The following is a 72,089-nucleotide window of genomic DNA, read 5'->3' on the forward strand; positions in this document are numbered from 1 at the left end:
TAAAGATAGTCGCTGCGAGGAACTAACTAGCTTACTGTTATCCTACAATTTTAGAGGTCTGGTTGGAAAACCAACAAGGATGCAAAACATCTTAGATAATGTGTTCACCAATATGTACGGTGATGTCCAGTGCGATGTGCAACCTTGTTTATTTTCCGACCATCAATATGTAACCTTTTATGCCGATAAATTCAATAAAAGATTCGTAAATGGTCCTCAGGAAATTCTAAACTCCATGCAATCCAATAATTTAAGTTATACCGGATGTAAATTCAACAACATAAAATCTGTCACAAATAGTATCTGTGCTCTTCCTTTCACCACCGATGAACTATTACTCGTCCTAAATAAAATAAAATCAAAGAAAACACCAGGACCAGATGATATCCCTACAAATTTGTTGAAATCTATTGCACCAATAATAATTTTTCCGTTAACGTTTCTAATTAATCTATCCTTTGCTCAAGGTATTTTTCCCGCTCAATTAAAAATGTGTATAGTTCATCCAATCCACAAGAAAGGTTCAACGCATGATGGTAACAACTATAGACCTATATCTGTCAGTCCGGTGCTGTCAAAAGTCTTCGAGTATGATATGCTCGATAGATTAACCGGTCATTTACATAAAAATAATATCATAACAAACCGACAACACGGATTTCGTACCGGATATTCTACTACTATGTCCGCCATAAACTCATTTCTCAGCGACGTAATTTCTCACCTTGAAAATAAGCGACATGTAATAGGAATGTTTTGTGACCTAACAAAGGCTTTTGACTGTGTCAACCATAAAGTCTTGATTGAAAAATTAGAGTTTTATGGAATCCGGGGTGTAGTCTCGGAATGGTTCCTATCCTACTTATGGAAGATCTCAGTATGTAGAAATAAAGTGCAAATCCAATTCCAAGATCACAAAGTTCTCATCGTGCCTTTTGCCGATGAACATTGGCGTACCACAGGGCTCGATTTTAGGGCCAATCCTGTTTCTTTTATTTATCAATGATATTGTTTTCATTTTGAACTCTGTAATCATGTATGCGGATGACACTACTGCAATAGTTTCCGGTAAAACTATTCTTGACCTACAACAACGGGCAAGTGGAATTCTATCGACGCTTCAAGGGTGGTTTAATTTTAACAAACTTTATTTAAACAATAGCAAAACGTACTGCATTTTATTTTCTTCTATTTCTCCCACCACCGATGTATCCCTTCTTGCTAATGTTCCAGTGCAACAATCAGGGAAATACCTGGGAATGTGCTTGGATACAAAATTAAACTGGAAGTGCCACTGCTTATGCTTGATAAAAAAGCTTAATGTTTGTTGCTTTCAAATCCGTAGTATCAGACAGTTGATTGGTGTATATTTCACATTGTCCTTCTATTATGCGGAGGTTCAGTCAAGGTTATGTTACGGTGTTCTTTTCTGGGGATCATCTACACTGGCCGCTAAAGTTTTTATTGTACAAAAACGTATAATACGATGTTTATTGGGCATAAAGCAGCGGGAGTCTTGCCGACCATATTTCATCAAATATAACATCCTCACCCTTCCATCGCTATATATATTGGAAGTATTAACTCATATCTACAAAAATAAACACCAACTTAGGCGCAACAATGAATTTCACTCTTATAACACCCGAAATAAAGGAGACCTTAGTATACCCATGGCAAGGTTAAAAATCTCAAAACAATCTCCAAACTCTGTAGGAATCAAACTATTCAACCACCTCCCAACATCAATTAAAAACCAGCATACGCTCAAAGATTTTAAAAGATCAATAAAAAATATTCTAAGCGAAAATGCTTTTTACACTGTCGACGAGTTTTTAGAAGTAAGTAAGTGCTCAAAGGTTTTAAGTTATGTTATGTTATCTTTATGTTAAATTATATCAATGTTTTCTTTCGCTTTTTCTTTCTTTTTTCTTCATTTTGTGACATGTCCTAATACAATATTATATTGTCAACAGGAAACAATAAAAGTTATGAGTTATGAGTTACCATTTTTGTTGGACAAGTGGTAGAAAGTACTCTTCGATGGACAGTAACTGTAGCGTTAGGATGGAAAATCCTTTGTGTGAGTTTGCTAGGGTGAACATTAGGAAGGCATTAGACCTTACGACCACAGTCCTACATTTGACCCTTCAAACCTTCAACGAATTGGTGCCGCGTTACTACAAGGGTTCCGGTCCCAGTGAATGGCTACATTTTGAAGTGATGTCAAGTGCCTGTTAATATGGGTATGAGAAAGCTAACCACTGAGCGCTTCGAACTCGCAACGTTCAGACACAGATCATGAACCTGCAATAAGAGCCCGGACACGACAAGGTCTACAAGAAACGCCCACACATTTTGTCCTGTCAACGTTCCGGAGAGTCCGAACGAAACAACATCCCAAATGGAGGCAAGCCAAGGGGCAACGTTTTCCATAAATAAGTACTTTTTTTTTGTTCATTTTGAGTTGGTGAGATTTCAGTTGGAAATACTTCACTAACTCAGGCCACTATACTTGACCAAGCCGAGACTCGTCCAGCAACATAGTTTCAGCCATAGGTAATAGTAGTAAATAAAATAAGCGAAGTTCGAAGTTTCACTTACACCTGTACTGTAGGGTAAGTTAGGTAACTGCGAAACACTTTCGTAATGAAGAATAGAAATAAACAGTGTACAATACACTACTGTTTTATTAGTAGTGCCAATTCTACAGGAAAAGGAGTGGGTCCCGCTGTAAAATGGCGTATCGCACCTAGGGGGTTTAACTTCCGTAAGGTGCATCCATATTAGTATCCAAATAATAATCACCATTTGCACTACGAATTAAACAAATAATTTGGTAGTATTTCCTTAAAGATAACCTACCTTTTATCTATAGGTAGTCTACCAAGGTAAGACAAATGCTGGTGGGCGCACACTCCCTCTCGATACATCGTATAGCTGCTGCAATTGAGAGCTGCAAACCCATTCCGAGTAAGAGACTCTGAATAGTACACATACGCTTGAGAATGGGAACATACACCAATCAGATCCATTCCACAACCGGGTTGAGGGGGTGTCCCGTCATTCGGAAAATAGTCAGCGTGTCCAATTGAGCTTAACATTCCAGCAAGCCCACCGGCCGTGTGTATCACCTGCACGAATTCGGCATCGCTCTTGTCTAAACGGTTTTTGGTATTCCACAGGCTGAACAGTGGACCTGCCGGATCAAGCCCTACTATATACCTCAACGTGCCGTTGACAGCGGCACCTGCGCATCCCGCAATATGGGCCCCAAGACTGTGACCCACGAGTGCAACTCTACGTATGTCTAATTGAAATTCTCGTACCAGTGCAACGATAAAGTTTGCCAGATGGGAACCTACGCCCTCAACGCTCAGAAACGCTGTGGTATATAATCCGGACGCTATTTTAGACCAATCTAGAACAAACACGTTGATGTCGCTCGTTTCCAGAAGAGCTTTAGTAATCAGTGTGTTCACTTCGGACAGGTGGGAATTTTTCCAGCCATGGATTATGAAGAAATTTTCATTTTTTGGTTGGTAGAACTGGGAAATCTGCAAATCTTTAATTTGAGTCATGTTTATTTTGTAAGCAGATCCTTGTCTAGTATACAAGTACAGAGCCAAGTCAGTTAGGGGAATATCTGATCGCGCTTGCAACTTAGCGTTAGTCAAATCTTCAACTAGAACCCTTGCGCCGTTGTAATAATACACATTCCGAATTCTGTATGGATCATTCTCGAAGGGTAGGAAACGACGCCCCTCTAGCATAATAGAAATTGGTTATTTTTTAATAAACAAGTGATCCCTCTGTCTGTAATACATATGATATGATATGACTTACCGTTACCCCAGAGTAAGAGCGAGAAGAAGGCAATGGCGAGAAAAACGCTGAGCTTGAATGCCATAATTAAAAGAGCGTTGTAAAGAGTGCAAACATATATAAATATTAAATTTTTATCTCTGAAATTACGCAGTACAACCTTGCACGATGAAAAGCAAACGGTTTTTGCTAAACATTGTTGCCCTGTTTCCATTCAGAGGTGTGTTAAATATACTATCTCTGTCCTGGGATCCTATATTTTAATTAGATAGTGGTTAATTTCACTCTTAGTAACTGACATCAGCTGGATAACTTACACAGCCTATAATACATCTCCAAATTTCAGAAAATATTCGCATTCAATCGTTAATAAAATGTCCATAATTTACAAAAACTCGCTACATCTCAAGTCCACGGAATATCTACAAAATCGCTACAGAAACATTCATACACCGTAAACTCTCCAGTCTCTACAAATTTCTGTACCCTCGCCGCAGAACTTTTGTAAAATAACCGAATCTCACATGTTAATCTTTTCGAAATATATATTAGCCTCCCAAATTGTTTACAGAAGATTCACAGCATCTTTACAGAATCCTCACAGTCCCTCCATATAATCTTATAACAGGTTATCTATAGAATTTCTATGGAATCACTACGGTATCATGAAATCATATCACAAAAGTTATACACCAGAAGTTCTATTCTCGCCAGGAGATAATACCGGCCACAGAGCACTTGATGCCTAAGGCGAGTTCGGCATAAATTGGGAATTGTTTTGGATTCTACGCACCAAAATTAATAAGAAAAAGTGTTTTCCCGAAAAATTTTGGTGCAGTCGATTTTTGGTAAAAAAGGAAGGTTATACACTGCCTTTTTTTGAGCCCCCAAAAAAAAATTATCTCAGATCGACCCGGAAAAAGATTTTTCTTATAGAATGTGGCCTGTAGAATTCATAATTTCAAACAGTTCCAAGATTGGGCTACTAGTTCAAAAGTTACAGCCCTTTGAATTTTCTTTCGAAATTGGTTTCTAGTCTATAACTTTTGATTGAGAAGTCTGATCGAAAAAGTACGAATTGTTTTGGATTCTACGCACCAAAATTAATAAGAAAAAGTGTTTTCCCGAGAAATTTTGGTGCAGTCGATTTTTGGTAAAAAAGGAAGGTTATACACTGCCTTTTTTTGAGCCCCGAAAAAAAATTGTCTCAGATCGACCCGGGAAAAAAATTTTCTTATAGAATGTGGCCTGTAGAATCCATAATTTCAAACAGTTCCAAGATTGGGCTACTAGTTTAAAAGTTACAGCCCTTTGAATTTTTTTTCGAAATTGGTTTCTAGTCTATAACTTTTGATTGAGAAGTCTGATCGAAAAAGTACGAATTGATTTGGATTCTACGCACTCAAACTAATAAGAAAAAGTGTTTTTGCACTCCTTCGTTCTAAATCGCGTTTTCCCAATAAAACACGAACGTCGGGAACGGCAATTTTACAATTGACTATCTACTTTCGCGCACTAGTGCCTAAAAATTCAACAAAATGATCTATTTAGAGCGGATCATAAACTAATAAGTAGCATGATGGAAGAGTAAAAAAGAAAATATAAATACACTTTACATCATTCCATTTAGTACACGGGCAAAAATAAGCTTAAACCAGAAGTTTTGAACAATAAATTGACATTTTAAATTTCTAGATTTCTACTTTGTCGGCATACAGGACTTGATTTTTTCAAAAGAATTATAATGTCGCAGAAATCTCGCGAAAAGGATTTGAATTTATATTAATTCGATTTAACTAATCCGTGCAAAAAATAGAATACATGTTACGTGCGTGAACAGTATTTGCTTGATTCGCGCGAGGTGCGTCGCTCGTGCGCGTTGCGCACTCGCGCCGCCAAACTTCGCGCTCATCTGCAAAATAACTGTTCCCGCACTAATAATGTAAATAACTATTTCCCGAGAAATTTTGGTGTAGTCGATTTTTGGCAGGGTTGGACACTGCTGAAATTAAAAAAAAATCGTTAAGACGCTTGTGAGCAAGAGGCAAAGAGTGCACTTTCAAATTTATTTTTTCGATTGTAATAGCCCTTAAAGACATTTCGTGCCTTAACGAGAATACTAACATGAAATAATTTTTAACACCAATATCAAGTCTGTAAGTGGTGTAGTTCCGAAGGCTTTGTGACTCAGACAGACTGACAGACAGACAGACATCAAGAGCGCAATAGTGCACTTTTTATTTTTGAAAGTGGAAGTGCACTAAAAAATCGATCCATAATAAGAAAGTTGATTCAGTGAATTTTTCTTCATTTCTTCGGAGTTTTTCCAAAGGAGAATAAGCTCAAAATCAATAGGTGTATTCAGATAGCGTAAACAATATTTAACAATAAAACGTATCGTACTAACAAGAACAAGTCCGACGACAACGACACCATAACAGGATTTCTTTTTTGAAAAACCATGTTTGGCTTCCTAGATTGAACTAGGTGGCTAATGTAATCACCGTTCTTTCGACATGTCAAAATATCATCAAATGTCGACGTTTTAGATCATTCTAAAAAACTTTTACAGAATAATTTTTTCCGTCTGTATGTATGGCAATTTTCCGAGATCATGGCTCGACGGATTTTGTTCAAATTGTCGATATGCATATTAGGCATGCGAAAACCAAAAAAAAACGGGCCGGATATTTGAAAAAATTTGTTGGGACGGCTCATTACACTGAGAAAAAATGTCGAAGTAAAAAACTAAAATTTTTTGGGTGCAAAACGGTTACTAATATTAGGTTACCGTTTTACGAATATACATAAAGGATGTAAAATTGTTAAACACTTTTTTTTAAATAAGACTTTAGTTTTCGAGTGGTTACCCATTCAAGCACGAGTACTACCGGGAGCAGCGTTGCTTGACTGTAGACAACAAATGAATTATTAGTAACGTAACAAAGCACTTATCTTTCCACCAGTTTCGGTGACCACCCGATATCTGGAGGCGCTTCGTTACGAAAAGTATGGTGCCGAAAATATTTGTGTTGATTCTAGGAATTGAAGATAGAAGATATTTGATTTAATTTCTAAAGTTGTGTTTCAGCCGACGCTACCGTAAAAAAAGCTACAGTTAATTCGCCGTTTTCAACTGTTCTCGTCAAGATATTTCAATTATCTTTGTTGCCTCCGAAAGCTCTTGTCATTTAGGAGACAAGAGCGAATTAATATCTTAAAATTTCAGCTCCGTTAAGTAATTATTAGATGATTTTGTTTTCTTACATCTTAAAACGAACATTAAAACTGCAAGACCATGCAGGTTTACGCCGGTATCAAACTGATAAGAGACTTCTATGCCAACCTGAGGAATTCCAATTAACAATGGGCCTTACTTCACTAACGACTTTAGAAATTGTTTTTTAGAATGTGTTGCAGTAAACGTTATCAAAATCAGCCGTGAGAAGTGTTCCTGGATGTCCCCGATTTAGATAAAGACCAGAAGCCGAGAAATTAATTAGAGAAGTTTTAATTTTAAACGCTTTCGTATTTGTTCCGCTGGCCGGTTGGATTTTCCCACGTTCCCTGCCCGTATTTTGGGAGGTAAACGCTTAATTTAGAGGGCCTTTTGCACTTTCACAAGTGATGTATGTAAGTACTATTGTATGGGTATTGTCTCGCCTCGCTTTCCTGCAATTTCCACAGGCACCTGGTGCAAACCAGGTAACGGAAAACTCCACAAGTCCTGAATGATGGAGATAGACTTTTGAAGTCGTACACTGGAAGCTTTTGTGCATCCGTGTGTGCATAATTCATCAATTAATCTTTTCAGTTGGAATAACATAATCGCAGAAAAGGTCAACGATAACCCTGGCGATCCTTATAAATTTTGAACCTACATGCTTTAACGTCACGACCCGGTGTGACTCAGAAATGTAACTCGACCAAAAGTCGGCCATTTTCTAAAAATGGCGGCTTTTGACGAACTTCCGGATCCGGATTATTTTTCTGATAGTACCCTTGGATTCTTTGTGCGAAATTGACACCCAGATATTTAGTTTTTCAAAAATTTTACAATAAATCACCTCCTCTAAAATCTACCCACACGGAAAATGCCAAGTGTTCTTCAGGCCATAACAGCTGTATTAAGTGGCACCTTGGTATCAAAAAATGCAGTATCTTTTGTCGTACCGGTAGTTAGTTTCCTCTAAAAAATTAATAAAGTAACAAAATATTAAGTTTTGGGTACATCGCTACCCCATACAAGGTGACATTTTAAGAAGTTTCAATAGATTACCTTATATGATTCCCCGTGGAGTTATCAAAAAATTCTCAAAACCGTTTAGAATGAAAGGGGAGCCAATCTGAACGCCCACGTGTACATTGATCCCCAACCACCCGCGCCCTACCTCCCCCATCTCGAAATTTCAAATTGCAACGTATCACTGTACAGCCTTTTTATTAATTTAATAAAAGACAAATTTGAATAAGATGCTTATAACTTATCTTTCTTGGCAACAAAATGTCAGTTCTTATCTAAATTGGACTTGGTTTCATTTTATCATTTTAAAATTATAAATAATAGAAAAATGTTCACTTAAATTTATTACTACAATATTAGACTATAATACTTACTTGCCAGGGCTCGGAGTAGGTACATTATCTTTGGCTGTTTAATTATTAAATAAATTGATAGTGGAGATTACACTTTTTTGTTAAATAAATTATACACGTCTTATTCAAATGTATCTTTTATGGTGTCAATATGAAAAGTAATCACATGTGGTGATGAAATTTTGACGTATAGGGTGGTAGGGGGCAGTTAATTGAAGATACCAATATACTACAGCCCTCACGTGAGCTCCCCCTTCATTCTACCGAAACAGTTTTGAATATTTTTGGATATCGAGGGAGATCTTCGAAGCAAACAGAACGAAAAACGAAATTCAAATGGGAATATCTCGAGAACGTGCGGTACGTCCAAAGAGAAGGTGTTATTGGTGATATTTATAATACGCAATTGCGTATGAAAATAGAGGTTACTGAGGAATCGAACGTAAGCTTGTCTATAAGAGTACTGGAACTTTAGAATCTAATAATCCAAGCATAAAAAATCAATTAATTTTGTAATCACCTTTTAAAAAGGTCTAATAGGCCTTTTTTTGGTAACCAACGAAAACTAGGATAATTAATTATGTAACACGGAAGCGGAGGATGAAAAAACTGTGCAAAATTATAAATTTTTTGTAACACAAGATTAAATCAATCAAAAAAACACAATTTCCATGCATGTGAAAGACTCGTGCAGTAAGACCTACATTCTAGGACTTGCTTTTATTTGTACACGTGAAGAGGACAGGACTAAAGTAATTCTTCAAATTGGCATTAGGGGTAAGTTTCTCATATACTGTGAATGAGAAAAGATAGAAAATGTGCGGCGCAAGCCGTTTCAAAATAAAGATCTCCAAATGTCCACTAGAATTTTCAAAAACGTTATTAATTGCAATTCTCATCTTGCAAAAGCAAATGATAAAAAAAATGTTGTCAATCGCACCCCAAATAAAAAGTTTTACGATGCAATTTTCTAATTTGCGAAAAAAAATTCAAAAGACTTTTAAGCGTGGATTTCAATTTGATTTTGGATATTCTGTGGTCCATAGATTTCTACCTATAAGTCTGAGAAAGAATGTCAATCAATCATCGTGTAAAAAATCCCGAAATAATATTAATTGGGACCACCGATCTGGTATTACACGCCCAATGTCAATGTAGATAATTACTCAAAAATTAACATATTGGCACGCTCTAACCGTTAATTAAGTTTATAAAAGTGTCTGTCTAATAATCGGTCCCTAAGATCATTGCTCGTGTGTTATTACCGATTTACGAAAAGGAAAGTTTGACCTACCTAACGCGTATTATTTTCGCTAACTGAAACAACGCAAATCCGTGATAAATGTTCAATTTTCCGTCCGTCTTCAAATTACACAATACTCCTCGAAATGTGAGGTAATTAAAAATACTTGGAGTGTGTACCTATTTGAAAATATTTATACACGTAGAATTTTGTTCGTACACATCTCGAGAGATGTAATTAAAAATATACGAATCAATCGAATAAGTCAAGGATAAACAAACTTACATAATGCAGAAGTCTTTCATGACATAATTTGTAATTGTTGTGCATCGTTTCGATTTAGAGTAAAATAATAAAAAAAAGAATAAATCAAATTAAAAAGTAAAGGTCACTTCATGATTCACCAATACGATGGCAGAAGGTAAACTGAAAATTGAGGAATGGCTGAGGACTGATTTTTTTTGTAAGCCATACATGGCAATTAGATGAGGTCGTCGTTGACAGAAGAACATAATTGACGAATGAGAAAGAGGACATGTTAAGGAAAAGTCTAAATCAAATTTATATATCATCAATGTGACGTCCTAAATTATACCTTTCAAAGTGATCACACGTAACGGTAGGGATGAAGTCGACTCATATAAAAAGCCCGTTGCAGCTTAAACGGTTACACTTGAATTATTGTGATTACACGATAATTACAATCATGAAGTACTTAGCGGTGAGATATTCGACTTATCTGCAGTGTATGTATTAAATAGTTGCGTTTTCAGGTTGCGTTTTCGTTGGTGGTTGTGGCAGTAGCGCGTCCCGATGTTTCACAGCTACCGTCTGGTAGTTACTTACCAACAGGAGGACAAATTGGCAGTTCGTTTGAATCATCTGGCAGTCAAATTACCGGGATCAGCAGTGGAATTGGAGGAATTGGTGGAATCGGAGGAATTGGTGGAATCGGAGGAATTGGTGGAATCGGAGGAATTGGTGGAATCGGAGGAATTGGTGGAATAGGTGGTATTGGTGGTGCCGGTGGTTTCCAGCAAGATCAGAAACACGTCTACTTCTACGCCGCTCCCGATGAGGAACAAGTATCCCGGCTACGTATCAATATCGCACCAAACTCACAGAGGAACACCAAAATCATCTTCGTTAAAGCTCCAAGCTACGGTGCTGTCGTCCCAGAAGTTATCGCTCCACCATCCTTATCGGAAGACAAAACTTTGGTCTACGTCTTGGTCAAAAAGCCAGAGCAAGGTGGACAGATCCCCATTCCCGCCGGTGCCGGAGTCAAACAGGCCAAGCCCGAAGTTTACTTCATCAAATACAAGTCTCAACACGACGCCGAGGCAGCAATTCGTGGAGGACTTAACGGACAGATTGTCGGCTCGTCCGTTAACGATGTCGGCAGCGAATCAAGCTTCGTTAGAACTTTGGATTCTGGTTCTCGTGGTCATGGCGGTATTGGAGGAGACGGTGGATACAATGTAGGTGGGTCGCAAGTATTTGGAACCAGCGGAAGCGGAATCAGCATCTCGACCAGCGGCAGTAGTACCAAATTTGGGCCGGCCGGTGAAAGTGGACCTTACTAAGAGCTAATTAAATGACGAGTATACCATGTATGTTCACCGAATTTTTGGTTAAGGTTGTATATATGACATGATGAATATTTATTGTTATTTATTGTAAATAAACAATTGCTATAAGAATCTATTCGTTTAATTCAATTAAAAAAATAATCCTCTAATTTGGAGCCGTAATGAATTCAATATTTACCTAGACGCTGCAACAGAACCATAGCCGGTGACCTCTCCAGTTGATATTCAGTGGGAACCGTCGACAAGAATGAGAGAAACAGAACGTGAAAACTTTTAAATTAGAAATGATCAACGCAGACGAAACTTTTTTGATAATAAACGTTAATCATTCCACCCTTCTCAAGCTCACTTAAAAAATTCAAGGAAAAGATGCAACACCTCGTCGCAATGTTATTTCGAGACTGAATTGTAATGGATTTTGTTATTGCTATCAATACGAAATAATTAGTATTTTCCGTACCAACATTATTCATCGCTTACCCGGGACCAATAAGACAAGGTATTCATACCAGGGATCCTATTAACAAAAATATTCATTTAACGTATACAGTCAGAATAAAAATTTACATATTTCCAAGTAGTCAGTTTTTGAAATTTTTAGATGACGTCATATATACACAAGTTCTTGTACACAAAATGTCTTGGGTAAACATACCTATGTAAAAGGTTTGTGTTTCTTATTATCATGACCTGTCTAATTAAATATACTAACATTAAATGAAGTAAGGGTTGAGTGGAAGAACAGACACGGATGATACCCCCATCTGAACTCCGCCAGGCTCTGTAGAAGTCTGTAGTCTAATGAAGTCATTTACTATTATTAGAGCCGCATAGAGTTTTTTTAAAGGGGACTTTCCAAAAAATAGGCCCTACCAACTCCAAAGCTCATACCCTATAGTTTACCTTGCCTGAAAATATAGCGCAGAGAATTTAAAATGCAAGGTTGCCATGATTTCAAATGCTATTAGCAACAATGTTGACCAGTTAGACAGTGCTAGCTTGTATTTCGAAACCTACTCTTTAAAGTCATCAAATGAGCTTATATAATGTAATTTATTACACTAATTACACAGATACAGTAACGTTATCGTTGTGCAATTTTTATGAGTAAAAACAAAATACGAATAATCACATACGATTTCCAGTAGGGGAATTTGTTGCCACTCGGCTCACATTTGAAACCAGACTTTTAATCCGGCTCACATTCATTAGCGCTGATCCTTGACTCGTAGGAATCGATTGGCGAAGGTTTGACATCGCTGTCTCTTTTCTTTCTCGAGAAACAGTCGGACAAAACTATCACATATGGGAAATTTTTTTGCTTTGGAAAAAGGTGCCAGATCAATGATCTCAAATAAAAACAGTTCCGAAATTGGCAGGTATACTTAAAACGAGGTTATTACAAAGATAGGGAGCAATGATTGATTTAAAAAAAGTGATGGGAATACAACTACCTGCGATTAGACAATCCTCCATGACCGAAGAATGACGAAATAAAGAAAGGACATCCGAATCAAATTTACGCATCATCGATACGACGACGTCGTGCTGAATTATACCTTTCAAAATTAACACTCGTAAAGGTAGGGATTAGGATATAAAAACTAAGTTGGCGTTTAAATGGTTACACTTTAGATTTCTTGAAAATTACCAGAATGAAGTACTTAGTAGTAAGTCATTTTTTAATTATTTGTAGTGTACTCAAATGTGATTTCAGGTTACGTTTTCGTTAGTGGCTTTGGCTGCAGCTCGTCCTCAGTCACCGTCTGGAAGTTACCTGCCAAGTGGGGGTCAAATAACCTCGTTCGAGTCATCTGGTAGCCAAATGATCGGGATCGGCGGTGGATTTGGAGCGATCGGTGGAATTGGTGGAATCGGCGGTATTGGTGGTGTGGGTGGTATCAGTGGTTTACAGCAAGATCAGAAACACGTCTACTTCTACGCCGCCCCCGAAGAGGAACAAGTATCCCGTCTACGCATCAACATCGCACCAAACTCGCAGAGGAATACCAAGATCATCTTCGTGAAAGCGCCAAGTTACGGCGGTGTCGTCCCAGAAGTCATCGCTCCACCATCCTTATCGGAAGACAAAACTTTGGTCTACGTCTTGGTCAAGAGGCCAGAAAACGGCGGACAAATCACAATTCCCGCCGGGGCCGGAGTCAAACAGGCCAAGCCCGAAGTTTACTTCATCAAATACAAGTCTCAACACGACGCCGAGGCAGCAATCCGCGGAGGACTTAACGGACAGGCTGTCGGTTCGTCCGTTAACGATGTCGGCAGCGAATCGAGCTTCGTTAGAACTTTGGATTCTGGCTCTCGTGGTCATGGCGGTATTGGAGGACACGGTGGATACAATGTAGGTGGATCGCAAGTTTTCGGAACCAGCGGAAGCGGAATCAGTATCTCAACCACCGGTAGTGGTGCGCAATTTGGACCGGCTGGTCAAAGTGGACCCTACTAAGACCCAATTACAGGACGAGTGTATACCATGTACGTTAACCGAATTTTTGGTTAAGGCTGTATATATGAGATAATGAATATTTATTGTTATTTATTGTAAATAAACAATTGCTATAAGAATCAGTTCGTTTCGAAACATATGAAGTAGAAATCCGTAAATTTAATGTTTTGACAAAATATTGATACATTTTACATTAGCCTTATTTGAGGCCGGTGAGATTTAAATTGGATATTGAATTAAATCAAAATCAAGCACTTCCGATTACTTTTCCATACATAAAGAAATGATTTTTAAATCCCCTGGAAAATCGTTAATGTACCTTACAAGCCGCAAAAAGCGAAATCTATCGATCAGTGCATACGAGACTTATTATAGACTCAAGACTAATTGAGATATTAAATACTAGATGATTGAAAGCTTCCGAAGACTCTCAAAAGCGCTTAAAAGCTGTTAGACGTTCTAACTGCCATCACTGTAGAAAAACGCTGCATCAGGCTCCAAATTTGGAGGAAATAACATTGGATTTATTAATACGTGAGTGGCAGCCATGTGCATAACCATGATGTTACCGTAATTGCCTTGTAGGTCCATGCCTGAATCAACTTAATTCTCCATCGTTACCGTACTATTATTGTTTTATGAGTAACCATCTTTTAACTAGAGGGATCTTAATTTTTTGTGACCAAGGACATGTTACACGTTAATTTCTTTTCAGCTCGGGGGGTTTCCAGCTTTAATTCGCCGTTATTTAAGCAATAAGATCTTAAAAAACTCCCATATAGAATATATATCTTCCATTTTTGTCACACACTGATAATAATTTGTTATCAAATTTAACTTCATTCACACGCTTAAACCTTTAGCAACCCAGAAGTTCATTTTTTACCTCGAAACAAAGTTATTGAGGAAATCGAAAGACTACTTTTGTACTTTTTGTAAACGCCACCTTAAATTTCGTTAAGTTTAAAAATTTTATAAAAAATCATTTTTAGCGTATTAGTTTTACTCCATAGAGGAATAACTCAGTAGGTACACCTATTGTTTTTAATTTGTGATTTTAACGTGTTTTATTTCTATTTTTGTATGGATTTCTTTGTCTGTTTGTACTTTTTTTTATTGTACACGCTTATTTTTGCTGTATGTGACGTGTCGCAACCATTGAATGTAATAATTACGACTAAATAAACATTACAAGGAAAATTACGTTTTCATTGAAGAAACGATATCCTTGTCCGCAGATGGGTTGTGTTGAGAACACAATTTAGACTAAAAATGGGCAATCAGAGAAACTCAAAATACTAATTCCAATTTTTTCAGGGATGTGTAGCGGGAGGTCCCCCGAACAAGAAAAATTAAAATCCCTCCAAATACCGGTGCCGCTGGGGAGGGGGAGGGGCCTTCAGGATAAAATCAAGCTAATTAAAATTTCAAGTTTGGTTATATACACATCTTTACGAAAAACTTTCGTGCTACCGGCTCCGGGAAGCTGTTAATTTCCAAAAAATTGTTTTTCACTCCTGTTTCGTAGAAAAAAACACAACACCACACCAGCCAGCACACGTGGAGAGGCAAGTCGGTGCATTTAGCCTCTACATCTGCTGTTCCCTCTTTGCGATCATATTAACCTCAATTTGAGTTTCAAGAGAAATGTCTAACATTGATGGACGATTTTATGAAAAACCAGAAAAAAATTAAGCAGCACATGACCAGAGCAGAGCAGTTGACTATATATGAATAATGGCGTTTGACAAGGCCCTTGCAAAGCAAGCACACGTTCGAAATGATGGGGTAAGGATGTGTTGCAGCGCATCTGCATGCAGTATTCGGCATATACACCATGAAGACAGATGAAATTGTACGAATGAAATCCTCCCCCCTGGTATTTTAGAAGTGGGAGTTTGGCGTCCTCAAACTGGAGTCTTACGAAAACGTCACCCACACTGCGTTGAAGAAAGTTCCCGAGGACACACCTGTGGATGTGTGTGGTAAACACTTTTCAGAAGAGGGCATCCCACAGATTCCCGAACGGAACAGTTTCATGGGGTTGGTATAAGCAAAACAAACAAAACTGCAACTGCACCCTTCCCTTCACAAATTCACCCCTGAGTGGTGTGGATACGTTGTACAGTGCTCTAAGATGTGCATGAGAAGATGCCATTCGTCTTGGATTGACGACTTGCTTGGTAACAACTTGGCAATCCTTAATTGGAATGAACTTAAAAGCAATCTAGGAAAAATACTGTGGTCCCTCTGTTAACACTGTAAAAGTTTATAACAAAGCACTCGTGGTAGATGCTTCCGTAATTATTCAAAGAACCTTAATCAGCGAGAGACGTGATGAGGATATTGCAGTCCTGTTGAAGTTGAAGTTATCTCCATACCCATGACTCTATTCAACGAAGGATGCCATAGGAAAACGAAGCATGTGCTATTGAAAAGGCTCCGACGTAGCAGTTATTGGTGACAACATAGATCTTCTCATCCTGCTAGTGGCTCTGACTCCATCAAATGTGAATATCCGAAAGAAAGACGTACTCAACCATGCAACTTCCCTTACTGCTTGTTCATCCTCTGCATGTACAGCTGTTCAGGGTGTGATACCACAAGTGCCATATTTGAGAAGAAGTGGTTACAAAAACTTACGGATGAAACCAAGACAATATCGGAGGTTATTCTACAATACTTCATCCATCAATCAGCAAGTGACAGAAGCAAGACAAATCATGTTTTTCATCCCCTACAACGCCCCACCCAACCGAAAAGATTTAAATAAATACATGGAATCCTCACTCCCGTTTACAGTTAGGTCCTCCGAACTTCTTCCGCCAAGCCACATTTTAAATTCAAAATTCCGCCACTGCTTTGCTCTTTTTGGATGTGAAGGTGTTTGCCTAACCCGTCCGCCTGTCCTTGATTAAGATATTGACGAGGATATTGACGACGAGATCATTCAAACCAACTAATCCTTGTGTGACCATTTTTGTGCACAGTAAAATTGAGTTCTTTTGAATTAGGCTATATAGATTTCATTTACCAGTAGCACACCGCTTTAGAAACAGTTTCCAAATAAGGTTTATACATTTGTAAAAGCCATATATATGAATATATGTAGAGAAATGGAGCCATCAAATGGTTCAAAACTATTATTTATTTTACTATTGGAAAATTGGAAACGTGCGTTGAAATATACAGGGTGTATCTTTTCGAGCGATAAAACTTTTCAATACTCGATTCCATTTTATTTTCTGAGTAAAAGAGTCTTAAGGCCGTTTTACAGTTAACAATTTTTCTTGCGTGCAATTTAACTTCCTGCAAGTTTTAGGTGCAATTAAAATTGCCAGTGGCTTTACAGTTGGCAATTTTTGTGATGCAACAATCATTGCAAGCGTAAGTACCAACCCTACCCTAGACAAGTACCAACCTTTAGGAGGTAAAAGCAAATGTCTACAAAGATGGATGAAAATATAAAGGTTAAATTATTAATTATTATTATTATTTTGTTGGGATCTGCGCTGCTTCTGCAAGATGGTACGAGAAAAAAAAGGCAGTAACACAAAATCAAATTTTTGAAAGGTTGGTACGTCGCAATATACTACAAAAGTTACTAAAATTGCATGCAAGATACAGAACTTTTGGCGCAAAACACGACATTTTTCTTGCACCATAAAAATTGCAGCAAGTCGACGCAATATTCGATTTGCGCATGCGTGCAATAAAAATTGCAGCAATTTTTCTTGCCGGAAATAAAAATTGCGAACTGTAAAGTGGCCTTAATAAAAATTTTCCTCTAGATGACTCCTTCAGGTGGATACTAACACTTTTAGATTTTTTAATCTGTCAACATGACAGTTTGTGACTGATGGAAATTGCAAGATCAAGGCACTCTAGATAGATTTTTTACGTGAAAAACTCAAGTGCATTGATGCCACATTGTCCTACCATTTAGTCCAGTCAAATACAAGAGAAAATAATAATGGCGCAACATAACAAAGAAGTATTTGTTTCAAATCCGATAATCTGTCATCTGTTAATAAAAACGTTCAGAAGCTTGTGAAGAAAAAGTACCTTCAACGATTGCCTAACATAAATATAAAGTTGGGAATAGAGTCTCGAAAACGGAGTTCAATATACGTCATTAGTTATTACTTATGATATTTTGTATTTATTGGAATTTAAAGCAGGAAAATGAATAGGAAATGAAATTTACGTTGAAGAAAGAGACTGTTAAAACATGAGGTTAAAGGGTTACGTTACAGAATTTTTGTATTGCTACCAAAACATGTCTGCTGGTAGAATGTGGTATTTTTCAATGTTACTAATCAGAACTTCATGTATTATTACAGCATACCCTTTTTAACGTTAGCATATTACCTAACGTCATTGAATGCTAACGTCTAAATTTTTGCTTCATCTAAATATGTATACTTTTTTTAGACTAATGCACAGGAAACAGAAATGGCCAAATGTGCGAAACTTCCCATTTCCACTTTAATTTATTTTTACCTCATCGAAATTCACCCTGTTTAAAATTACTCGTTTATAAGAAATAATCGGTGTATTAAAGTTGCTATACTCTATATTACCAACTATTATAAATATTTTAGTTGATTCGCACCCTATCACTAGTTGTCAACTAAAAGATATTGGAGAAATCATTACAGACTATCGACTTTGATCAGCAGTGACATCATCCAGTATTTACTAGTTCTTAAGAGTCTTCTGTACCCACTGTATCCAATGTAAATTTCCATAAGAGCGCCCGCCATAAAAACTCTATTTGTTTTTCTAAAAACAATGTTTTTTAAGAACTATTTTATAAATTTAGACCTTTATCTACAAAATGTTCGGACTATTTTTTTTTTTAAGTTTATAGCAACTGAATACCGATTGTTTAAAGATTAGATGTTTCGCACCGTTTATTGCGCTAATCTGTTTTATTTTTTTACTCTCGATCAAGACGATTTATGGAAAAAGTAAACCGACAGTTTTTTAGATAAGTTACTTCTAAACATGACCCCAAAAAATGAAATCATAATTTTTGTAAATAAAGTCTGTATCTTGGCGGGCGTTAAATCAACAATTTGAGTGTAACAAGTGGCGCCACTGCACAGTGTCGGTGGGAACTAACTAAGGACCAAAACAGGAGTTGACAAAGCAAGAATATCATCTTATCTCTTGCAGCTATAATCATCTATACACTATAATGTAAAAAAGTTGCGCTTAGGTAAAGAAGACTCTTAAACGACAACTCAGTAATTGGCAAATGCACACTCGGTAAAGGACGAGACCATTACAAAATTCTAGAACCATTTCTTATGTAAAAAAAAGTAAACCGTTGGTTTTCCCGAGGGCATACAACCACCTGCAATTATAGACGATCGTCTTTGACAGAAGAATTTAAATGACGAAATAAGGAAAGGACATCTCAATCAAATTTGTACATCATCGATGCGACGACATCCTAAATTAAACCTTTCAAAATTAGCATTGGTAGGGATGTAATCGATTCATATAAAACGATAGTTCCAGTTTACATCGTTACACTTGTACAATTTAGAGTAAGCGAACATGAAATACTTAGCAGTAAGATGTTTAGATTATTTGTAGGGCCAATATTGATCGAATTGTGTTTTCAGGTGGTTTTTTCGTTTGCGGCTTTGGCTGCAGCTCGGCCTGAGTTGCCGTCTGGAAGTTACTTGCCAACTGGAGGGCATATTGGCTCGTTCGAGTCGTCTGGCAGCCATATTAATGGGATAAGCGGTGGATTTGGTGGAATTGGAGGAATCAGTGGAATCGGAGGAATTGGTGGAATTGGCAGTATTGGTGGAATAGGAGGTATTGGTGGTTTCCAACAAGATCAGAAACACGTCTACTTCTACGCCGCCCCCGAAGAGGAGCACGCATCCCGCTTGCGTATCAATATCGTACCAAACTCCCAGAGGAACACCAAGATCATCTTCGTGAAAGCGCCAAGTTACGGTGGCGTCGTCCCAGAAGTTATCGCTCCACCATCCTTGTCGGAAGACAAAACTTTGGTTTACGTCTTGGTCAAAAGGCCACAAGACGGCGGACAAATTACTATCCCAGCCGGTGCCGGTGTTAAACAGGCCAAACCCGAAGTTTTCTTTATCAAATATAAGTCTCAACACGACGCCGAAGCCGCCATCCGTGGAGGACTTAATGGACAAGCTGTCGGTTCGTCGGTTTCTGATCTCGGCAACGAATCCAGCTTTGTCAGAACTTTGGCTTCTGGTTCTCATGGTCATGGTGCCATTGGCGATAGTGGTTTCGGTGGAGGATTTGGACACATTGGAGGTGGAATAATTGGAACGGGAGGAGCGGGGGCAAAATTTGGACCGGCTGGTGAAAGTGGACCGTATTAAGAAGTCAACCGAACGAAAAATGTGACATTAAAATATTTATTGTTATTTATTGTAAATAAATACTTGCTAGAATATTCGTGTCCTTCCTTACACCTTTAGTCCGTCGTCGAATTGTCTTGAAATATGTCAAGCTAATACATTATTTGTTCAGAACTGTGCAGGATGTCTAAATTTCATTACTCAATGAAGACAGAATCCATTATCAATCCAAAGCGCGAAAAAATTTAAACTAGGAATTAGTGTCTCTTTGAAAGCTTTAAGAGAAAAATGAGATATCCGTTTATTTCTTAATTCCAATTTCACACCAGAACGACAAGAACCTCTTTTCCCTCAGATATTCACGTGTTGCCAATTTATCTAAGAAGCGTATGGAACAACTTGTCCCTTTTTTGTAAAAAAATAACAAGACATAAACCCATGTTGTTCAAATATAGTGCTTACAAACACAAGAAAATACATAATATTAATTTTTAATAACTTTCATACAAGAGGGAACATGTAGCATTTCATTTTTCAAATAAACTGCACCAATATAGACAACGAGCAACAAAGTCACTTCCGGTTCACGAATATTGACCAAAATTTAATCAATTAGTCCCTTGACCATTGTCTACCGATTGCTACAAACAAACTGTTAGTGAGTTATCGTGTCCACAGACGGACGGACAGAAAGTCCAAAATCATAAACTCGCGTTTTACCGCTCGTTAATAAACGTAAATTCACTAGGGCCTACGTTCCCAAAGTTTGCGATTCTTTTGAATAATTGTCAGCAAACGCAAGAAATGGAATTAGAAACCACCTTGGAGTAGGACTTTTTACCACCACCACCAAAAAACCTAGGTAAAGCCGTTAGTTTTAAGTGTTATGTTACTGACAAAAAAGGAGAAACGCGGATTTTGAAACATTAAAGGACGCAGATCCGAAACGAAGCATTTTGGGCCCTTGACTTATTTAGAAAAATGTTTTGGTCTCATTTACACCCCTTTTTTGACTTGAAAATGTAAACGCTGCAAAAAACGGATTGCGATTGCAAGAAAACGTTAATTGATTTAATTGATCTATAGGCTATGCCGATAAGCTAATATTCAGCTAATTGAGTTACAAGTTTAATACGTTATAAACAGTTCAAATTATATAATCTTTCTACAATCAATTGATTATATTATTCTTCTTTGTGTTTAATATTTTTCGAATTTGGTAATGTAATGTAATAAAAAAATTCAAAAACTTACGTCTCACATTGTTGATTGAAAGCCACTCACCTAAAAAGAGAAGAACAATTAATTATTAACGACAATTTCATATTTTTACACTTTAACTTAATTTTTAACAGATTAATGGATCTCTCGAATAATAAAACATTAACCATCGATTAGTATTAGAGATGAATAACACACGAAATGCTACGTTGACTAAAATATTTTATGAAATAGATAATAATTTTTGCACTTTTAAAATTATGCAATTGCAAATTGACGAGTGAAAAGTTGCAAACTTGCTTTATGAAATAGGACCCAGGCCGTTAGATTGTCCTCCTGAATTTCTTTATTTGGGCTTATCCTATAAAAGTGACAAAGTTTCATAGTTGTTTAACTTTTAATCTTTTTTTTTCAAATTTTTAAAATATAATCTGTAACGAATCACCAATTTTCGTACACGAATTATACCAGAATTAATGAACGCACCGTACATTGATGGAAGTTACAAGCTTTAATGATCACCCGGTACTCAAACGAGCGCTTCCTTACGAGAAACTTAAAAACGAGCATTCAAACTGCACCGTGCAGTATATTTCATTATCGCAGACCTTTTACGATTGACCCGAAATACAAGGTAATAATGGGCACATTTGTTAATTAGATGCTATGTGCTAATGACGTGTCGAAGCCAAGGATTAGTGGAATGACAAATATTGATTATTATTACTGGGATCCTGAATTTGGAAATTTTAATCTGGCCAATTAAGTGACTATAATTAACCGTGGTTAATTGATTGTGTTGCAGCAAACTTCATCTGATTAGATTGGGCCTAGTGTCATTAGAAACGCGCTTAATTAACATGAATTTCAAGATTTTTAGGAGCCAACTAATTAAATAAAGATGTCGCAATTTTTAGATGTTATCAAGAGAGTACGCCGGCCGGCTGGGAAATCTTGAGTTATTTTTCCACATCTTTTGGAAATTCTATATAAGGTAAACGCATGATTTATGGGAGAACTAACAAAAATTCGTAAAATATTTCAAATTAACTGCGTAAACTTGTTATTAATTTATTAAAATTGATCTTCTCAGTTTCATTTACATGCAGCGGATTCTGCGCGGACTAGCAGGCTACCGAAGTTCGTCCCAAATTTTAGTAAACAGATAAAACTGCAAAACATTAATCATTGAACCTAATTTGAATAATTTCACATAATTTGAGACACCCAGTATGTAGTGAGGTTAAAGTGTTTTCTCAAAATATAGGTGGTCATACAGATTTGTGATTTAATTACGGATAAATTCAATCAAAATGAAATGGATGTTTTTGCATTGTGCATAATTTTGACACAAAATGTAGGTATACAGGGTGCCCCAAAAAAGCGTGAAAGAAAAAATATGTTTTCCTTAAATTGAAATCCCGAATATAATTGCATTTTCGGATTCTCCCGAAAATTCTAAACATGCTTATGTAAATGTCCTGATTACAACTGTGCCGGATTGGGTTGGGCCCAAGCATGGGGAGGTAAACTAATATCTATCAAAATAGTTTCTTACATAAAAGTCCGGAAAACGATAGATTACTGGTGAGCAAACATTGAAGTGCGAGGCCCCATTGGGGCCGAGTATTTTAATTTCCGAGTCAGGTAATGTCATTCTACTGACGAGTTTTGTTTTAAATTGGACCCGAAATCGTATTTTAATATAAAATTTCAATTTTTATATACAACTTTTGATTAATGTCAATATGTCAGTGATGACAGGACTCATTGTAGGCATTTGGAAATTTTACGGTGTAAATTAAATGGTTCAATTTAGTTAACAGTGTATGTATTAAAGTATGTAAGATTATTTTAGTATGTTAAGCGAATGAATTGAGATATCACTGATTAGGTAGGTAATGTAGGGAAGGGAAGCAGTTAGTAGCGGACACGTAAAGGAGGAGCGTGCAAATATTACGATTTTCTATGCAACAATTAGCATTAGAACAAGTATATACAAAGCTGGATAGTCGTATAGTTTTTTAACTTTGACATCTTTTTCTCGTTTTTTTTTGTAATAAAACTGACACATTTTTGTAAGTTGTACACAGACAAATAAGGTCTTTCGAATACCATAAGGAAAATTTTAGGCTGATTTTTGAAAAAAAGAAAGGTCAATGTCGTTGCGGCGTTCCGAAGTTTTTTTTCAAACATTTTCAGGAAACTGAGAATTACTGTGGGTTTTGGGTAAATTGGGCGCGTTCAGCAGGGCCACTGCTGTCGTAGCGCCAAGGTAGCGATCGTTTGGCGCTTAATAGCGTCCGCCATTTTTTCCAGCGAAAATACTTTCCGCTAGAATAGTCAGCGGAAGGTGGGAATAAAAGCGCGCATGTACCGTGACAGTGACAACCTCACCTCACCTCAGTTAAGCGGCTGAAATTTGGCGCTGGAAACAGCTGTTGAACTCGCCCATTATGTTCTTAAGTTCTAAATTTATCTGGATGATTGGAGTCAACGAAATATGGGTAATTTATACATGAGGAGTTTCAATGATCTTTTGTTTTTTAATTGGTTTTGGGGTCTGATAGCGGGCGTAAGGATAGGATAACATTCGTTTTAAGAGGAGTCATCATAAACTTAAAATTCTTTAAGTGTCGACCTAACTTAATAAAGACTTTATATGACTACGGAAGCAAATGTGCGGATCGAGCGAATTCCTCATTACGTGTTAAAGAAAAATTGCATCAGATACGTGGTGTATTAAATCTCGTAAGATGCTTAATTAAATAGTACATAAAAATAGAGAAATTGTAACTAAAACTGTTGGTATTTTCAAAAATAAACTCAGTTCAATCGGTCCCATTGCTGGAGGCGTATATTATAACCACAATTTAGACCAAGCGCTTACTGAGCAGATTCTTGGAAATAGTAAACAGTAAGAAAGTTTAATTAAGTTGAGCATATGCAAACTGGACATATAAATATTATACAATACAACCTAGCTAATGCGTGCAAATAAACAGAACTCGATTTTGTTGGCGGTTAGAGGTCTATTCCTTGTAAACATTTATTACTTTTAGATTGGCGTGTGAAATAAAATGTTTCACGTAGAATATTAAGGGGCACACAAAATTTAAATAAGAATTAATTATGTTCAAACGAGAAGCCGATGTGATGAAGATTTCAATGTGAATCATTTCCAAAATCGTATCAATTTGTATTGGGAGTATAAATAAAACAATTATTTCCTTCTGTCTTTATTTTCTTTAAAAATAAATAACATAATAATAATAAATATAAATGAGCCAATTATGTTACAGTGTTACGCACAACCATATACCAAGCATAAGTCAAAATAATGGGCATCGATTGATTTACATTGTAAATCAACTCATTCCGAAATCTTGGTATTGTAAATATTTGGTTGATATTTAATATGGACCGCTGACACCGGGTGGGCCATATCTTCCACTGCCGCTGACTAGTCCACCACCAGTGCCGATGGTTACACCGTGATCACCTCCGCTGATTCCGTGCGAGCCTCCTATTCCGAAATCTCCACCGATAACGCCCCCATGACCGCGAGAACCAGAATCCAAAGTTCTAACGAAGCTTGATTCGCTGCCGACATCGGAAACGGACGAGCCAACGATTTGTCCATTAAGACCACCTCGAATTGCGGCTTCGGCGTCGTGTTGAGACTTGTATTTGATGAAGTAAACTTCGGGTTTGGTTTGCTTAACTCCGACACCGGCGGGGATTGTGATTTGTCCGCCGTGTTCCGGCTTTTTGACCAAAACGTAGACCAAGGTCTTATCTTCAGACAATGAAGGTGGGGCGATAACTTCTGGAACGACACCACCGTAGCTTGGTGCCTTAACGAAGATGATTTTGGTGTTTCTTTGCGAGTTGGGTGCGATGTTGATACGTAGGCGAGAGTACTGCTCCTCATCAGGGGCGGCGTAAAAGTAAACATGTTTTTGATCCTGTTGGAAACCGCCGATACCACCAATGCCGCCGATTCCGCCTATGCCACCAATTCCGCCTATGCCGCCAATTCCGCCTATGCCGCCAATTCCACCGATACCAGAGATGTGGCTCCCAGAAGATTCGTAACCACCGACAGTAATTCCGCCCGTTGGCAAGTAACTACCAGACGGGATGTGCGATACATCTGGACGGGCCGAAGCTAAAGCAATCAGCGAAGAGATCACCTAAAAATCGCTGTCTAAAACACATGAATTCGAAATTTTTCAACCACTTACCACTAAATGATGCATTCTTGAAATAAGACGCTAACTAAATGCAACTGTATCAATATGTAAGTTAACCGTGATTTTATAGTGATCTTCGCATCCCCTCCGTTAAGGAATGGTCATTTTGAAAGGAAGATTTGAAATTTGATTTTTTTAGAAGCAGTTTAAACCCTCCCGAGCGCGAATTTCTGCTACCAAACATGCATTAACACGTACCGTTGACAAGAGTTCAAGTTCAAAGACTTATTAAACCGATAATTGCTAACTAACTAACCAATCAAAGTCGTCTTGCTTTTTTTCCCACATAAAAGCGAACGTGTTTTGTTTTTAGCATCACTAACCTTTTACATCATAAGTAGAACAAAGCCTTTAATGTAGAAATAATAAATTATACACTAAAATTATTTCACGAAGACTGCAAAATTGCCTCTTCGTTTTATCTGTAATTGACTTTCGATTTGACAATTTTTGAATGCCTCCTTAATGGACACATTCGCAATTATGAAACATTGTTGTTGGACGCATCCTTTCGCCTCACGTCGTTCTGTCCCTGCTTTTTTTCTACATTTCCGCCGGTCGAAGTTACGAAATTAATTTAACTGGATTACAGAGGATAACGTAAGAACTAATTTAGGTAACGAATAATACGGTTAAGTCATTAGTAAATTGCAAAATGCGCCGGAGTTCATCGCCATTTATCTCGCCTCTGCGATTGAAGAGAACAAATCTGTTGTGTACCATTCGGTGAAGGTGCACCAATTTCTTCCGTTTGGGTCGTAAGGAAAAGTGTCTCTTTGCTGGACCGAAAAGGGTATCGTCAAGGGGAAGATGATGACGATTAATCTCGTGCAGGACGCTTGTGAAAACTAACACTTAATTTTCACGACCGGCGATCTTTGCAATTCCTAAGCAAGCGGGATCAATGAAACTTGGACAAAAGAATTTTAATTATCAACTATGTAAACTAATTAGAATGTGATTTGTAATTAATTTTTACATAATGTGCACAGCGTGTGCACGCCCTAATGGTCATATGCGTGACGTTTAAACAAAAACTCGTAGATATGGCCAAAATGGATTGTTATAACCAATCAACAATAAAAATCTACCCTTATTGTTTTTCTTATTTGAACAATTTTAGAGAATTTCAAATCTACCAATTGTAGACCATAGGTACCTATCATTTGCGAAACCATTGAATTATGGATAACCGAGTGGTTGGGTATACGCAAAATTTACATAAATTCAAAATAATTTACTGACTTTAAAAATACCATTATTTATATTGCGAAAATGACAGAGTTAAGTACAGAAATGATTAACGTTCCAAGGACTCGCAAATTGATGGATTAAAAGTTGGGATTTGCCCTTTTGCTGCGATGAAGTATAAGAAAAGCATAGCATGACTTTTGCTTATCGAACTGAAGGACAGCATTTAGTTTTTCCATGTCAATTACTAATGCTACCAAATGGAGTAAGTTCTATCTTTCTTAATTTTCCAACCCTAATAGGTACACATTTTTCTCTTAGCTTTTCTGTATTTGAAAACTATGTGCCATGATGTTTTATTCAAAATAAATTAAAATCGGAAGGGAACCGTAATGGAATTTTGGTGCAGAAATTAGTGGAACTAGTGTGGGGTTACCGCAATTAAAATTGCAATACAGAATTAGTGATATTTATTAAAAAGTATATACGGGGTGTCAATTTTAAAACTTGCGATCGGCCATATTTTCCAAACTAAAAAAAAAAGATATTGAAAATCGCGCAAAACCGTTTCGGGGGTATCGAGGGGGAACCAGAATGACGTTATCAGTGACAATTCCCCACACCCTCGTAACCCGCCAGCCCCCCTCTTCGAAAATCCTAAATGGCAACCCCATACTTGTGACACATCGTTGGAAAGCTACTGAAAAATACTCTCCAGTGGTACAGACAATTTAACAAAAATTTAATAATTAACAAAAAAACTAAATGTTGACATTGAGGGATTTATGGCAAATTGGCCAAAAACTTCAACCTGAGCTGCTTCATTAAGCAATCTTTGTTCATTTCTTGGCCAATTTACCATAAATCCCTGTCAACATTTAGTTTTTAATTATTATATTATTGTTAAATTGTCTTTAATCAATATTGACTTTATTAGTACAACTGGAAAGCATTTTTCAGTAGCTTTCCAACGATGTGTCACAAGTATGGGATTACCATTTAGGATTTTTGAAGAGGGGGGGCTGGGGGGTTACGAGGGGGTGGGAAATTGTCACTGATAACGTCATTCTGGTTCCCCCTCGATACCTCAGAAACGGTTTTGCGCGATTTTCAATATCTATTTTAGTTTGGAAAATATGGCCGACTGCAAGTTTTAAAATTGACACCCTGTATAGAGATTTAAGTGTATTCTCTTTCCCTATGTCTACTTTTAAATGACAAAATCGCTTCTGCAAGGCGCCTAATATTATGCAACCAAAATTTGTTTGTTTATCTTGGACGCTTTGCTTTTTCTTCTGTGTAAAATTGGAAATGCATACCTTGTTATTTCTTAAAAATACCCTCGGTTTGAAATATGGCATATCTCTAGTTCTAAAGAAATGGCACAGGAATAATCATCCAATTTCGAATTAATTTAAAATCTTTCTGTCTTTCCTTATTAATTATCTTTTTTATCGTTCGTTTGTTAATTTGTAGATATCCCGAACTGTATAAAAAACAAAATCACTCCTTAGTCCCGATGACGTCATCGGGAAATTCCATCACCCACGACCGTTATTTTACATTGGAAGAATTTTTTTCGCGCCTACGATTAGACAAGCGTCATCTCGGTGTAGGAGTTCACAACATTTTTTTATAAATCTGAAAGAAGCCATCGAAAAACCTAAGCAAAACCGTTTCCATTCTTCTATGGTTATAAAGAATTTTGGGGGCACTTTTTGTAAAAAAAAAAAGAACAAAAGTGTAGTCCGAAATGTGTCCCATTTTAGAATTCTGAAATTGGGAGCAGTGGGCCGCTTTTGGGAAATCCTACATAATTTAAAAATTGTGCCTAGCCCAAACAACTTTTGTATTAAACTAATTTTTACAAAACTTGAGAGAGTATCAAACAAACATGGCACAGTGACCTGGAGAAGTCGAAAGGATATTTGCGATTGATTAAAAAAACAAAGAACAGTAAAGCGATGGTGTTCAAAGGAAGGGTTTGAGGCAGGAAGGAATTAACCTTTGGGGGAGTAAATGTGTAATGTCTACGATGAAAAAAGGATTCCTGATAATCTGGAGGGGCAGTGTCATGGTGTCTATCTACAAATGAAAAGAGGATATTATACAGGAGCTAAAGGCCAGTTTGGTTTTATGTCTGGAAGGGACGTATAAAATTAATTATATAATAACTATTTTCCTTTGCACACAATGCATGCTGTCTTATAAATTTTGCTAATTCGTAAGGTAAATACCGGAGTAGTATAGAACAACTTAAGACCTTCTGCAGAGGCACCCCTAAAAAGCATTATGCGGTTCACTCTGTAATTGGGCGCAAGCCTGTTGAGGGCCCAGAACAAGAGAGGGATAATAAATAAATAAATTGTGTTCGTCTAAATGTTTTAAAAAGTTTTCTTCTGTAATCTCCTTAAGGTATGTACTTTTAACCTGTAAGTTCTATAAATCTGTAACAAATATTGTAGCCAAAAGATGACCGTTGGTCAAAACTAGTCGCTGCTTGCTTAATTTGTTTATTAAAATTAGTATGGGGAAGGTTTTGTGTTTTGTTGGTATCTAATAGTTGATTATTACCCTAAATCGCGAGAAGGGGGTAAGAATCCTGATACATGTCGAATAACAAAAAAAGGAATTTGACTTTTTATTCAATATACTCAACAAGATTGAGTACAGATTTCCTGCGTTAAGAGAGATTTTTTGGAATCAGCTTCTCTGGGTTAAAAGAGTATTAAAATCAATTTGATCCCTACTATAATCATAAGGTAAGTTTAAATATTTTGTTCCGTTCAGCTAGCCGGTGCAACTCATATTTTGATAAATTGCGGATATGACGAATAAAAAATTTGAAAAAAGTAAATTAAGGAGGTTCAGAAGAAAACATTGTGAAAATCTGAATTTCAGAGGAAAACGTTTTTTCATGCGTCAACCCAAAAACCCTAGAAACGATAGGGTTTACTCGAAAGAAATTTCCCACACCACCTAAACTTTTAGTCCAAAAGAGTGTTCTTTCCACCTCGGTGATTATTTCACAAGCATTATTAATGCTAGAGCAAATAGAAATTTATTTTGTAGACGCTGTAAATTTATCATCGAGATATTTTAAGCAAATGCTTCCTGATACTGAACATATTAATCACGATCTTTCAACAAGATGGTGCACCATTCCACATTTTCAAAAGCACGATAGCGCATTTGCAGGAACCAATTGCAGATTACATACCTTCCCCTGTTTACACTGATGAGGCTTGACGACAGATGGACTTCCGGGATAAGAAGTCAACTCTGTGCCAAGTACCAACGGGCTCTGAGGGACAATTCGGGACACTCTGTTGTCCAAGAAGTAAGAAATCACTCCAAAAGCGGAAGAATTCTTCGGGATCCAAGGCGTCACCTCATTAAAGACCTCACGATATCCCTTAAAAAGTGTCAGAGAAAGACGAAACAAAATACGGATTCCTCGAATATTGAATTTTCCCCAACTCGAATCTCCGAGGTGGACAGTATCCGAAGAATGCATCCAAGAAAAACAATTAGAAGGAAAAAGGCTTTGATAAAAGAGGAAAAACTAATTAGAGGTTAAATACGGAGTTGATAAAGGAAACTGATGAAGCTAGGAAAGGGTGGTGGGAAAATCAATGCAATGAATTAGAAAAACTTGATAGAATAAGGAATAGATCATCCAAAGATCTCTATAAAACACAATATGAAAAACAAAGGCAATTGGAACTGGAAATCGAAGAATCAGTCTGTCCTGACACCATAGGGACCGAAGTAGAAAGAGCCATCAAAGGTATGAAATCAAGGGGATATATGGAATCCCAATAGAGATATTAAGGTGTTTTCAAGAAGAAGGAATGAAAGAATTATTATCTCTATGTGCCAGAAGAATTCCGATATAGAAGAGGGATGAGAAATGCGATAGGAAAAGAAAGAATCTGAGTTTGTGTTTTGTTGTCTGAGATCGACCGGGAAAAACCATTTTCTTATAGAATTTGGCCCGTAGAATCCATAATTTGAAACAGTTTGAGGATTGGGCTACTAGTTCAACAGTTACAGCCCTTTGAATTTTCATTCGAAATTGGTTTCTAGTCCATAACTTTTGATTGAGAAGTCTGATCGAAAAAGTACGAATTGTTTGGGATTCTACGCACCAAAATTAATAAGAAAAAGTGTTTTCCAGAGAAATTTTGGTGTAGTCGATTTTTGGTGAAAAAGGAAGGTTATACACTGCCTTTTTTTGAGGCCCGAAAAAAAATTCTCTCAGATCGACCCGGAAAAAAAATTTTCTTATAGAATGTGGCCTGCAGAATCCATAATTTCAAACAGTTCCAAAATTGGGCTACTAGATCAAAAGTTACAGCCCTTTGAATTTTCTTTCGAAATTGGTTTTTCTAGTCCATAACTTTTGATTGAAAAGTCTAATCGAAAAAGTGCGAACTGTTTTGGATTCTACGCACCAACATTAATAAGAAAAAGTGTTTCCCGAGCAATATTGGTGTAGTCAATTTTTGGTAGAAAAGGAAGGTTGTACACTGCCTTTTTTTGAGGCCCGAAAAAAAAATTTTCTGAGATCGACCTGGAAAAAAAATTTTCTTATGTGGCCTGTAGAATCCATAATTTCAAACAGTTCCAAGATTGGGCTACTAGATCAAAAGTTACAGCCCTTTGAATTTTTTTTCGAAATTGGTTTCTAGTCCATAACTTAATTGAAAAGTCTAATTGAAAAAGTACGAATTGTTTTGGATTCTACGCACCAACATTAATAAGAAAAAGTGTTTTCCCGAGAAATTTTGGTGTAGTCAATTTTTGGTAAAAAAGGAAGGTTGTACACTGCCTTTTTTTGAGGCCCGAAAAAAAAATTGTCTGAGATCGACCCGGAAAAAAATTTTCTTATAGAATGTGGCCTGTAGAATCCATAATTTCAAACAGTTCCAAGATTGGGCTACTAGTTCAAAAGTTACAGCCCTTTGAATTCTTTTCGAAATTGGTTTCCAGTCTATAACTTTTGATTGAGAAGTCTGATCGAAAAAGTACGAATTGATTTGGATTCTACGCACCCAAATTAATAAGAAAAAGTGTTTTCCCGGGAAATTTTGGTGTAGTCGATTTTTGGTAAAAAAGGAAATACACTGCCTTTTTTTGAGGCCCAAAGATAAAATTGTTTCAGATCGACCCGGAAAAAAAAATTTCTTATAGAATGTGGCCTGTAGAATCCATAATTTCAAACAGTTCCAAGATTGGGCTACTAGATCAAAAGTTACAGCCTTTTGAATTTTCTTTCGAAATTGGTTTTTCTAGTCCATAACTTTTGATTGAGAAGTCTAATCGAAAAAGTACGAATTGTTTAGGATTCTACGCACCAAAATTAATAAGAAAAAGTGTTTCCCGAGAAATTTTGGTGTAGTCAATTTTTGGTAAAAAAGGAAGGTTAAGTATTCAAATACTATGCGAAGTATTCAAATACTAAATATTTGTGAAAGTATTTGAGTTACAAATACAAATACTGCTTCCATAAAAGTATTAAATTACAAAGTATATGAATACTTCAAAGGATTTGAATACTAAAAAGTATTGACAAAATCGAATACTGCCCAGCTCTGGTTGTAACCATACGGTTTGCAGATGACAGTCTCCTGTTTGCAGAAAGTACATCAGGAGTACATTAGAATTTATGGTCCACGAAAACGCTATTTCCAACACTATCGATGAATTGAAACATCGGTTTTGATTGGAAATAATTTAAACAAGGAATTAACTAAGCTGTTATAAAAACCATGGAGGACACATCCATAATGCATTAATGGATTAATTTTAGGTTGGTTTAATTTTTATTATTTTGAATTAATAAATACGCCTTTTTAGAAGGCCCCCATTTGCCTCCAAACGTTTAGATTTTTTTAATGCGATCTTATGGGTAGTCTTTTCGGTTACTTATTAATAGTTGAATTTAAAAATTCACAGGGTAGCTCTTGCAACGACTTTAAAGGGAAGTCTTTATAAAAATGACGCTACATTTGGTTGACCGTACAGTCAGAAATTAAAGCACTGTTATTAATTATTACTAGTGTTAATAGATACAAAAAACACGTTAGTTTGACCATGCTACCATCTTTTGAGTTACTCAACCTTAAACGTTTCGCAACCAAATCTCGTTAGCACAAATTATTAATAACAAAATGGTACAAAGTGATTTGTAACGGACGAATAAAAGTACAAGATACCACAAATGTACTTGGGCTAGGTTATGGAAGATCGTTATGGTGAATAAATGCCCACATCATAACCGATTTTATCGGATTAGCTTGCATTAATTAACCTGTAAATGTCAAGTATTGGTCAACATTTCGAAATGCTACGAATCGAACTTCCGAAAAGAAAAACTAGCGTAAAACAAAGACAAGGTGATGTAAGAAATTTTCATTACGCTACACCTTAAGATGATGATTTGCACCATACACAACTTTGACCCAACCAGCCTATTGCCAAACACTCGCTTAAATCACTATCACTTTTTATTAAGTCATAATGATAGTTACATTTCTTTATAACTCACAAATGCAATCCATGTGATATTTACAATTTTTTTTGTTGGCACCGCCAAGTTTTCTGCCCGTGGATAATTATAGGGATAGCCAAAAATATTTGTAAAAATTAATTGAAGCCAATCATTGCGAATTGAGCCGAAGGCGAAACTGGTTATTTGTTTACATACGCGTATTTAGCAACTTTGTAATTATATAACATTGTACAATAAAAGAAGCGCTTTAAAGATTAATTGCAATTTTCTTAATGTTGCACTAAATGATATTAATTATTGTTGTCTCACGTTTTTATATAACCCTGGTGTATTAGAGCGATGATTTTTGTAATGGTTTCACCTTTTGGGAAAACATTCGTGAGAAACGTTACCGATGTTGTGTCAAAGCTTTATAAATTATAATGGCGATGCATTGCATCACGCATTATTTGATTATTCGTTCTAATTCTTCCTGGTAGGAATAACACATACATACCTAATTCGAAGGTATATAAAGGATTACAATACAAAAGCCTATTACATTGTAGACGACCGACGGTGTTGTTGTAGTTGCCTAGAAAACGATAATAAATGTTGCAAATAGTACTACATAAAACATTTGTATATTTCAATGGTAATAGTCTCAAACGGTCACACGTTTCTCAAAATTATTATCGTAACATTATTTGAACAGTAAACTGCTTCGGAAAATCCAAAATGTTCCAAAATTAGAAACGGGTGCAGTCACTTTATGACAGATTTATTATCACAGCCTTGGTTTGACGTGCACCTTCTTTTCGGATTTTATGGATTATGCAAGACTTTGTCCATTTTTCAAAGTTAATTGAAAAAAACCATCAGTATTTTGCAATCGATACTACTAATTAACCGCCTACGGCAATACAAAAATCATCATAATTAATTAATTGGTCATTTCCCCATTGAATTGCAAAATGCACTTTAGTAGGGTCGGTGAGCTATTTTCTTCTTGTTGGGCGCGACAGGCGATATCATCGTGATATATTGAGTTGAATGTGGAGATTATTGGCATGCATATAAAATAAAGGTCAACTGCAGTTAATTAGAAGTGAATCGATTTGCTAAATTACCTTACCAATATCGTGTTTAGCAACGATATATTTAATTTGATTTATTAAATAAATCCGGCGACTACTGTTTGAGTCATACGAAGGTATTTAAATTAGAATAGAAATGAGGTCCCATATTTAATGGAGTAATCAAAACCTTTTCCGACGATGGACAAATCAAGTACAGAAAAATATGACGATTCGACTTGCATTTTTGGTTGCAGGAGCAAAAGAAAAGGTAAGCCTTGCATCACTAGTTTGTGAACCAATTTCTAACTATTTCAAATTGTTATCATCTCTTTCTCATTAATATGTTGGCATGTGATAGACAATGAAGAACTCGTTTGAAATTGGTTCACAAACTACATAGACACTCAAGGCCCACCTTTCGTGAATTTAACTGTATGTCAATATCCCACTTGAAGGTAAATTTTGCTACATGGATTTTCTTAATTCATCATTAGAATACAACATACACTGTGTCCAACATAAGAATGACCAGCATGGAGAAATCGGAAACCATACAAGATACACAGTAAGATAAATTAGACAAAAGTTGTGTATTTTAAGGCTTAGTAAAATGATGATTTAAAAATTCGGAAACTCCGATTAGTTCCGAAGATATTCAAAAAACCTAAATTAACCATATGCGTTTGTATTTTTTCTGATCCGATTTGAAAAGATATCAAAAAACAAATTATTTTTTTTAATTTTTTTAATTTTTTTTTTTATTAAATATTAATTCGCAAGACAAATTTTGAATTGTATAGGATACGTCAGACACAAAAAAATACAATTAAATACAATTTAAAAAATGTTGGTCATACACAATACAATGGACAAAAAAGAAAGAATGCAATATAAATTACACTAGAGATCCGCAATTTCAATCAATACAATTTAGAAATTCATCAATTGTATATGGTGCATTGACTAGAAGAAATTTTTTTAAAGAAGATTTAAAGCACTTTATTGTTCCCTGACTTCTAAGTGTACTTGGAAGAGCATTAAATAATTTAATGCCCATTGACGTGGGAGAATTATGGGCAAGTTTAAGCCTTGTTAAAGGGATGATAAATTGTTGTTTATTGCGCGTGTTGTAATTATGAAAACTGCTATGGCGTAAGAAATGTTGCTGATTATGGAAAATAAAAGTTAACAATTCAAGTATATAGAGTGATGAAAGTGTAAGAATATTCAATTTTTTAAATATCGGGCGACACGAATCAAATTTCTTACTACCCGCAATACACCGGACTATTCGTTTTTGTACAAGAAAAACATTTTTTGCCGCGCTTGACGAGCCCCAAACAATTATTCCATACGACAATCTGGATTGAATTTGAGCATAGTAATAATTTAAAGTATGGTTCACATCCATTAATTCGTTAAGATTCCGTATCTGGTAGCAATAAATGTTTAGTCTTTTAATAAGATTTTCGCAGTGACATTTCCAATTTAAGTTTTGATCTAAATAGATCCCCAGAAACTTCCCAGTGCCTAGAATATTAATGTTTTTGTTGCTTGAGTCAGACAAATGGTTATTTCCAAAAGTTTGTAAACGGTAGGAAAAATGTTTTATCGTGATTTAAGAATAATTTGTTAAAATTAAACCAATTACTTAGCTTATTTAGAATCTCAACAGCTTTTGGATATATATTTTCTTGCTTCTTTCCGGATATTAATGCCGTCGTATCATCCGCATATAAAACCAAGCAATTTAAGAACATGACAATATCATTAATAAATAATAAAAATAAAATAGGTCCTAAAACAGAACCTTATGAAACCCCCATATTAACAGGCAAAGCTGTGGATAAAAATTTTGCAATAGTGGAACCGGTTTTAAATTTAATTTCTACTTGTTGACACCTTCCAGAGAGATATGATGAAAACCAATTGGCAACAACGCCTCTGATACCGTAAGTATTTAATTTGTCCAACAGTAACAAGTGATCAACAATATCAAAAGCCCTGCTGAGGTCACAAAATATAGCAAGGACATTCTGTTTTTTATCAAGAAGTGAAATGATGTCGTTAACAAAGGAGTTAATGGCAGTAATTGTCGATTTCCCATTGCACAACCCGTGTTGTTTATTACTTACAATGTTATATTTAACAAGGTGACTATTTAGCCTCTCTAACATGGCGTATTCAAAAACTTTTGACAGCGTCGAGCTAACAGAAATTGGTCTGTAATTCGAGCAATCTCGAGAGCAACCTTTTTTGTGAACGGGATGCACAGTTGACAGCTTAAGTTCTTTCGGGAAGACACCGTTTGAAAAAGACATATTGACTAAATGTGTGACAGGTTTTATTATAATATGCAAACTTGACCTAAGCAAAGAATTAGGTATCATCGGGGCCCGAGGAATGTTTATTTTTTATGCTTTTTTTAAAACAATTTAATAATTCCGTTTCACTAAAAGTCAGTGCACACATACTTTCGCGAATAGTCATATTAGACTCAAAGTTGCTAGTCGAATAAATGTTTCTTTTTATAGAATGTTGAATATTTGGAGGGCCATTAATAAAATTCTCATTAAAAGTATTTGCAATTGTTTGAGGATCGTCAATGATTGTTTCTGAATTTTTAAGAGTGATATTTTTGTGCGACTTTTCATTATTGTTAAGTATAGATATAAGGCTCCATACTGTTTTATTTTTATTGTTGGAGGATTTGATTAAGTTACCATAAAACGATTTCTTACAATTCATAATGTATTGCCGGTATTTACATTTGTGTGTTAAATAAAGTTTTTTAAGCGCGGGATACATCTTTTGGAGGCGGTAAAAGTTTTTAAGATCTTGGCTAAGCTTTTTAACGGTGCTGTTTACCCATCCTTTTTTCACATATGAGGTATTACGTTTTAAAATTTTGGTCTTTGGAAACGATGAATTGAAATAAGACAAAAGTATTGTAAAATACAGTAAACGCATCATCGAATGTAGTAGCAGAATTTAAAGTTAACCAGTTCTGATTCTCCAATAACTCATGAAAACGAGAGATAGAAGCTAGCGTAAATTTTCTACCCTTGGTAAACGTAAGATTACTGTCAGAGGGTAGTGGCAAATTACTATTAAGTACAACGCATTTATGATCAGAGAACAAGAAAGGCAATACATCGCAGGTTACATCAGTAGATTTGTGTAGAAAAATATTGTCTAAAATTGCATTCTCTCGAGTGGGAATTTTTACTACCGCAGTCATATTATAAGATTCCATAAGACTATAATTGCTTAGCAAATTTTGTGTCCGTTTCAAAATGCACATTAAAATCCTCAGCAAGTATGTATCTATAATTACATTTGTATATCATAACAAATAGTGCACATAAATTCTTCATAAACAAATCAAAATCACCAGAAGGTGGTCGATAACATACAATAATAACAGTTTTGGGGTTTGTTAGCCAAACTAGCCCACACAACTCTATGTGCATTTCGACACAAAATTTACTAATGTCAAAATCAAGTGGCGATACATTTAAATCTTTTCGATAATAAATAGCTGTACCGCCGCGTATATGTGAACTTCTACAAAAATAAGAAACTAAACTACAATTACAAACACTAAAAGTTTCAATAGACTCCACATTACACCACGTTTCGGTGAAACACAAAAAGTTAATTGTCTTGTTACAGAAGTCCACCTCAAATTGCGCTAGTTTATTGATAGTGAGACCTTGAATGTTTAGTAGAACTAGATCCACACGATCGGCGACTTGGAGTTTAAATCATTTGATGTTGTGTTAACGATTTAAATCAGAAAAAAGGTATGTTATTTGTATTTTGGTGTAGTTGGCGTTGACAAATTGTCAAAATAATTCATTGAATTGTAACAAAAAATGCTACAAAATGCAGTACGTATTTTTTTCCAGACTGCGGTCAATTTAAAAATTGGGAGCAATACATTGGTTCGTTTAAACCTTTTTTGACTTTTATTAATTTTTAAATTTTGGAATTTTAAGCACAATTTCTCGGTTAACTAATCAATCAATTTAAAAGAATAAAAAGGTTATGTAATGGTTATAATGTAACGGGAACTCGTAAGAATGGAAGTGGAAATGTTACACACACTCTTACCAACTTAAAAGTAATCATGAAATTTCAAGTAATATAAGATATAAATATGATTGGTAGTCGCAGCTACACCCTCGACCACACATCAATTTGTCTCGCTTATGCAGGTATACCCCGCTATTTATTTTGGTTCTGTTTCGAATTCCAGTGTGATACTCGGACCAAAAAAATTAACCCATTATTAAATAAATAAATAATTCTAATTCGTTCGCAATAGTCGACAATTTTTTTTATCATACGTTCTCCCGTAAAAACCTCGGGCCGCACGTTTTTGTGCTGCGACTTCGCGCGCTTTTTTATTTTTGTTCGTATTTATTACTAATAATTCATTCACTGTCTAAAGTCAAGCAACGTTGCTAAGGTAATACTCGTATTTGAATGGGTAACAGCTCGAAAACTTCGCTCGTGGGTTACTATCATCATTGTATTGTTTTACAATGCTATTATACACGACAGAAAAAATTTTATTCTTTAACAGTTGCTTAAAATGATCTAAAACGTCGACATTTGATGAAATTTTAACCATAGATTTTTGTTAAATTGTTAAGGAATAAGCAATAAAATAAAAAACTACGAAAATTGAATTTACATTTTATTGCTTTTCTTAGTTATTAATTGTTCTCATAACGCATCACGACAAATGAACAAACGCATACCATTGCAAAATTCCATCCTTTCTCCACAATTAATGGAACTTAAAGGACAAGGGAGCAAGGTAAAAGAGAGGGTTCACTGACATGATTAGCTTAAAGTGTCATGGGAATACCAACCCCCAAAACATTAGGGGAGAAAGAGCGAAACTGGAACAAAAAGGTCATCTTTGCTGCCAATTGGATTGCGCAGTAACTATAACAGTTGGAGGACTTTCAAACACCATTCAGAATGATTGCGGTTGTTTAGTCGCCTCTTACGACACGCAGTGCCCTCTGCGATAGGGTTATTCTTTCCCGACCCTACACGGGACGGACTATTCGATCAGGGGAAAAGGAAAAAGTTGGTGGTACTGGTGTATCTAGCTTAACGAAAAGCAACACAGGGCGGTTTCGTGATCACAAAACCTAAATTGGTGTTCCGAAATTAGTTAAGAGAAAAATATAGACAAACGTGATCAATTGTGAGAACAAAAACATAGCAAATCCTAGTTTTTATTTATATGATATTATTTTTTATTTTTACTTTGAGATTATTTTACTAAGATGCGCGCTTACTATTCATAAAAGATTAGTTTTTTTTTAATAATAAATCGACTATTCTTCTGTTGGACCGGAAGCCCCCACTGTCAGACGTTTTAACAATTTTTCACGAAATCGAAATGTTAAGGAAAGAAAATGTACTGGCTGTTCATTAGTAATATCGAGTAACAGAAATTGAATGCAGAGTATAAAAAAAATATTCTAAAATCATCAGTATTTAATTTCGTATATTGTTTATAAAATAAATATTGTAATATAATGTAATAGTAGTTTTAATATGGACCACTAGCTCCAGGTGTACCATACTTGCTTCCGCTTCCAGAAGAACTGCTTCCAGCCGCATCCAATCCGCCAACACCACCACCGGTGCTGATTACAGTATGACCTCCACCAATCCCATGACCTCCACTAATGCCATGGCCACCAAGGCTGATTCCGGACGAACCATGCGACGATCCACTTCCGAATGAACCTAAAATACCATTAATTCCACCATGTTGGCCGGTAGCCAAAGTTTTAACAAAGGAATCTTTGTCATTGATTGGTCGAACTCCAGACCCGGACGTTTTACCGCTAAGACTGTCAGCGACGACCCTTTCGGCGTCTTGCGAATCCTTGTATCTCAAGTAGAACACTTCCGGTTTAGACTTGACAACATTATTAGTAACAGAAGCTGGAAGATTAATCGTTCCCACCGCATCCTGTTTCTTGGACAGTACGTAGACGACGGTTCTCTCTTGGCTTGGCGTGGAGGGAGCGATAATTTCTGGAATGATCGAAGAACCGACATCGGGTGACTTAACGAAGAGCACTCTGTTCCTGGAGGGAGCTGGCGCAACGTGGATGCGAAGGCGGGACTGTTGCTGGGCATCATCACCATAATAGTGAACTTCGGTGTCCTCGGAAAGTAAATCGTGACCGCCGAAACCACCTTGACCGCCGATGAAACCACCCTGTCCGCCGAGGAAACCACCTTGACCGCCGATTAAACCGCCTTGGCCGCCGACAAAACCACCTTGGCCGCCGAATCCGCCTTGATGCCCATGACCACCAAATCCTCCAATAGAACCTCCATAATGGCCAGAACCATGATGACTGCTGCCGCTGCCAAAGTATCCATCACCACCTGCGCCACCACTGACCCCCGGTAGGTAACTTCCAGACGGTTGAGAGGGTTCATACACAACTTGGGCGGGAATGATACGACCACCATGGCTCGAGCTACTTGCAGCGTGCTCCCCTGGCAAATAACTTCCGGAGGGAGCACTGTAACTGTACCCAAGATGCGAGACGTCCGGTCGTGCCAAGACGACAGACACCACACCCAACAAAATCTGCAAACAAACTTTATATTGAACCCACCCTACACAAACTCACCATACTTACCAATTGATACTTCATAATGAATTTGATGTATCTGATAATTCTACAGATAATCATTTGAACTTATATACCACCTTCTCCCGCCAATTTAACCATCGACAAAATTTGCATTGATTACAAAATAAAACGCAGCATCCCTCGGATATTAAGCCAGTTTTGAAAGTAACAGTTTCTTCTCTGTTGCAAAGGTTCTACGTAATTTGGTCGCATCACAGTTTATATTGTTAATTAATTTATTAATATTTATGTAAAAGAATGCACGCATTAACAAAAATTCTTATTTGATGTAACTGATATGGCAGTAAATTTTGAAATTATTATAATTGAGCCGTTGTTCCTTTAAATGCATTTGCAAATCAGGTGATTCACAATGTACCGGCTTCTTGATTAAGTCGTGAGGAAGAGTTGCATAATGCAGAGCATAGTGACTGATATCCAAGGAAGCAAGCGACTATGGTTACGGACATCGGTCTGTCATCCGAAGCATTGCGTTGCCGAAACAAACAGTAAATCATCGATTCAAAATAGATGTCTCAAAGGGGGCAAAATTTACATTTTAATATACTTCGGCACGCTGTTACAAAATGTACAAAATGCCTCTTTCAAAGTTAGTATAATACATACGTTTACAAAACCATTATGCGGTAGCGATCACATAATACGATGGCATAGATAGAGAAATGACAATTTATGCTAATTGAAGAGTGTGATCACTATAACTTACATATCAATTGGATGTTAAATGCAAATAGGAAATTGGCGCTAAGGTGTAAATACAAGACTCATCAATTTAGTGTACGCATTTTAATTGACAAGATTTATTTCTTGCTGTAAATAACAGACATTAACCTATTTTGGCATCTCATCATAGGCGGAAAACATGTGCACCCTCAAAAAAATGCACCCCCTCAAAGAAAATTGATTGCAGGTGAATTTGCATCAACAACAAAATTCGCCCTCTTTCTCGTAACCAAAATAACTATAACTCGATTTTTCTTAAACATGCATTTTCCATTGCGACACACCCCTAGCGAGAGAGACAGCGGCGAATTTTCCCAAGGCGAGTCAAACATTTAGGGGTGCGAATTTATCTGGAGAGCAGTTATTAGGGAATGAAATTTCAGGATAATCCTCCGCCCACCCTTACATTTTTATAGCGAGGGACGAGATTGCCTACGCGTGCAAATTTTCGCTCTATTAACTTACCAATTTTGGAAACACAAACACAAAAGTCGCTGAAAAGTAAAGATTTAAACTATCGATTAAGGATCTCCCCCGATCGGCATTTATAATTTTGCATTAATTTCGGTGATTTTTGGGAGCGGCCAATCCTCTTGAAAATTGTGTACGAGTTTTTTAAAATACAAAAGAACTGATTTTCATGTCCTTAGATGAACACATATGAAAACATTCCTATAACTTCTTACAAATTTTGCGTAACTTGGAAAGCATTTCCAAAATGTCTACACAATTTTGACACATTTCCAAAATGTACTAAAATGTTTTGACATATTTCCAAAATTTATATAACAAACCTAGTTCTAAAGCATTCCCCTCATATTGCTATCACTTTTGAAATATTTGTTAATTTCTGTGACACGAGGTCTCAGTGTTGACTATTGCGATCGCTATCTTTCAGACCATCACTCTGTATTTGATACTCTGATACTATGGCATATGCCGGGCTTAACTTCTGGTATGGAATTGATGAAAATCTTAATTTTTCCCAAAAACATCAGCTTTAGTGATGAACGTACTTTCTTCTTCAACGGATTCTTGACATAATTGTGGGTACTGAGATAAGGAAAATTCACACTTGATTCGAGAAGATCGCCCTCAATTTTGCGTTTACAGAGGTTGACAACCCCACTTGCATAAAAAAAATTTTATTCTCTAAGGCACTGGTAAAAATTTTACTGTAACAATTAATTTTTTGTAATGAAATAATTAAATCCACGGCTAGCTTAGTAATACATAAACCTTTCGGTTCTTTATTTCCCCCTATAGTCTGAAAATGAAAACCTGATGCTCTGGTTTGATCACCCTCAAATAAACTAGTGAAAAATGATAATAATTGATAATATTCTGACAATTTTTAAGTTACTTTGTACTAAAAAAATGCACGTGATTTTGGGTAGAAGAGGGAGATGGGGTAGTCAACCACGCATCGTATCACCAGGAGGAGGAAGGGTTTAAAAAGTTGCTAAATGCGTGATTAATGGACGACCCTTTATCTGGAACACACTATACGTTTATCTAATATTAACTTTCGCATCAAAAATAGAGAGAAAAACATTATTCCCGGTGTATCCGTTTTTGAGATTTGACCCAATATTGTTATTTTTCAAATGCAACATCCTATATATTTTAAGGTCAATCTTTTGCATTCGTTTTCTGATTAAATTGATGTATTACAACCTATATTTTTTGTATACAGGCTGATTCAAATTCGAGGACCACCATAGGGATCTTGGGAACTGCAAGAGATAGGTGGGTAGTTTAAGTTTGTCAAAGTTGCTTATTTTGATGCTTAACAAAATGCAGTCTTGAAACTAAAAAAATTCCGACTACTTTCGGAAAAAAACGAAATTTTACAATGTTTTTATTTTTTTACTGAAGTTATTTTAAAAAAATTTCAAAATAAATAACACATTATTATGACCACTTTTTGCCCTCTACAAGATACCAGTTTTAAATTCTAAATCCTAACGTTTTCGGTTAACCATCATTAACTTTGTTCTTTCTTATGGAAGTAATTTTTACTTTTTGTGTCATTTAATAGAGAATTTTTTTCTGATTTCAAAAATGTGAACATTGCATTTGTTTAATATTGTTAAAATATCTTCTTTTTTGCCTAGAAAACTTTGTCTTAGGTAGTGTACGTACGTAGTTACTTGCGTTTTTGCGAATTAATCGCGCTATTTCTGATGTTTATATTTTTGAAATCAGAACAAAACTTCTCTATTAAATGAAATAAAAAGTAAAAATGACTTCCATAAAAAAGACAAAGTTGATGATGGTTGGATATCTTCTAAAGAAACCGCATTTTGTTAAACAAAAAAATTCGCAATTTTGCCAAATTTAAACTACCTACTGATCTTTTACAGTTTCCGAGATCCCGATGGTGACTCTCCAATTGAAATCAGCCTGTATACATAATTATATATCACATTTTTCAAAATTTTGAAATGGCATGTTTTTAGCACCAGCTACTTTTATTGATTGGTATCGGCTGCCATGGATACAATAAACAAAACAAAATCTCCACAAATCCATGGCCTACTTAAAAAATAAGGTTTTTATTTTTGGTTCGTGGTCAGAAAAAAAAATGCTTTAAATACTCCCATTATCATCTATACCTCCTCAAATAAGAATACGTTTGCTTATTTGGCATATTATGTGATTTATTAATTGACGTGTATTATCCTATATCATACTTATTTCCAATAAATTTTTTTATTAATAGTCTGAAAATAAAAAAAATATATAGTCGCCTATGAAAGACACTTGATAGCTAGTTTTTTTTTTAAAAAGTGGTTTGTCAAAATAGATGTGTCTGCATTCTTCATGTCAGTAACATTTTTCACATTGTTAAAAATAAATTTCTAAATGTCTAAATACGTTAACTATGAAAACTATGACACATCAAAAGTGTTCAGTGCAACGAAAAATCGAAAGTAGCGTCTTCAATATCGGTTAGAATTTCCCGAAAGGATACAACCAAATGTCAAGATCTTTAAACGGTAAATTCTTGTTATTTATTACTGATTATGTGTTAAATATAGGTATACATTTTAGGTTGAAAATGATTTAACTGAATTTGGTTCATTTGTTCAGCATCGACCTAGAAATTATCAAATGAGACCCTTAACGACGAAGTCACTCTTTGTAAAGGAAATCACGAAGCTGCTTCACGAGAAAAAAACTTTTAAAACGTGACAAATACATATAAATATCATAAGAACCAATATATGAAACCTGAAGATTTACTTAGAAGGCGCGAGCTTTGTCTTTAATTTCTTAGGAAGGAAAATGGGGTCCAAAATTTTAGCGATAACATTATTTGGAGTGATGAAGCACACATAGCAAATGCTGGAATTTGTAATAGACAAAATATCTCCTATTGGGCAAATGAAAACCCGCAACACTATATCTATATTATAGTCCAAGAAAAATGTGGGCTTAATGTTGTGCGGTTGCCTAAAAAGACATACCTAGTATAAAATATTATATTTTTAGAGGCACACTTACAAGCTGACAGATGTATCCAAACATTCGAGCACAATCTGAAAGATTTACTCCATAATATTCCTTTGAAAGAGAGACAGGCTGTTATTTTTCAGCAAGACGGTGCTTCAGCTCATAATACGTTAATTGTTCGAAATTATTTAAATAGATAGATAGATACTTTTTTTATTTCCACGTTCATCCTTGTATACATAAAAACAGACAAAAAATAACAATATGTTCTAAAAAAAATAATAAACTAAAACAAGTAAATAAGACTAGATGAATCGCAGATAGGTACCTCATTAAACAATTACTGTTGTGTTGAGGTTACCATCACTTAAAAAAACCAAGTTAATATTAATTCCAAATGCACTACATAAATTAAACAGAGAAAAAAGAACTTAAAAATTGCAGTAATAATGATATCCGTGGCGAGAGATTTATAGACTACTGTAACGGTGTAATGAAAGTTAAACTTTAGATAAGAAAATGATACGCCTATTAACCTATCTTCTTGTTATCACAGTAAAAATCAAGCAAGATGGAGACAAAGGCAAAGAGTTATACCTACAAAGAATACACTATTTAAAGATAACGAAAAAGAAAGAGAAAAATAAACAAATAAATAAATGGTGTACCTATTGTAAAAAAAGAATTTCTACGTCGTAAACTGTTAGCACAGATAAAATACCCATCTGTGCTGTTAGTAACCACGATTTTAAATTATTTGTAAATTTCGTACATATTCTTATACTAGATATATGTGGCTTGGTAATTTATTAAATAAATATGGTGCACAGTATGTATAAAAATGCTTATAGGCCTCGATGTTTGGCTTAGGAGTCCACACAAGGTTCTTAGATTTTAATCTGTTTGAGTGAACGTTATAATTACCCTCTATGTGACCACTCCTAAGGTAGAACATTCTTAAAACACGAAACACATACATGTATCTTAATGGCAGTATTTTTAATGAAACAAATAAGGGAAATGACGAATGTAACATTGACCACACCAGAAATTCGAATTATTTTTTTCTGAGCAACAAGTAATGGTTTTATGGACGACAAATATGTACCGCCCCACACGCATATACCGTACTGCAGCATGCACTTAGAGTTTATCAGTGAGTAATAAACGTTCCTCAAGATAGGTTGCGGACAGATAAATTTTAACAAATAGAATTTTCTCATTGCCATATACATATAACGCTTTAACGCATTGATGTGAGGTTTCCAATTGCAACAGTTATCCAGGGTAATACCAAGATATTTTATAGTTTCAACTTGTTCAATTTTTACACACCTTTCGCAGTATGGCTGCTCATGAGATAAACAATTTTGACATTTAAAATAAATATTAATACTTTTTGAGTGACGTCTTAGAGAAAACTGTAGAAGCTTGGTTTTGGTGCTTAAAACCATTTTGTTGTAATTGAACCACAACCTTAACTTATCTAAATCGGCCTGCATCGAATGTTGCAATTTTTCCGGGGCTTGTGCCGAGTAACACAGAGCAGTATCATCTGCAAAGCAAGTTAAACTTCCGCGGAGGTTAGCTGCACACAGGTCATTGATGTAAATAAGGAATAAAATTGGACCAAGAACTGATCCTTGAGGAACACCAGAAACATTCCGCAATGATTTACTTACTGCTCCCCTATAGCGTACAGATTGTGTCCGATTTTGTAGATAGCTCTTAAACCATTCTAACGAAATACCCCGAATACCTACAGTCCATAATTTATGTAACAAAATATCGTGATCCACAGAGTCAAACGCTTTAGTGATATCAATGAAAATCCCGCTAACATATTGTCGCTTATTAAGTCCATCAAAAAGCATTGAACAAAAATTTAATAACGCATCTTCAGTTGATCTTCCCTCTCGAAAGCCATATTGATTTCCGACTAGTATCTTATTAAATTTTAAAAAGTTTAGCAAACGTTTTTTCATGAGTTTTTCAAAAATTTTAGCAAATACAGAAAGTAATGAAATTGGCCTATAATTATTCATGTTTGTAACATCACCCTTTTGTGCAGTGGGATCACTAGTGCTTTTTTGAGTGGATCCGGATTTACCAGTTTCTACACTAGAATTAAAAAAATCAGAAATGATTGGCGAAATGATATCGTTGACATTTTTCACAGTATTCACCGATATACCATCAATTCCCGGACTTTTATTACATTTTAGGGCTTTTATGACACTTTCTACCTCCTGTCTACAAGTGGGGCTACAGAAGAAAGATTTCTCAACCAATGTAGTTGGAAATAGATGGTAGTACTCGGCACTGTTTGTGAATGACAAGTTGGAGGATTCGCGGATTTTTTCAACTACAGAAACAAAAAAACCATTGAAAGCTTCTGAAGCATCTTCAGGTTCTGTGACTACAAGGCCATCAGTAGATACAATGTATTCCGTTTCGCATTTTACTTTATTATCCCCGTTAAGAACGACCCACTGCTTCCTTACATCATTTTTATATTTTTCAAACAGATTAAAATAGTACACTCTTTTTTGTAATGCCATATCTTGCTTGAGTTTATTTGAATAAGATGTAAAAAAAACGAGCAAGTTTTTCGTCATTATTTCTCCTTTTAAATTTTTTGTATAATAAGTTTCTAAATTTTTGTCGCTTGCAAAGGTCTACCGTCATCCAGTCTTTAATAAGTTTATGTTTTGAAGTTATTGCGTAAGTATAACATGCCCTATCTATATTCGATTTTAAAATACCTAAGAATAAGTCAAACGCTACAGACACTTCACCCTGATCATATACACAGGACCAGTCAATGACATGCAGAAAATTTCTTAGCAGTGTTTTATCAGTTTTCACCTTTGTAGTTAAAGTTGTCCCTAAAAATTTCTTTGAAACCTCAAGCATTAATTCACATATTACAATATCATGATCACTTCTACCGGAATGAATAACATAACTTCTGTATTTGATATTATCCCTACTTCTTAAATAAATATGATCTTAACAACTATCTCCCCTAGTGGGCAAATTTATCAACTGACTAAACCCATGACTAGCCATTGTACTTTGATACTGCTCAACCTGAGGGGATGTCTTTAATATACATAAATTCATATCACCAATGACCACCAAATTCCTGTCCTTATTTACATTTAATAAGATATTTAACTCATCTAAGAACAGCGCAACGGTGTGTCTATGCAGGCGATAAAGTGCGATAACAGAAAGTGATAAACCACATTCTGTGTCAATGGTAATTTTAAGAGCATCTGCAGAATGGACATTGGTAATAAAATTCATCCTCGCTTTAAACATAGATAAAACGTAAACAATTACACCGCCTGCTCTTTCGATTTCATTACACTTACTAAACGTAGTGTATCCGTTTATATGATAAAAGTCCACTTCAGAACCAAATATCCAAATTTCTGACAAAATGATTACATCAGGTAACTTACGTAGTGAGTGTAAGTGAACAAGGAACGAATTGAAGTTTTCACTCAGACTTCGAATATTTTGGTGTAATAAAACAAAATTATTATTATTACAATTTGAATTGAATTCAACAAAAGAGTCATTCATTTTTTAAACAATAATTCCCAAATACGAAACACATCCATAATTAATTAAAAAACCACACAAATTATTACGTGAAAATAGAAAGAAAATAGTTTTTACTAATATTACCAATCACAATTTTTCAATAACGTCCAACGAGCAAATTTTTATAGCTGGATCGCCTTGCTGTTTTCTTATAAATATATTTCCATTTCGGACCCAAAGATAGTTATAGTTTTTGTCCTTTTGTATTTGACGAGCCAATGAGAACACCTTTCTTCTTGTAGGAGAGAGACTTTCATTAATATACATCGGAGAAGATGGATGTTGAAATCCTAGATGCTCGGTTGAAAAATTTCTTTTAGTTCTTCTCTTCTGTAGCAAGTTCAGCTTATCTTCTCTACGTACAAACTTGACGATGATGGATGCAGGTTGATTGGAATCCTTTTTTTTGCCTAATCTGTGGCATACATCTATGTCTCTGCGCGTCAACGGTAGGTCCAGAGCTGCCCCATCTTTTGTTACCAGTGCATAAACGTCTTCATTTTTCTCTTCCGGTAGACCTTGTATTTCCACCGTATTAGCTCGGGTATATTGTTCCGGTTCTTGTACTCTCGTTTCGAGGTCCATTACCCGTTGTTTTAAATTAACATTTTCTTGGCGAAGACTGTCTATTATCTCCATGTTTTTGATAAGATTGTCCAAGATACTTTTTTGATCATCAATCTTACTATGTACAAAGTCAAACGCCCTACTTATCTCCTGCTCCATTCGCTTCCTGTCATCTTTAGCTTCTTCCAACATCACTATAATTTGTGATAAATCCGGGGTGACCGATTCTGTTGAGGGAACAGTCATGATACTTATACGTCTAGTTCGAGCGCAAGGTGGACATCGCCATATAAGGTTATCCTCGAGAATACATTTTATATCCTCCTTTGTCAGATCTACGCAATTTCCATGGCAGCTTTTTTTTACATTCGCAACAAGTGATTTTGATTTTACTCTGCGTTGTTGGTTCTTGACACACCGTACAATCTGACATGATAATACCGCAAAAGAAACAAGTTTTGGGTATCAAGAAAATTCCGGCACCAGAGATAACTAAACTTTCACTTTCACTTTTATTAAAATTGTAGAAACTGTTATGAATCTTATCACATTTACTAGATAGGTAAAATATTAAACACCTTAAATAATAACCGATTAGGAACACCGCGAATGAAACTTAAACGATTCGCCACAAACGTCTACTTTCTGCGAAGGCCCGTGCAATTACACCTTATTATTATTTCCTGTTATTTGTCTTAGTAAGACCGAGTCAAAGATTATCCCTCATTGTCTTTGGTTTAAAATTTTTCATTGACAATAATTAAGTGATTCCAAACTACCACTCCCACTGGAAAATTTCGCTTTTCTCACTACTAGATCAAATCACGTTGAGAATTTAGAGAGTGGCAGCGGATAAAATAAAAGTAATGGCATAGACCGAGGGGTGTGACACTCTGAAGATGAGTAAAATTACCATAAAATACTTTTGAATTACTAACAAGTACCGAAATTATCGTGAAGTATATAAAATTACTATAAAGTACAAAAAAGTAGCATGCATTACGAAAAATTGCTATGAAGTATCAAAAAGTACGCTACAGTACGAAACAAGTTAAAAAGTAATCGTAAACGATTTACATAAAGCGCATTTCAACTTGCATTCATTTCCTATTTGTAAGATGCAACCTCGGATGCAACTTTTGTTAAAATTGTAAAAATCCGGCCACAAATATGAAAGATAGCGTTGCATAATGTGCAATCTATTTTGATGTCCTACTTCAATTTCAGTTTATAAGAAGAATTTCATTTCAATGCTTTTCTAAATAAGGAAGTTGGAACTGCGCATGCGCAAACCTAAATTTTGGAGCTAACGTTAGATTTTCTATTGTTCCAAGTGGCTATGTGTCAAATTTCATTTAAATCCCTCCATAAATAAGAAAGTTGGCACTGCGCATGCGCAAAACCAAATTTTGAAACTGGCGTTAAATTTGCTTTTATTCCAAGTGGCTATGTATAAAATTTCATTTAAATACTCTTATAATTAAAAAAGTTTGCAATTCGGTTTATAAATGGTGAGATGCGAAAAGGGCACTGTGAATTTTGAATCGATTCGACTAAACTTTTGGCATTGCGTATTATATGGCTAAAGCTATGCCCATATTGAATTTTATGCAATGCAGTTCATAATTAACGGAGATGTAAGAGCGATCGGACATTTCTAAACAAAGTTATCGTTCACACGGACAGATAGAGGGACAGACAGACAAAGGAACAGACGGACAGACCAACAAAATTATAAACGATCTCTAGGATGGTTAATAAACGGCAAAAGTGTAAAATTATGGAACATGTAAAAAACGGTTTTTTGTTTTTTTTACAATAACTTTTTTTGTAAGCGGTACAGAAAAAATTCCTTCCTTGGTGCAAGACTCGACACTATAACGAACCAAATAGCGAAAAAAGTAAAAACAATAGCTCTTAAGATAAAAAACTAGTAGCGTCTCAAAACGAGCGGACGGACGGACGGACAAAGTGGCCACAATAGCGTATTTTTATTTATTTCGTAATGCGCTAAAAAGACCAGAAATTATATAAAAGACTATGTTTATTTGTAGTTCCAGTCAAATACCTTATTGTTCCGAAACAACCTCTGAAGTACTAGATTCACCATTCACAAACTAGTGAGTAGCAAATTGCAGACGAAATAGAACTAAAATATGAAAATATTACCATAGGTGCTTTTCTTTTGGTTGAGTTCTTAGGAGGTAGTAGAAAGATGACTAAATATAGATATGCCTGCACTGTACAAGAGTTGATACCGACGCAGATATTAAAGTTATGAGTCTAAAATGTATGGATCAAGCACATAGAAGATTTGTAACCGATGAAAAAGACGTATACATGGACTACAAACAAATACCTACGCATATTTTGCCACAACTAGCAGTGAAACAACATGGCGAAAGAAGTGTCCTAGACCCCGTTATTACTATGACTTTGGTATTGCAATAGAAGTATTTGAAAAGCCTTAACGTGTTAAAATTTATTTTATTATTATTGTTAATAACAAACTACGAAGTAAAAGATTATACTGTTTAATTTATTGTTACCTAATTTTCTTTAGCGTCTCAAGTCAATAACCATTTAGACAAAGTATTGGAAAAAGTCGAGGAAAAATTAGATATTTATCTAGGTATTCATTTAGTTCATAATCCTACATTGGGGTCTATATGTGATATGTATGATTTTTCTATCATTTTGAGCATTGCCCACGTACTTACTCGAGAGTTTTATTAAATTTTTCAATTTTCATCAGTTTTTATAAAGGAAATGACATGTTTTCCTTGTCGCTGGATAAGTAGAAAAGTATTAAAAATTACTAAAAAGTACACGAAATTACGAAAAAGTACATTAAATTACTAAAGTATTTCAAAATTACGAAAAAGTGTCGCGCCCCGCGGCATATAATTACAGTTAACTACAAAAACTGCAATTTTTTACTGTCAGTTCACCAACATTTTATGATTCGATTTGTTCCGTTTCCGTATTCAAACAATTCATTAGAAACAAAAAAATAAAATGGGTTCAAAATTTTTAGGATGTAAGTTTTGAGTTAAAGAATTTTGCACCGTGTGGATAACTGTTCATTACACAGTTTTTTTTATTTGAAGCGCAACGACTGGCACATAACGTAATAATTAATGAAAAATACAAAGGAAAAAAGATACCAATAATTCAGATCAGATTGACATTGTTTTAAAATGACATGTTGCACACCTGCAGAACGCGCGTTTCGTTATCGGCATCGATTATGCGCAGCAGATGTTTAGTACGTCCGCCGATAAGAACCAATAAATTCTTTCTTGTGAAATCAGCCTACAAATTTTTAAGGATATTTCAACATAAAATTGTTAATACATAAATAACTACCAAAAAATGGAAACTGGGAGTTCCTTTTCTAACTCCATCTTTTTGCAAATGATCCTTAGGGTTTTTTTAATTATCATAAGGCGACGATTTTCGTATAAAATGTATATCTAAGTTCACTGACCTTGCGTTATCCTGTTCAGACGCCCAAAGGATTTTCGAAAAAGTTCCACAAGAACTTCTGCCTGATGGTGTGTTTAGTCCACTAAAGTTTGTATTGCACCCACGAACACGTAATTTTGATTCGGTAATCAAAATTTTCACACATTCAAATTAATTTCGAAAATTTGAAGATCAAACCGACCGACGCGACGCTGCAATCATACACTCACGCCACCACTAGCAAGTTTGTAACGACTGCGCATTCAACGCTCAACCACTTTTGAATTTTTATGATTCATTTTTAGCGCATTTCCACAAAAATAAAAAAAAATGCGCTATTGTGGCCACTTTGTCCGTCAGTCCGTCCGCTCGTTTTGAGACGCTACTAGTTTTTTTATCTTAAGAGCTATTGTTCTACTTTTTCAGTGTTTGGTTCGTTATGGTGTCGAGTCTTGCACTAGGAAGGAATTTTTTCTGTACCGCTTACAAAAAAAGTTATTGTAAAAAAAAAACCGTTTTTTACATGTTCCATAATTTTACACTTTTGCCGTTTATTAACGATAATTTTGCATTGCTGTCTCTCGTCTGCCTGTTGGTCTGTCCGTTTGTTCCTTTGTCTGTCTGTCCCTCTATCTGTCCGTGTGAACGATAACTTTGTTTAGAAATGTCCGATCGCTTTTACATCTCCGTTAGTTATTAACTGAATTGCATGAAATTCAATATGGGCATAGCTTTAGCCATATAATACGCAATGTCAAAAGTTGAGTCGAATCGATTCAAAATTCACAGTGCCCTTTTCGCATCTCGACCATTTATAAACCGAATTGCAAACTTTTTTAATTATAAAAGTATTTAAATGAAATTTTATACATAGTCACTTGGAATAAAAGCAAATTTAACGCCAGTTTCAAAATTTGGTTTTGCGCATGCGCAGTGCCAACTTTCTTATTTATGGAGGGATTTAAATGAAATTCGATACATAGCCACTTGGAACAAAGGAAAATCTAACGTTAGCTTCAAAATTTAGGTTTGCGCATGCGCAGTTTCAACTTTCTTATTTAGAAAAGCATTGAAATGAAACTCTTCTTATAAACTGAAATTGAACTAGCACGTCAAAAATGGATTGCACATGTGTAACGCTATCTTTCATATTTGTGGCCGGATTTTTACAATTTTACCAAAAGTTGGATCTTACAAATAGGAAATGAATGCAAGTGGAAATGCGCTTTATGTAAATCGTTTACGATTACTTTTTAACTTGTTAAATAAGGCATCATCGTTTTCCAATACATTACGAATATTAAAAAAAATCACCAACATTAAGTAAAGGAATATAGGCCAGACATGATCGTGATCCCCTTCTTTTTCGGCCAGTAATTTCTTACTGACCGTGATCCCCATAAGTAAAATCGCCCGGGAAATATTCACTTCTCCCAAATTTCTGTGAAACAATTTCAAACGGGTTCTATATTCTTTATCGGTTGTAGGAAAAGAAAAAGGGAAAGAAAAATCGCCCTCGCAAGATTCGCGGCCGGAACATAAGCCCTGCAGGAAAAATCGACTCCTAAAAATTGGCCCATGGTAGATTTGCTATGCATAGCGTTCATTCAGTGTTCTCATAGTTCCCATAATCATATACAGGGTGAACATTTTGTCTGGGACCCTGAAAACATGGTGTAGCGTCTAAGAACCCGCGGATCATAATTCCTTTCCATGAAAAATACCGAAAAAGTCTTGGAACAAATTTGTACACAATTATTGCCGCCATGTTTCTGAAATATTTTTGATCACCAAAGGTGTGCTGTATTCTAATGCTTGCGTTTTTTTTTAAATGGAACACCCCATATTTTATTGCAGACTTATTTTTTGTGGAACATGATACACCGTTAATATTCACGATTTCGCTATTATAATCTTTTTTCCTCAAAATTTAATAGTTTTTCGAATTTTGTTTGAGAGAAATGGCGACGGTAGTTTGCGTTTAAAAGAACCTTAATCTTTTCCCAATTTGCCCAAACATCTTATTGTTGTGACATTATGAAAAATTTAAAACAAATCTACAAAGTTAAAGCTATAGACAGTGGCGTGCGTCCATATTAGGAAAAGTACTGGGCCAAGTACTGAACCTTAAGGCACGCCTGTCTCAATTTGCTTAAAACCCAATGCACAGTTATTAAAACATACATACTGAATTCGATCGTTCAAATACGATTCTAACAACATAATGCTTTTATATTGGAAATTATATTTTGGAAGTTTACTCAGTAATATTGAGTGACTCACACAGTCGAAGGCTTTAGTTAAATCTAAAAAGTTGCAACACAAATTTCATTAGATTCAAAACAGGTTAAAATTAAGTTGGTTAACTTCGAGATGGCACTCGCAGTGGATTTATTGTTACGAAAACCAAATTGACTGTCGCAAAATAACTTTCTTGCTTCAAAATAGGACATAATTTGTTTTTTTAAAATTTTTTCAAAAATTTTAGAAAAGACTGGAGTAATTGATAGTGATCGATAATTTGTAAGATTATCTTTACAACCCTTTTTATGCAGAGGAATAACTTTGGATATTTTCAATTCATTGGGGTAAACTGAATTTCGTATGTACAGGCATTTATAATTTTAGTTAATGGAACAATTATGACGTTTAACACGGACTTCACAATGTCAGCCGTGATGCCAAAATGATCTCTACAACCACTATTATTAATGCTGGATACTGTATCACGCATCTCATTAAAGGATATTTCTTGAAAATCAAACGACGTAGAGTTGTTGATTTTGAAATTACTAAAATATGTAATTGGGTCATTGTTCTGCACAGGTAGTGACGCACTTATCTCACCAGCAATTTGAACAAAAAAGTTGTTAAACTCATTAGGTGTTCGATTTTGGGTATGCATTTGGTTATCATTGTTGTTTTGTTTAATTACTTGCCATATGGCTTTTGATTTACAACTAGATGCCTTTATAAACGCATCATTAGTAGCAATTTTTGCATTTTGCAATGCAACCTTGTAAAGCTTACGGTAATTACTCACAAGTTTACGTAGATCATCATTTCTCACCCTTTTGTAACATCCATTAAGAACCAGTAGAACATCATGCATATTTTTCAATCGACCGTTATACCATCTACGAGCGATGCTTCTAGTACATCCACCCTTCCGAACCTTGGCGGGGAAACTACAATCAATATAATTAAGAAAAGTAGTAATAAAAGTAGAAAATTTTTCTTCTGCGGTTTTAAGACCATCGTCGATGAAGGACCAGTCGCAGTTTTCAAGCAGGCGGTAAAACATAAATTTAGACATATTTGTAATAGGTTTTGACAATTTTAAACTACTATTTACACGTTTAGTACTATGAATTATTTCAAAATTATTAACCTGAGCCATATGATCAGACATGCATGTCTCAAAGACACGCGTATTAAAACTATAACCACGTTTAAAATTAACAAAAATGTTATCGATGCAATTGTTGCATCTCGTATTTTCAAATATTGTAGGATATAAGTTATAACTTTGTAAAAAATCAACAAGATATTTGGCTTGCCTATCATTAGAACAGAATCTTACATCAAAATCGCCACATAAAATTATCACATTTTTGTAAATGTCTATTTTTGACAGTAAAGTGTTAAGAGTATCAGTAAATGTATTAAAATTACCTAATGGTGACGGATAAACCGAGAGAAAGGTTCCCGGTATCACCCTTTAACTAATCATGGTCGAGTTCGATTTCTCGAATTTCCTGTATCCGCATTGACAATTCGATCTTTTATCAGATAGTTACTTCAGCCACTTTCCCGCACTTTGAATCTCCACTTGAAATCCTGTTTTCAGTATAGGAAAAAAAAGTTGGCGCTAGCAGAATAAACAAAATAATAAAACACCCTCTCCTGACCCATTGTTCCAAATCGATGACAACTCCTTGAATTTATTGCTGTGAATATATTTTTGCGTCTGTATAATAAACCCTCAATTCACTTTCTCAGAATTTACCCTACAGCCAAAGGGTCCACCTAATTGTCTCTCCACTTTATAAGAAATCTAGGGCCGTTACCGACCACAATACCGCAAATTACCGCTTGGGACTTCTAGAAGCCACGATAACGCATTTAATAGCAATCTTTTATGGTATTAATTTACACTTATAAATCACTTAGCCAATTATCCGTGATTTTCGCCAAAAAAAGATTGATATTAATACAGTTTGCTCTATATAATTATTTATTTTTTGTTGCAGGTGGCGGGTCGAAATCATAATGGCGTTACTTCAATTTAAGACTACCTAGCGAATTTTACTGCCATCCTTTCGAGTTAATTGTATATTTTTAAAAATGGTGCAAATTGTGGTGTAATTCCTTTACAGTTCTTATAATAATATTGAATTTGAAAAATTCGGGCGCACATTTCTTTATTGTTGCGATATTAGTTTTTGGTTTGTATGATTTGTAAATAGTACTTCACAATATTTAGGATCCATAAATATTGTGCGTTTTCCTAGTGTTCACTGCCGTATTCAAATAATTTACTTAGTTCTAATAAAAAAGAAATTGTGGGCGAATGTTACCGTGTTCAAAAATTTCCCACTCGTTTATGTCCAATGGAAAATGTGGTAATTTTCTAATTATAAGACTGGTGAAAATTTTAAAATAGATTTAGCATAAAATGCATTTAATAATTTTAATAATGTACTTTTAATGTAGGTAATTTTTGTAAAAATAAAAGTTTTGCTCATTGTTGTTATGCAATTTGTTTATAATACAGAATTAAATCCTATGTTCATTAAATATTATGTTCTCTTGTAAAATCGATTAATTATTTTTTAATAAAATTACGTTGTTTTAAGTTGTTCGTTCTTTCATTTTGTTTTTACAGTTTTCCTTATGTTTTTTTTGTATTTGGGTTCGTAGCTTGTTGGCGTTTGCTAAATTAGGTATGGTAAGTAAGGACAACACTATTAAATACGGTAAAATGACAACCCCCGCAATTAAATATTACAGGTACGTATGAGTTTTCTAAAATATTACCAAATTTAAAAACTTGAAGGGGTTTTATTTTTAGATGGTGATGATAGTAGGGTTGCTTGTAAGTCCTTTAAGCATGATCTATCCAAGAAACAACATTTTTTATGTACAACGAAAGTTGCAACCCTCGCAACTGCGAAGTGCTATTTACGCACCAAAATTAATAAGAAAAAGTGTTTTCCCGAGAAATTTTGGTGCAGTCGATTTTTGGTAAAAAAGGAAGGTTATACACTGCCTTTTTTTAAGGCCCGAAAAAAAAATTGTCTCAGATCGACCCGGAAAAAAATTTTCTTATAGAATGTGGCCTGTAGAATCCATAATTTCAAACAGTTCCAAGATTGGGCTACTAGTTCAAAAGTTACAGCCCTTTGAATTTTCTTTCGAAATTGGTTTCTAGTCTATAACTTTTGATTGAGAAGTCTGATCGAAAAAGTACGAATTGTTTTGGATTCTACGCACCAAAATTAATAAGAAAAAGTGTTTTCCCGAGAAATTTTGGTGCAGTCGATTTTTGGTAAAAAAGGAAGGTTATACACTGCCTTTTTTTGAGCCCCGAAAAAAAAATTGTCTCAGATCGACCCGGAAAAAAATTTTCTTATAGAATGTGGCCTGTAGAATCCATAATTTCAAACAGTTCCAAGATTGGGCTATTAGTTCAAAAGTTACAGCCCTTTGAATTTTCTTTCGAAATTGGTTTCTAGTCTATAACTTTTGATTGAGAAGTCTGATCGAAAAAGTACGAATTGTTTTGGATTCTACGCACCAAAATTAATAAGAAAAAGTGTTTTCCCGAGAAATTTTGGTGCAGTCGATTTTTGGTAAAAAAGGAAGGTTATACACTGCCTTTTTTTGAGCCCCGAAAAAAAATAGAGACCCGGAAAAAAAATGTTCTTATAGAATGTGGCCTGTAGAATCCATAATTTCAAACAGTTCCAAGATTGGGCTACTAGTTCAAAAGTTACAGCCTTTGAATTTTCTTTCGAAATTGGTTTCTAGTCTATAACTTTTGATTGAGAAGTCTGATCGAAAAAGTACGAATTGTTTTGGATTCTACGCACCAAAATTAATAAGAAAAAGTGTTTTCCCGAGAAATTTTGGTGCAGTCGATTTTTGGTAAAAAAGGAAGGTTATACACTGCCTTTTTTTGAGGCCCGAAAAAAAAATTGTCTCAGATCGACCCGGAAAAAATTTTCTTATAGAATGTGGCCTGTAGAATCCATAATTTCAAACAGTTCCAAGATTGGGCTACTAGTTCAAAAGTTACAGCCCTTTGAATTTTTTTTCGACATAGGTTTCTAGTCTATAACTTTTTATTGAGAAGTCTGATCGAAAACGTACGAATTGTTTTGGATTGTATAGTTATGAGCTAATTTCCTTAAAAATTACGAAATTGGCATTTCTATTTTATGGTAGCAGTTGAGTGGTGGTGTCAAGACTAGTCCCCTGGCGGAGAAGGATTCAACTAAATTAACTATAATTTGGTTAAAATCGGTTAAACCGTTAAGTTAAAGCAGGCTATTGCAAAAACAATTGAACGCCCCACGCCATCTTTGTTTTTGAAATAACTGAGTTTCTTTTTTTTAGTTTATTATGCGAAATACGTAATACGACGGACGGTTCCCGAGATATGGCCGAGAAACGGTCTTATTGGGTCACCCGGTACTGTAGAATTTTATAGGTACCTACCTATATAAAGATCCAGTTGCATTAGGGATTGGACAATTCAAAACTGACTATAAATGTACATAAGGTTTCGCACTCCGCAAGACTTTACCTAAAAGACAAAACTTAACCCATAAATAATGACTCATTATTACTATAATTCAATATTTTAGAGTTTCACAAAATTGATGCCTGTGGGGTGCGATCACGACGACGATTTAACTGTGACAAATGTCTTTAGCACAATATCCATTTAAGAACTTAATTACAATGTAGGCATTTAGAACTTGATTACTTCAAATTTAAAAATTATTTTTTTACCAGCCTGCGCGAGGGTGTGCACCCCATTGTATTAATAAAATCAGAGTTAAATGTTTCATTTGATACATTTTCCCAACAAACTTGGATTTAGATACACACTTTATTAACACTATTCCGCCACAGTTTCTGGTATGTTATAATTTTGAAAAACAAACGCAAACGTCTTACAAGACAATTTAGATTGATATCTAAAACGTAAAACACATTCGCAGACATGAAAAGACTATCTGTTTGGGTAAATCTGATTCGACGACTTTAGCTCTAATTTAATCAAAAACAATTGCGTTTGTGTTTGTGCAGTACATTTAATTTCCTTAAGAAACATGGCAAGCAGACATTTACCGCGTCGAACAAAGTATAATAACCTTAGGGCGAATTTTCAAAGGCGGCTCCCTAGCTCTCCAGAACTAATAAAACAACAATTAAAAACGCTTAAACTATAGCGCCATGTTGCAAACTGTACTTAGGCAGGAATTTCATTTTAGTAATCATTAATATTAATCTAGTGCCATCAATATAAACCAAATTACTCTACTGTTCCCTACACAGTCGCTCAAAGGATTCCGTCGAACATTCCACGGGGGTGCATTATGTAGTACTTCTTTGTTCCGCCACGGAACTGTGCGTTATTGCTAGAGCTCCCCGAAAGTTACTTTGGGTCGTATGTTGTACGCCAGTTTCAATTGAAAACTAGCTACCTATTTCTTTGATAAGTAACACACACCTGTCCCATTTTATCCCAATAGATTATGGTTCAACGTCCATTGGTATTTTTAAACGCACCTGCCACGAATACAATATATCTATGTTAAAAATAAAGGCTGTCGATAGGTGAGCGAAATTTTGTCAGTAGGAAGTTGTAACCCCCTTGAACGTATGCAAGTCCCAATGTAAATCATGCCATAAATCAAAGACCAAGAGTTAAAAAATCTGTGAAGACGTATCTTTCATCTTTGCATTTCGTAGAGAAGAACATATGAATTTTAATGTAGCGTGTAATTTTATTCTATAATATATTATTGTGGATTAATAAATCAACATGTTATGTGGTGTGTAAGTTTAGCTATTATTGTACCGTAGGTACCTCCAGACTTCAACTATACCTACCTACATCAGTTAAATGCGAAAGTGGCCATCCGCCCATTCTGGCAAAGGAAAGTGAGCCACCCCTAAAAGCGCATTTTTCTTAGTTTTCGGAATTTTAGATAGAGCATAAAATTCTCTATCGATTAGGTGTATTATTAACTTTGGTTCTATTGCCACTCTATCACCAAAATCCTCAGTGTTTCTACTATGGGGAGATTTTTTTTAAATTGCCGCCATTATGCGCCAAAATGACATCAACCATTAAATCCATATATCTCTTAAACTAATCCCTCTAGAAAAAAATTTAGAGATTTAAAGATACGACGATGGTCAAATTAGAGGTAAGATGGGCAAATGAAGAGTCTTGCTTTAGAGAAAACTAGAAAATTCCCAATTCCCATTACAAACTTCCGAAAATATACATGTTATTAACCCCCCCTAAAGTTTCCTAAATAAAAATATGGCGAAAATAACATAATTGACGTACCTAATGATCGTTATTAGGGGAGATATTGGGAAACTAAAAAAAAATTTTCTTTAAGAAACTCTTTCTGTTCTTTTAAGTGATGGAAATAAGGTCACCTACAAGAGAAAAAATCCCGATTTCAAAGATGTATAACATGCTTATAAAAAAATCAAAAAAGTTCAAAATTAAAAGAAAAACATTTTGAATGACATTTGACAAAAGCAATATCCATGAACAATCGAATTTCTTTAATTAAAAAAATCCGAATTTAGCTTTAAATATCTCCCCAAATAACCATTTTAAAGCCAAAAATCAAAAACGTCAATTATGTTATTTTTCGCTATATTTGGGAATCTTTAGATATGGGCTAAATTTCGTTTCTTGATTTTCTTTAAGCAACTCCAAGATCATTTTGTCCATTGAACAAACTCTCTCTCTCTATGCTAATAAGCAAGATCTCTGTACTGTACTGTACACGAAATTTGATACAACCTGTATATTGCAAGAAAAACCGAAATTTGCCGATTTTGTTTTCATTTTTCTGATGTTTTTTGAACAAATACAAAAATATAAAAAAACACTTTCTCAATGCCACTATTGATAGATTTTCAACACTACGTTTCGTTTCGGAGAAATCATCATTAACTTTATTTTTTTATATGATCCTTAAAAAAAGCATTAGATCGTTCTTCTTCTTTTGGCATATGTTTGTTAATGTTAAAACGAGGTTCGAAGACTTTTACCTCTTAAAATTTTTTTATAATTAGTAGTTTTTGAAATATTATTTTGATTTTTCCTAAGAATGTCAGTGCTTGAAATCCAGTATTGTAATAGATACTTTTATTCTTGGATCTAGGTAAAGATACAGATACAACTTAATAATTGTAACTAGATACCAAAACAGATACCCAAAAACAAAAAGGATCTAGATGCAGATACAGATACTTTATTTTCGATGCTTGATCCCGGTAAACAGTTATCGACACCTCTCAAGTAATAAAAAGCGTTTTGTCATTTGAAAATATAATTTTAATACATCAATGTCACACACCCCGGTGCTACTGTAGCGTCGGGGGAGGGAGGCGGTTTTCAGAAAAAGGTAATGAATCCCTTTACCGGCCGCACTTGCGATATAGCTAATAAGCTAAATGTCTATAATGACTCCTATCATCACTGACAGATTGATATTAATTAAAAGTTCTTTATACAAATTGAAATTTTGTATTAAAATACGATTTGGGGTAAAATTTAACACAAACTCGTCAGTAAAATGACATTTATTGATTCGGAAATTAAAATACTCGGCTCCAATGGGGCCTCGTGTACTACAATACTTCCTCGCAATTTATGTGTTATTTTCCTGACTTTTATGTAAATAACATATGAATTTCCCAGATGTATCTTTGGCGAATAATGTCGGCCATTTAAAAAAAATCTCCGCATAGTAGAAACACGTGCCCTTGATCAAAATGGGAAACACCCAGAACAAACATTTGCTGTACACATTTCCGTGCAACAGTCACCTTTTCTTTAGCCCCTAGACTGTACAGACTGTTTCAGAGTAAGCCCCTTATTTTTTTTCAAAATATTTGGCAGTAATATGTTTCAGTACATTCTCTACACGATGGTGAGATCAAATTTTCAATTGGACGAATTATTTTAAAATGGTGACTACTTATCAACATTTTTCTTTAAAGGAATGCCATCATTTTTTTATTATTGAGACATTCTTTTTACCGATAGTATTTTGTTTTTCTTCATTTCTGCCCCTATCAAAAAATGAACTAACGTTTTAATCTAGTAGCGCATGAATAACTCTACACTCGATGTTATTTTTGTTCAAATATCGAGTAGCGGTAGACACAAAAGAAACAATAAAGCTGCTTGATTTTTGGACAAAAATAACATCGAGTGTAGGCATTCATGCGCTACTAGATTAAAATGTTAGTTTATTTTTTGATAGGGACAGAAATGAAGAGTTTTATTAAAAACAAAACACTATCGTAAAAATAATGTTTTTAGGATCTCAATCATCTCGCCCATCTGCTGAATAAAGGCAAAACGTTGACTCACCAGTGAACAATACAGCATTCTAATGCACCAGTGGGTGTAGCATTACCCGGTAGCAATTTTGCTCCATGAGCTGGTTTACAAGCAGTGAAATCCATGATGTCTTGCTTCAACAGACGTAGAAGTGCGCTTTCGTATAACACAGAAAACGATCATCCAACAACTGCTGTTTTCCGGCTCTTACCAAGATGTCCGTTTTCAAAATTTCAAACGACAAATACCGTTAGTGTATACACTTATACAGGGTGGCCATTTGAAAACGAAACACAGCCTATTTTGGGGGCCTCAAAACATCTACGAAAAAATACTCGGACCCGTCAATTTATTATTCAAGGGGGAACAATTTTTTCGCTAGTTTCGCCCCTCTGAGGGCAAAGCCCTAGCGGGGGTGACAAGCGCCCCCAAAATTTTAAATCGAATGGGTGGTCAAGTGATACCTGATTTTGAAGGTATTTTTATGTGGATTATAACCCTTAAGTTTTAAATCGCTACTAATTTGCCTAGCCGATACAGGGGTTAATAAAAGTTACAAAAATGTGTCAATATTTTCTTATGAAAAAATATTCTTGTAAATGAATTAGTTAAATAACAAAAATAAAAACAACAGTAAATACAAAAAATGTTCTCCTACATTCTGAGTCGTACTTTTTGTTGTTTTTTTTTCTTTTTAATACTCGTAAGTACATATGCCTTTTCTGCAACGCAAATCTTGGTTATTGTTGAGAGCATTACTAAATCAACATTTTGAAGTTTACTTTTTTTTAGTAGTGATTGTCAATTACTGTTGTCAGAACGAGAGAGGGATAATACATAAAATACTTTTTTTTAGTAGTGATTGTCAATTACTGTTGTCAGAACGAGAGAGGGATAATACATAAATAAATAAATAATGGTTTATTCACTTGCTGAATAATTTATCTTTTTTTGCAAACAAAGAAAATGCTAATAGAACTGCCCAGCTCTTTAATCGACAACGCCAGAATCGTATGTTTGGGCTGTCATTTTTGGTAACCGTATCGTAGGCCCCTTCTTTTTATCTGAAACTTTAACAGGAGAGATGTACCTGGAGTTATTAGAAAAGACGATTCGTCCAGCATTAGTGGAGATACTAGAAAATAACAACGACTACTTGGAAATAGTCTAGTATTTCAGCAAGATGGTGCGCCAACCCACTATGCTGCAAGGGTTCGTCAATATTTGGACCAAACGTTTCCAGGAGAATGGATTGGAAGAAAAGGTGCTATTGAATGACCTCCTCGTTCCCCGGACTTAAGTGCGTTAGATTTTTCTTATGGGGCCATTTAAAAACTAAAATTTATGCTAGTCAGCCTACATCGTTAGACAACTTGCGACAAAAAATAATTGACGAATGTCGTCAAATCACCCCATAAGTTTTTCAAAATGTACGGAAAATGTTTGAACAAAACCTGTATTATTCTATGGAAGTCGAAGGCCAACATTTTCAACATTTACTTGATTTAAAACTTAAGGGTTATAATCCACATAAAAATACCTTCCACATAAGGTATCACTCGACCCCCCAAAATTTTGGGGGCGCTTGCCACCCCCGCTATGGCTTTGGCATCAGGGGGGCGAAGCTAGCAAAAAAATGGTTCCCCCTAAATCAAAAATTGACGGGTCCGAGGATTTTTTCGTAAATGTTTTGAGGTCCCCAAAATAGGCTCTGTTTCGTTTTCAAATGGCCACCCTGGCTTTGGCATCAGGGGGGCGAAGCTAGCAAAAAAATGGTTTTTCAAAATGTACGGGAAATGTTTGAACAAAACCTGTATTATTCTATGGAAGTCGAAGGCCAACATTTTCAACATTTACTTGATTTAGAACTGAAGGGTTATAATCCACATAAAAATACCTTCCAAATAAGGTATCACTCGACCCCCCATTCGATTTAAAATTTTGGGGGCGCTTGCCACCCTCGCTATGGCTTTGGCATCAGGGGGGCGAAGCTAGCAAAAAAATGGTTCCCCCTTGAATCAAAAATTGACGGGTCCGAGGATTTTTCCGTAAATGTTGTGAGGTCCCCAAAATAGGCTCTGTTTCGTTTTCAAATGGCCACCCTGTATAAATACACCGGTCAAAAACAGGTTACACCTCGAAACAATGCAGTTACTGTTCAACAGTGTAATAATTTTGTTTTAAATGATAGTTTGTTATATGAAGAAAGTAGTGTCTAGTGTTTAGATTTGCAGATTTTGCGTTTTTGTTCAGTTCGTGCAGGTTCATTTTATATGTGAGATCACTTTTATTTTAATTCTGTAATTTAATTTTCGTGTTTGTGCTATATAATAAAAAAAGGCAATTAAAAAAAAATATTTCAAACAGGTAATATGCTTAGTTGTAATTGTAATTGTTCGCTTTATTGTAAATTCTATTGCTTTCCACTACTAGGGGAAGGTAACCCTTGAATTTGGTTATATTAATTGCCATGAATGTCAATGTTATTCCTATTTTATTTATTTTATTTATTTACTTATTTGTTTGAGATTGGCCAGTTATTAATTTTCATTGGATTGTTTAAACACATTTAGATTGATTAGCGACTTCAATTCTTTGTGTACGAATCTGCGCTTTTGAGTGTAATTAACCCTTTTGTCCGTGCAGAGGTAGATGCCACAGTGATAAAGATATTTAGCGGCATTAATCTCGAAATACAACTTTAGTCTAAGGTTACCGTATCCAGGACCTTCAGATACCTTCTGGACTGGAGGAGGTCCGGCTAATTAAAAACGTATTTCATGTACTTTATATAAGATACTTGGGGATGTTATTCTATTCTACAAATGGGAAAAGTTTGGAGTTACTTTTAAATCTACTTAAGATGGCCATTCTTTAGCTAATCAAATGTTGTATTAAATTAACGTCAGAGTTCGTGTTTTTCCCGCTTTTGTTAGCGCATGAGCTGTCGACTTGGGAAGATGGTGGCCTTCGTGTATTCCCATTTGTTTCTCTAAACCTTTGCGCACACATTTTCAAACTGCTGTATGCGTGCAACAGAGGACTAGGTGCAATCTGTGAGTGTAGTTTTATCTTTGTCACATGTTCCTGTGATAAAATATAGAAAAAAAGGAGCGGTTATGCTTAATTGTCAGGAAACTCAAACACAATTGTCAGAAAAAGTTGTAGGAAAAGTGATAATTATCTAAATTTCCTGAAAAAGTGACATGTATATGTGTAAGTTGTCTTTGATGACCTCTTCAAGCCTTCCTCCGTTTTTAATCAGGGATTAGCAGTATAGCCTGGAATTTCAAGTCAAAAACCAAATTATATCACAACAGCAAATGCCAGTATGCCACAACATACTGTAGTATTGAAGGGATTTAGTTAATTACTATTCTGTATACAATTTAATCGCTGTTTAAAAGTTAATAAAGGTAAACTTCGTCATTTCCTCACAGGTGTCAAGTCCAAGAGCTCTCATTTCACTATTTCCACTTTTTCGCGCAATTTCAATTCAATTCCAATTACGAATGTAGACCATAGCGTAAAAGTACCGCAAAAAGCCTTTTAAAATTTCCGTCACATAATGCAATAGATGGATGGAAGTTAACAAGATGACGGAGACGACTATTCCTGACGTGATAATAATATTCAAGCAGCCCTTTGATCCCCCACGTTGCTCACATTTTACAATTTTAAATGGAGGTAGTTTCCAATGTATTCGTTTTCACCATATACGGTCATATTGATCTAGCGTAATTAGATAAACTATAATTTAATTTAATATTGCGTGTCTAACAACAGATGTTTAACGTTTTAATTGCCCTTAGCAATAAGTAAAGACAGTTCGATGCTATACACAAGTTTTTATTGTTCTTCGAGCGCTGTACGAAGGAGGTCTAGCTAGGATGTCACCAGGGGGCCGTTGTATTGAAAGAAAGAACATTATTTTTATAATTTAATTTACGTTATAATTGAATTCGTCACCTTGTGTAATTAAACAGCGAATTTCTCTAGCAAGCAATTGAATCCCCTTGTCTTTGGCGGAATTCTACGAATCTATCGTAGCACTAAGAGATATTTAGGAGAGAAATTATTGATTTTTGATATGTTCAATTTCTAATTTTTTTTTAATTAAGAAAGATTATTGCTTCTAACAGACAATGCCAAATGAAGTAAACTAAAATTACTGAAAAACAATAACACCTAATTTATTAAAATTATTAATCTGACTTATTGAAAAATAATGCAGTGAAATTGCGTTACATACCTAAAAGTAAAATAAAAACTGTGTGGAAAAACACAGATCTTAAGATAGCACAAACAGTTAGTTTCGGGTAATTGTTATACATTTTCTACTCTCGAGGAAACAATAATATATAGCGTGTTTTTATAGATTGCATATAAAATTTCTAACAACAATAATATGTAAATTTTTCTAAACGGGGTATATTAAGAAATTAATTTACCAACGAAAATTACCTTATAATAATTATAAAACGTGCATTGTTAAATTTAAGAAGCCATGCGTTTCGCATATAAAGCGAAGAAAATCATCTGAATAATCTTTTTTTCGCCTTGTGAAAGTATGTAAATGGTATATAAGCAAGATAACATACGCGATTGTTTCATTCTTATGTTGTTTATGCCATTATGAGGGCTTCACTGGTAAGATGGTGTCTAATTTAAATATTCGCCTAATAAGACACGCTCCGATTTGTTGCATAATTTGTTAATTAAATTACAGGCCTTCCTCTGCCTTCTGGTGCGTTCGGGGTTATGCCAAAATGATATGAACGACAGAATACGAAAGAGCATCCAAATGCAACTGATTCAAAATCAACTGAACCAATATGGCGACGATAAACCTTTTCAAGAAAAAGAAACAGAACCCACTAACCAGATATCGACGCCCTCTACGCTAGCAACGAATTGGTTGGAAAATCCGTGGACCCTAATCATGGATCCTGGACTGACCGGAAAGGTGTCGTACATCGCTGTGCCTTTAATTCAAAACGATAGGAGTATTCAACCTTGGATTGCGGCCGAGATGCCAAACGAAGATCCACATCTCAGAAATTTGCCATGGTTCCCCTACTTTCAGCCTCAGGAACCAACCCAGTTCACTAAGTCCATGGAAGACCCAAAAGTCAGCGACCATCAGCTGCTTACGCTTACCACTCACCAGTCAAATGAAAAATCTGAAAATGTTCCAACTACTCCATCATCGCAAGGTGCTAGTGAACTAGTTCAAGATATAAGTCAAAGTAGGTCTGAAGGCGATCCTAACAAGCATATCCTCGATTGGAGCAAAGCTTCCAATTCTTGGAATGTTGTATCGCCCCGTGGTTATTCCTCAAGGATTACACACATGCCATCTAATGATGGCAAAGAAGCTATTAGTCATTCGTACATGATGCACGTAAACTCACGTTAATTATGAACCGGGTATTAAGTATTGTTATTTGTTATAACTAAACTAACTAGCCTATATTTATTTATGCGTTGAATTAAACCTGAAGCAAAACCACAAAACCTTTACTAAAACCATCCCCTTGCGGTGTGAGTTACTGGTTATTCAATTGTGACCAGTCACAGTCTTAGCAATGACCTTTTTCAGATACTGTTCATGAAGTTTATTAAAGTTCATCGCAACTATCTAGTTTACATAACTCAAAGGGGTTTTTGCCTGCCCTAGCAACACAGTTCCGTATAAAAAGCGTTTATTGTAGACTAAAACCCTACGTATATAATACGCATAAATGCCCGGCGGATGTTGTTGTATTCTTTTAGGAATATTATGCGTTTATTATTTCCCATTGATATACGACTTATATGCGTATATTAAAGTAGTGTTATATACGTTTATAAAACGAATGCTAAAAAACGATTATTTATATACGTATTATCAACGTAGAAAGTGAACTCTATCGTTTATATATGAATAAAAATCGTATTTTAAACGCAGGCATAAAATCGGTCTACACAAAAACGTATACCATACTACCAATACCGAATTTATTCTTTCAACGCGCTTTAAAACCGTTTTTAAACGTAAAGTGTGTTTGCTGGGTGAGTAATTCAACCCCTCGGTGCCAGAATACTTTTATGTTCACTACTTTCGTAGGTGCCCGCTTAAATATTCTCCAGGAGGTACAAGTTTGCATTGTTACTTGTTTATTGCAGAAGGGGGTGGGGGGTGCAGCCAATTAACTTTTAAAAGATTTTATCCTCAAACATGAACTTCATATGCTACGGATTCTACCTATTCGAATTTTTCTTATCCTTCAGTGTTGTCGAATTCTTCCGTTTCTTTGAACTTTTCATATAAATTTTAATTCTTCATTTTCTTCAGTTAAAATTTCAAAATATTTCAGAATTTTTCAAAATCTAAATTCTTTATTATAAAATTAGTGACATTCAGATCCATTACATTTTTGGAAATTTTCCGTTTCATCGAATTTTTCTAGATCCGCCCGATTCTGAAGCTTTTGTCTTGAAACTGTGGCCAAGGGTGACCAAATAGAATTGCGAGGTACTGTATCTGGGAACCTGTCCATCGTAGAGGCTTGCGGTAAAAAAATTTATTACTAAAACGGCCACGAGAAAAACCTGGAAAATATTTTTAAGTTTCTGCAATGGCCGCTAGGGGGCGTAACTGCAATCTGGAATCTAAACAAGTGATTTTTCTGTGAATTCCGCCATATTAATCTAAGAAAAAAATGTCCGGTCTTTGAAGTTGACTATAATCTGAAACTTTTTTGTTTGACAATTTTTCCCGTATCTCTAAAAATGAAGTGGTGGGGGGTATTCAAAGGTTTCCGTAAAGAACACCCTGTATCTTCGAAACGACTGAGCCGATTTTAACAAACTCGGGTTAATTGAAAAGAGTTATCCTTCGGCTATAAATATTATAATATTTGAAGTTTTGTTAGTTTCACATATCACCGCTTGAGGGCTTTTTTCGACATTCCGACAGAAATGGTTAATTTTCTCAAAAAAATTAAATGCGTTGGTTTGGTTTTTTTTTCATGAAAAAGTAGCTAAATGATGCCTAAACAAGCTCGCGAAAACCGCATCTCGATATCTTGTTCCTAACCTAAAATTTAGGCCAATGAAAATTTTATACCCTCAAAATTTTATTTTTTTAAGCTAATTTTTCCGGAATTATTTTTATTATATAATTTGTGGCCCCAAGGTGGATCGATTTAAAAAAGGAAGCTTTTAATGCCGCCGTAAATGCTCGAAATGGTGGCCATCACGATATAAAAATATAAATATATCTCTCAAGATATCGAGATGCTGTTTTCGCGAACTTGTTTAGGCATCATTTAGCTACTTTTTCATGAAAAAAAAATCAAACCAACGCATTTAATTTTTTTGAGAAAATTAACCATTTCTGTCGGAATGTCGAAAAAAGCCCTCAAGCGGTGATATGTGGAACTAACAAAACTTCAAATAGTATAATATTTGTAGCTGAAGAATAGCTCTTTTGAACTATCCCGAGTTTGTTGAAATCGGATCAGCCGTTTCGAAGATACAGGGTGTTCTTTACGGAAACCTTTGAATACCCACCACCACTTCATTTTTAGCTGAGATTATAGTCGTCTTCAAAGACCGGACATTTTTTTGTTTGATTAATACAGCAGAATTCACAGAAAAATCACTTTTTTAGATTCCAGATTGCAGTTACGCCCCCTAGCGGCCATTTCAGAAACTTAAAAATATTTTCCAGGTTTTGCTCGTGGCCGTTTTAGTAATATATTTTTTTACCGCAAGCCTCTACGATGGATAGATTCTCAGATACAGTATCTCGCATTCTTAGTTGGCCACCCTGTACATACCAAGTTTTTTTAATCCTTCCAATTGTAGGATCTTTATAATTTTTTATTTCAGATTCTCCCACTTCTTCAAATCCATCAAATTATTCGTAAACTTTTCGGCTACTTCAGACTCTTTAAATTCTTTGGATTCCCCTCCATTTCTTTTTAATCGTTACGATTGCAAAGTCAAATTTCTTGATTCCTCTGATTTCTCACATTCTTCGGAGTTTTCCGTTTCTTCGAATTCATTCTCCTCTTCAGACTCGGCAGATACTGACGATGCCTTTAATTCCTAGACTTCCAATCTTTTTATTCAAATTACACAGATATAATAGTATACATTTTGGTTCTTTGAAATTTTTGGGTTTTTCCTTCCGATTGTGGGGTTCTAGGATCCATGGTTTTCCGTAGATTTTTAAAATCGGACTCTCAGGAATCTTCAGTTTTCCGAGTTCGTCCGATTCTACAAACTATTCTAACTAACCCCTTTTTTTCGAAACTAGGTTGAGAGCCGGTTCCTCCTAATAAAAGATAGGACCCTGGTTAACCTACATTGCTTCAGTTTCCCCGGTTACAGATAACTGTCACCAAGAATCCGGCTAGCTGGCCGGCTGGCAGCGAATGAAGACTCGTAGAAGATCGCTTGTACAAAGACAATGAGTGTATGTGTATCCAGTGGCGGGTGAGTGGCTACGGCAGTCCGCCCCGGGCGCCGTCAGTTCTGGGGGCGCTTTTCTAACCTTACGTTAATAAAAACTTATTTGCGCTCTACGATGAGCAAAAGCAGATTAAACAGTGTCACAAG

The 72,089-nt window shown here is 35.4% G+C and overlaps 7 protein-coding genes across 7 annotated transcripts; 3 read left to right on the plus strand and 4 right to left on the minus strand.

Moving 5' to 3' along the window:
• Positions 1 to 2,674: 2,674 nt before the first annotated feature.
• Positions 2,675 to 3,917, minus strand: LOC116173556 (phospholipase A1-like). The gene is made up of 3 exons (XM_031491080.1): positions 3,847 to 3,917; positions 2,866 to 3,766; positions 2,675 to 2,816 (listed from the first exon to the last, which is right to left on the minus strand). The coding sequence occupies exons 1-3, from the start codon at positions 3,908 to 3,910 to the stop codon at positions 2,762 to 2,764; spliced, it is 1,020 nt and encodes a 339-aa protein (XP_031346940.1). The 5' UTR covers positions 3,911 to 3,917; the 3' UTR covers positions 2,675 to 2,761.
• A 6,433-nt stretch (positions 3,918 to 10,350) lies between these two features.
• On the plus strand, positions 10,351 to 11,327 carry LOC116173558 (pupal cuticle protein 36-like). Its single transcript, XM_031491083.1, has 2 exons — positions 10,351 to 10,385; positions 10,438 to 11,327. The coding sequence occupies exons 1-2, from the start codon at positions 10,371 to 10,373 to the stop codon at positions 11,248 to 11,250; spliced, it is 828 nt and encodes a 275-aa protein (XP_031346943.1). The 5' UTR covers positions 10,351 to 10,370; the 3' UTR covers positions 11,251 to 11,327.
• A 1,584-nt stretch (positions 11,328 to 12,911) lies between these two features.
• LOC116173608 (pupal cuticle protein 36-like) lies at positions 12,912 to 13,720 on the plus strand. The gene is made up of 2 exons (XM_031491224.1): positions 12,912 to 12,926; positions 12,974 to 13,720. Exons 1-2 carry the CDS (start codon positions 12,912 to 12,914, stop codon positions 13,718 to 13,720), a joined length of 762 nt encoding a protein of 253 aa, XP_031347084.1.
• Positions 13,721 to 19,288: 5,568 nt separating this feature from the next.
• Positions 19,289 to 20,103, plus strand: LOC116173609 (elastin-like). Its single transcript, XM_031491225.1, has 2 exons — positions 19,289 to 19,303; positions 19,357 to 20,103. The coding sequence occupies exons 1-2, from the start codon at positions 19,289 to 19,291 to the stop codon at positions 20,101 to 20,103; spliced, it is 762 nt and encodes a 253-aa protein (XP_031347085.1).
• Positions 20,104 to 24,594: 4,491 nt separating this feature from the next.
• On the minus strand, positions 24,595 to 25,655 carry LOC116175112 (elastin-like). Its single transcript, XM_031493212.1, has 2 exons — positions 25,551 to 25,655; positions 24,595 to 25,499 (listed from the first exon to the last, which is right to left on the minus strand). The coding sequence occupies exons 1-2, from the start codon at positions 25,563 to 25,565 to the stop codon at positions 24,717 to 24,719; spliced, it is 798 nt and encodes a 265-aa protein (XP_031349072.1). The 5' UTR covers positions 25,566 to 25,655; the 3' UTR covers positions 24,595 to 24,716.
• Positions 25,656 to 39,903: 14,248 nt separating this feature from the next.
• LOC116173611 (pupal cuticle protein 36-like) lies at positions 39,904 to 41,136 on the minus strand. Its single transcript, XM_031491231.1, has 2 exons — positions 41,018 to 41,136; positions 39,904 to 40,965 (listed from the first exon to the last, which is right to left on the minus strand). The coding sequence occupies exons 1-2, from the start codon at positions 41,069 to 41,071 to the stop codon at positions 39,904 to 39,906; spliced, it is 1,116 nt and encodes a 371-aa protein (XP_031347091.1). The 5' UTR covers positions 41,072 to 41,136.
• A 7,780-nt stretch (positions 41,137 to 48,916) lies between these two features.
• On the minus strand, positions 48,917 to 49,642 carry LOC116173612. Its single transcript, XM_031491232.1, has one exon. It carries the CDS (start codon positions 49,640 to 49,642, stop codon positions 48,917 to 48,919), a length of 726 nt encoding a protein of 241 aa, XP_031347092.1.
• Between the last annotated feature and the right edge of the window lie 22,447 nt (positions 49,643 to 72,089).

Source organism: Photinus pyralis, unplaced genomic scaffold, assembly GCF_008802855.1.
Source record: "Photinus pyralis isolate 1611_PpyrPB1 unplaced genomic scaffold, Ppyr1.3 Ppyr1.4_LG6, whole genome shotgun sequence".
Lineage (NCBI taxonomy): Eukaryota > Metazoa > Arthropoda > Insecta > Coleoptera > Lampyridae > Photinus > Photinus pyralis.

Bases quoted from the DNA above. Each gene is read 5' to 3' on its own strand.
- LOC116173556 (XM_031491080.1), bottom strand. From the start codon at position 3,910: ATGGCATTCAAGCTCAGCGTTTTTCTCGCCATTGCCTTCTTCTCGCTC. The intron at 3,767-3,846 runs GTAAGTCATATC...CTATTATGCTAG, and splicing joins GCTCTTACTCTGGGGTAACG to AGGGGCGTCGTTTCCTACCC. The intron at 2,817-2,865 runs GTAGGTTATCTT...TTTAATTCGTAG, and splicing joins AGACTACCTATAGATAAAAG to TGCAAATGGTGATTATTATT.
- LOC116173611 (XM_031491231.1), bottom strand. From the start codon at position 41,071: ATGATTATCTGTAGAATTATCAGATACATCAAATTCATTATGAAGTAT. The intron at 40,966-41,017 runs GTAAGTATGGTG...GTTTGTTTGCAG, and splicing joins TCATTATGAAGTATCAATTG to ATTTTGTTGGGTGTGGTGTC.
- LOC116173612 (XM_031491232.1), bottom strand. From the start codon at position 49,642: ATGACTGTTCCCTCAACAGAATCGGTCACCCCGGATTTATCACAAATT.